We start from the raw sequence: 72,089 nt of genomic DNA on the forward strand, positions 1-72,089 counted from the left end.
GGTATTATATACTTCGATTCCACATGCACCTGTATGACACGGTGCACACCCTGGGCTGTTCACTTACAAGCTAACATCCACACATCTTTGTGATCAGAAGAGGCCCTTTCTGGTCTGGCCCTTTCTTCCTCTCCAGCTTCACTTCCTGACACAAACTCACCCAGAGAGTTCACCACCTTGCTTTGAGGACCCAGATGCCTGTGCCCTAAGGCTGTGCAGCAACAGGTAGTAGCACGCAGACTTTATCCCAGGTTGTGAACCCCAGAGTCTGAATGACAACCCTGCCATCGCAGGTAACACAGTCACAAGGCTATCCCAAGCATGGGGACAGTCGGACCTGGTAACAGCACTAGGAGTATCTGGCTCCAGCCCCTGTCCGTGTCTTCCAGGATCCAGCTTCTGCCCCACTGCAATCTCCTGCTGCCTCCACTGTGGCTGGCAGAGTTGGAGGTGAACTTGTCCCCACTGTTTACAACCTTTTTAACCTTACCAATCTTGGAAGGATCTCAGTAACCAAATCTCCGAAATGACCATTTGGTTCTTTTAGCTTTAACAGTCACATCAGCCAAGAAATGTATTTTCCAAGGATTGGAGAGTGTCCTCAAAGCAAGCTTGTATCCCTATCTCCCTCCATTCTCTGGTCTGCAGTCTCGCCATCTTCAAATTGGGAAAATAATGTCTTCCATGGAACTCTCTCTGAGTTTTGTAGTAATTAGATTAAATAGCATAGATTTACAAAGCGCTTTGTGCAGTTATTAAGTTTTGATTTTCTAGTTCCCAAGCAAGTGTGTCTAGCGACAAATAGATCCTCAATGATCTGCTTTCTATGCTTTTCCCCAGGTTTGAGGCACCCTGGTTAAGCCTCCTTAGGCTTCACCTCCCAGCCCCAAAATAATCCTCTGTTGTCCTCATTACTTTATCAAAACTTGTATTCCTTTAGTCAGAAAGAAAAAGCAGGCTCTCGCAAACTCATCCACAGTAAGGTGGAACTGACTCATAACGGGGAGGAATAAACAGTCCCAATTAAGGAGTTGCTGGTCCATTCTGCCCCCGCTGCCTGGTGAGGACCAGATCCCCCCGCCACTACTTCAGGATTGGAACACAGGATTTGGCTCCTCAAGCCAGCCAAGGATGTGAGTGTCCTTTCACTTCACTTCAGGGATTCCCTGCCAAACCAGCTTGCAGCAAGAGTTTCCCAAAATTAAGCTGCTTCTCTTTAGTCTCCCTTCTGCTTGAGCTTCTTGTGTGCCTTCTCCTCTCACTCTCAGCTTACACGTTCCTACATATTTAATCTATGCCACAATTCTAAGAGGTACACGTCATTATCCCATTTTGCAGATAAAGAAATTGAGGTCACACACTTTGTGGTTAACTAAGTTAAGATTCTAACCAGGATCTGTCTGACCCAAAGCCTGGCCACTTCTCATGACTTCGGACACTTAGTGCCCTGCCTCTCACCCAGGCATCTGCATTTTAAAAGAGCCCATTCATAAAGTAAAACCTTGACTCAGGAGTGCTGAAAGATCTTCATTCATTCATTTATTCATCCAACAAATATTCACAAAGTGTCAATGGTGTGCCGGACACGGTTCTAGGCACTAAACAAACTCGACATGAGCCTGTGCCTCCGGGAGCTTGTGTTCCAGCCTTTAATGGCAGGTCCTCCAGTTGGCCCAGAGGCTGTGCTGGGCCTGGCTCTGAGCCCCGAGTGGCCACCACTTGGCATCTAAGCAGCTATGTCAGGAACCAAAGAGAAAGAAGCCAGGCTGGTAGGCAGCCCACCTCCCAAACTAGGCAGCTTGCTCTGTCAGTACCTTCCCTGACTAAGATACAAGCAAAGTCAAAGTGGCTCCTTGCAGAAAAAGGAATTCCAGGTAGTAGAATGGAAGAGTGATTTCTTGATGGAGAATCTTCCCAGACTGCTCTAAATCATGCCCTTTAGGAAATCACTGGTAAGGCTAGCTTGTGGCCAAGCTTCTTGGTGTGTGTGGGTGGTTGGGTGTGTGTGTGTGTGTGTGTGTGTGTGTGTGTGTGTGTGTGTGTGTGTGTGTGTGTGTGTGTGTGTGTGTGTGTGTGTGTGTGTGTGTGTGTGTGTATACGCATCACTTAATCCCAAGTGCCCTGAGGGCAAAGACTCCAGTCCCAGTTTCTTGGGCACTCTCATCCAGTCACAATTAAGGAGTTTAAGGACTCTCAGTCCAGCAGGTGGACTGACCAATGGCCAATCTGCATGACTGTGTGCACAGACGTCCCCCAGGCCCCCAGGAGGACATGGGCTCCTCCTCCCCTTGTTCTCTGCCCACTCTCTCCTCCTTTCTTCTAATCATTCACGGTGACAGATTGACAGAAGTGCCCCCACCAGATAAAATTGCCTCTGGGCACAAGTACAAAACATAAAACATTTAGGGAAAATCATCCAAGAACAGTTGGCACTATGAGTAAACTGCTTTAAACACTCAACTATAAGCAACCAGTTTAAAGCTCTGGCACAGCTGAGCCCTGGCATCAGCCTGGCCAGTTTCACAGGGTCCCCAATCTTCTCACCCTCCTGGGCTGCCTTTGATCATAGCTACCCTGTCCTCTGGCTTCACCCTTCCTCACCCCCATCCTGAGGCCAGGCAGCAACCCCTCTTCCTCTACAGGCACAGCTCAGGAATTCCCAACACAGGAGGACACACAGGAGAGAAAGTTCCCTTTTTCTAAATCCTTTCTCATGAACCCCCCATCACACACATCCCAGTACAAGGCTGAGGATGAAACAGGATGAGCAGGACTCATCTTTGGACGAGTGCACTAATTCCATGAAGGCCTTTACAAAGCCTGATCTCTTTGATCATCCTTACTCTTTACATAGCATTTATGATCCATGGAGTCGTTACAGACCTGGTACCCCACCGGCCCTCACAACTGCCTGTGTGGTGGGCTAATAACCTCATTCTTGAGATGGAGAAAAGGCCCAGAAGCAACTTCCCAGGCCACAAAGCTGACATGTAGCAGAGCCGGGACAGGAACCCAAGTCTTTTCACTTCTTCACAGCCTTCCTGCCATGTCCAGCTACGTCTCAGTCCAGGCTCGGGTACTTCTCTAGGCCCAGAGGTAGTCTCATTGGGGTCCTGGGCACATTATCAAGGAAAGAGAGATGTGGTCCCAGGAAGAAGGAAGAAGCAGCACAGGGGAGGGGTTTGGGAGCCTGCCAGGCCCAGAGGGGTAGGACCTCCCATCTGGACCTGGAACTGGCTGTCCTGTTCCCCAGGGATACACCCTGGGGCATATTCCCAGGCAGGAGGCCTGGGTCTGGGAGCTGAGTCCAGGGTGCCCCTCTTCCTGCTATGGGGCTCCCAGGAGCTTCAGAGCAGCTGACACTCTCTGTCCTGCTGAGACTCAATCCCCAGGCCCCAGAGAGCAGCTGCCCTGAGGTAGCTGCTTCCTTTCTGTGTCTGACCAAGCCAAGTGTAAGGTTACTGCTTGCTCAAGTCTCTAACAGATGCCCAAGACACCTTCATCACACTTGCAGACTATATAGCACTTCCCCCAACTCTCACCCCATTTAATTCTGACAATAATATTATTAAGTTGGCATTAATGTCTCCATTTAATGAATGAGAAAACCAAGGGCTTGGAAACATTAATGGAATTGCCATGAGTCATTAGTAGCTAAGAAATGGCAGAAACATAACTCCAGGTTCTCCGACCTGGAGCTCAGCACGACTTCCACTACCATCAGTAATGCTCAACAAGCACCAGGCAGTCATCTATTGTGGTGATGGTCTTATTTGCATGCCATGCCCTCAGGGTCCTTCATTATCCATAGATGCCCTTGTCTATTATGGTCCTGCCTGCGCTCTGGGTCAATTAGTGCATTGCCTCTCTTATGGTCTCACTCATTCTTTCACTTAACATACATACATTGAACACCTGCTAGGTACCAGGCACTATGTGAAGTGCTGGGAATGCAAATGGTGAACAACACACAGTGCCTTTCTAGAAGGAACTTCATGGTGGGGGTGGGAAACTGTGAGTAAAGCAGCTGTGAAATTACATTGTGGTGGTTTCCATGACAAAGCAAGCATAGGTTGCTTCAGAGGACTTAGGTCAGAACACCTGGGCCGGTCTTAAAAGATGAAAGGCTTCTTGAGGAAAGAGACCTCTAAGATGTTATCTGAGCTATAAAAGTTTTGCCAGGCAAAGAGGGGAAGGTAGGGAATTCCAGGCAGAGGGGATAGCATGGCATGCCTAAGACTCCAAATATCTCATCCTGGATGTTGAATAGACCATGATAGGGACAAACCGTGAGAGATGAGGCTGGAGAAACAGCAGAGGTGAAGTCCTATAAAGGCAGGTGAGTATGTAGGTACCTGGGAGCCCAGAGCAATGGAGATCTACTAAAGATTATAAACAGGAAAGTGATGAGGTCATCTGGACTTAGTAGAGATAAGAGACAGGAGGGGATGAAACTGGAAACAGGGAGATAAATTTGAGAGTTAAGATAGTAGTCCAGAAAGCAGTAGAAGTGGAGAGACAGGGAAGAACTTAAAAGATGCTGCAGAGGTAACTCTGGCAGGATTTGGTGTCTTTAGAAGATGGAGAGTGAAAGAGGAGTCCAGCTGGGCACAGTGGCTCATGCCTGTAATCCCAGCACTTTGGGAGACTGAGGTGAGCAGATCACTTGAGGTCAGGAGTTTGAGACCAGCCTGGCCAACATGATGAAACCTTGTCTCTACTAAAAGCACAAAAAATTAGCCAGGCATGGTGGTGCACACCTGTAGTCCCAGCTACTCAGCAGGCTGAGGTAGGAGAATTACTTGAGCACAGGAGTGGAGGTTACAGTGAGCCAAGATCGTGCCATTGCACTTCAGCCTGGGTGATAGAGTGAGACTCCTTCTCAAAAAAAGAAAAGAAAAAAGAAAGAGGAGTCCAAGCTGACTTCAGGGTTTCTTGCTTGGCAGCCAGGCAGAGGGTTCCACAGCCTAGCTCACCATCTGGCATGCAGCAGGCATGCAGTATGTATGTGTTCAATGAACGAATTCACCAAGGGAAGGGACATAGGAGGGACAGCTTTATTGAGAGGCAGGGGAACGATAAGTTTTGGAGATATACAGCAAACAGTAGGACACGCAGGAGGTCTGGGGAGAGGAAAGATGCCAGCGCCATCAGCTGTCAGATCATCATCAAATCCATAGGATTAGATTCAAACACAGAGTAAATGTGAAGGAGGCAGAGAACTAAACACTAAGAAACATCAAAAAGGTAAGGAAAGGGAGAGGAGAAGGGGCCTACGATAGAGACCATGAAGAAGCAGTCCGGGAGAGGTAGGAAGAAAAAAATGAAGAAAACTGCATCACGGAAACCAAGGAAAAGAGAACATTTCCAGAAGGGGTGGTTGACCAGATCTAGAGAAGTCAAGCAGGACAAGAGCATTGGAATCATCTTCTTTCACACACCACTCTGTTGAGGTCACCTGTGACCTGTACCCATCATTAAATGCAACAAGCAGGTGACATGTGCACGTCACAATGACCTCAACAGAGTAGTGTGTGAAAGAAGATTATTTCAATGCAAAGAAAAGTAGAAAATTATGACAATGTTTCAACATGTCTGGCTGTAAAGGAGCATAGAGAGATGAGGCAATAACCAGGGGCGGGAGTGTAAAGTCAGAGAAGGGTGTGCATTTGGCTATGGCATGGGAGATGTACATGCATGTACATCATGTTTAAACAATGTTTGGATGGATTCAGAAAAAGGAGGGAATGCTTGCAGTTTCAGCAGAGGAATGAGTTCATTGATGTGTGAGGTAAAGTCCTTGAGCAAGGATCAGAAAATTCAGTCTCAGGCAGGAGACCACTGGGACAGGAAAGAAGCAGGAGAAGTCCTGGTACAGATGCAGGGAAACTGGTGTAGGGGGAAGTATGTTTAAGGCATTTTTGTCTAAGGGCTGCTATTGTCTCAAAGATCCCAGTGATGGGGTGAGATGGGGAAGGGGATGGAGTGTTGAGAAAGTTCAAGGAGAATAAAGAAAGTTTAAGATAACTTCTTGCAGAAATGGCTACCTAGGGAATCAAAGAAAAACTACTAGAGCATCAAAGGCTCAGGAGAAGCCAGAGACCATGAATTTGAGGAAGCCAGTCTACTCAACAGTGTGGGGGGTGTGTGTGTGTGTGCGCACACATGCCCATGGGCACATGCACATGCAGGCACACACACCCATGTGCACATGTGTATCTCTAGCAGCACTCAACAGTCCAAACTGAAAAGCAGAAAAAGTAGACCATTAAATTGATCCAGAGTTTAGAGTTTTTCCAGGTCACAAGAGAGAAGCAATGGAGCAAAGTATCTGAGGATATTGCAAGAAGGTGGCAGCGATGGTTAATTTTATGTCTCAACTTGAGTGGGCTATTGGGTGCCAAGATACTTGGTCAAACACTATCCTGGGTATGTCTGTGAGGGCATTTCTGAATGAGATTAACATTTGAGTGGGTAGGCTGAGTAAGGCATATTGTCTTCTCTAATGCCGGCAGGCCCCATTCAATCAATTGAAAGCCTGAAAAGAACAAAAAAAGCAATCTTCCCATGAGTAGAGGAAAATTCTTGCCTGATGGATGGCCTTCAAACTGAGACATCGGTTCTTTCTCGCTTTTGGACTCAAATTGAAACACTGACTCTTTTGGGGAGCTGAGGCTGCCAGCTCTCAGTCTGGAACTACCCCATCAGCTCCCTTGGGTCTCCAGCTTGCCAGCTACAGATCTGGGGACTTCTCAGCCTCTATAATTGTGTGAGCCCATTCCTTACGATATATATAAGGAATATGTATATTACACACACACACACACACACACACACACTCACACACATTTATATATATTAGTTTGGTTCTGGAGAACTCTAATACAGTGGCTAAATGATGGGCCAGAGAACTTAAACTGGATGGGAAAAGTAGTAAAGACAGGGAAGGTAAAGAAATCAAGGCATGTTCCGTGATAGTGAAAAATACACTTAGGTGAAGAAACTGAGCAAGAGAACTTGGTTGATAGGAAATTGTGGCCAAAGTGCAGGATGTTCCAATGTAGGATCTCAGACGGGGAAGCAGTTCTGGACCATACAATCCAGATGTCACTGTGGAAGTGGCTGCTTAAAGTAGAGAAAAGGGAGAGACCAATGTATCTGTGAAGAGATGAGGATGGATTCGCCAGGATTTGGGTGAATCCTCTATGTGGGCATTGAAATCCTGGGACCTAGGAAGGCCTTGGCACATGGAGAAGACTGAGCAGATGCCACGTGTTCTGTGAGTGAGGGATTGACCGAGAGGCCAGTGGGCAACCACAGTAAGAGGGAAAGAGAAAGCCAGACGAGATGACACCAGCCTTCTGGAGCCGAGTTTCTTATGAGCGAGTAAAGGCCCAGATCTGGATTTGGCATGTGAGGGGGACGCCAACCCCACTTCTCAACCCCAAGGCATATGAATGTGAAACACAGTGTCCTTGGAAGAGCCAGTTTCCAGTTAGGACCAGGAGGTGGAGGGAACTTTCAGAGGAAATGTCAAGGAGGCAGGAGGATTTATGGACCATGGAGTCGGGTACCAGAGGACAGAGGGAATGGTTAGGGAGGCAGGCGAGAAGAGGGAGGAGTTCAGGGAGAGGTCCCACAGAGACGTATAGGTCAGGTAGGGGAGAGGAAAGATGGCGGCAGAGATGATGTCTCAGGTAGGATGGCAGAGACAATACTGTTGATCTTTGAATGACATGGATTTGAACTGTGTGGGTCCACTTGTACAGATTTTTTTCAATAACTATATTTAAAAACTCTGGGCTGGGTGCAGTGGTTCACACCTGTAATCCCAGCACTTTGGGAGGCCAAGGCAGGAGGATCACAAGGTCAGGAGTTCCAAACCAGCCTGGCCAACATAGTGAAACCCCATCTCTACTAAAAATACAAAAATTAGCAAGTCATGGTGGCACACACCTGTAGTCCCAGCTACTCGGGAGGCTGAGGCAGGAAAATCGCTTGAATCCGGGAGGTGGAGGTTGATCGTGCCACTGCACTCTAGCCTGGGCAACAAACCAAGAAGCCGTCTCAAAAAAAAAAAAAAAAAAAAAAAAACTTTAGAGATTTGTGACCATTTGAAAAAAAATTGCAGATAAACCACCATCCCTGAGGCAGCAATACCCAACCCACCTCTTCCTCAGCCTACTCGATGTGAGGATGACAAGAAGACCCTTATGAGGATACACTTCCACTTAATGAATAGGAAATATGTTTTCTCTTCCTTGTGATTTTTCTTAATACATTTTTTAAATTAAATTGAATTGATTGAATTGAATTTTTGAGACAGGGTCTTGCTCTTTCACCCAGGCTGGAGTGCAGTGGCGCTATAACAGCTCACTGCAGCCTTGACCCCCTGGGCTCGATCAATCCTCCCACCCTAGCCTCCCAAGTAGGTGAGACTGCAGGTGCATACCACCACACCCAGCTAATTTTGTTTGTTTGTTTGTTATTTTTTGTAGAGAAGGGGTTTCACTGTTGCCCAGGCTGGTCTCAAACTCTCAATCCGCCCTCCTCGTCCTCCGAAAGTGCTGGGATTACAAGGTTTAATAACATTTTATTTCCTTTAGCTTACTTTCTTGAAAGAATACAGTATATAATACATATGCATACAAAATATCTGTTAATTGTGTGATCAACAAAGCTTTCAATCAACAGTAGGTTATTGGTAGTTAAGTTTTGGGGGAGTCAAAAGTTATACACAGACTTTCAACTATGCAGGGGTGATTGAGGCTTCCAACCCCTGCATTGTTCAAGGGTCAGCTGTACAATGTGTTCACCAGATTCCACGTCATCTGCCTGTTTCTGGGCACACAGGAAAGCTACATTTCCGAGCCTTCCTTGTACCTATGCAGCAGATATCTGACAGAGTCCTGGCTAATGGCATGTGAACAGAAGTGGTAGGCCACTTCCTAGCTTGGCATAAGTCCCCACGTATGCTTGTTTTTACTCTCTCTTCCCCTTCAAAGGCTCCTTTAGAGAGTACATGTTAATATGGCAGCATCAGAAAACAGAAGGGGCGAGGATCCCTGCATCATTCATTCCTTGAAGAAGTTTATCCAAGAAGGGCCACCCCAACCTGCAGCAGACTGTGATGCAACAAGAAATCCCCCTTGGATGTGCTAAGCCACTGGGATTTGAGGGTTGCTTGTCACTGCAGCATAGCCTGGCCTGTATGGTGGCCAAGGATGGCATGAAGGAGCACTGTGATGGCAATGACCTGGCCGAAGATTTCCATGAGAATCAGTCACAATATTTCCTTGGTATTTTGGGTTGGCAGAGGAAGATGTGGGAAAATGGTTGAGAGAAGAAAGAAAAAGTGCAAAGGTAGAAAGACTCAGACCTTTCTGGAAGGGCTCAGCCACACCTTGGATTGATCAGGGCCCCAAATTCGTATACCTCATTTATAAACAGGGGCTGGGGGCCAAGGCTCCTCCAGCCTCCAGAGGTAGTTATGGAGACATTGGAAGACCTTCTACCCAGTCTGAGGAATTATGGGTCCTGTGCCTGTCACCAATGTGCTGTGGGACTAGGTCATTCAACCTCTCTATGTCTCTGATGTCTCCTTTCTTTCACCCAAAGACGGTTCATTTACACCTCCACTCATTCCATGAACACGCATTGACCACCTACTGCAATCCAGGGACCTCACTAGGTGCTGAAATTAGAGACGACTAAGACACTCTCCCTGTCCAGAGACTGATGCAACTCTCCAGAGGAAAACTGAGGACTGAAAGTATCTTGGTGACATGCAATGTCCTTGGAAGTCATGCTGCTAGTGCTCTCAGGCATGGGCCTGTGTTGGCCTGGAGTTCTCAGCAGTCAGTGGGGCCCTAACCTGGGGCAGTGTCCCCTTCTCTGGTCCCTCCCAGGCAGGGTGAGGGTGAGAAGAGGTGGGACTTCTCTTCCCTGGCTCCCAGGTAGACTGAGGCCAGTCTACGCGGGAGGGCTTTGAACCTGCACAGCCTTGACCTCCCTCTCTCCCAAAGCCCAGAGGAATAACTCTGTGCCCAGAAGGAGGCTACAGATCAGCAGAGATGGGGAGCAAAGTGGAGGTTTGAAAATGACAAGGTTTTCACCCTGTGGGCCCTGGCCTGGCCTGGCCTGACACTGCTGCTGTAGCCCTCTGGGGTCCCCAACCTGCCCTTCTGCTTCATCTCTGCCCACCTCCTCCCTCTCTCCCTGGGCCCCTGGCCAAGCCCCTTTCACTGCTGTCCCATGGTTCCCCCTGTCGGTCTCTGTCTTCTCCATTTCCCCCTCTCTCGTTCTCTTTCCCCTGGTTTCCCTGCTCCTTTCACCTCCCTCCATCTGTGCCTCCCTCTTTTCTCCCTCCTGCCTCTGTCTCTAATTCAGCTGCTTCCTCTGCTTCTTTGTCTTCCCTTGCTTCCCTCCTCCCTCCTTTCAAATCAAATCAACAAGTACTTATTGAGCCTGAGCTTCTCTATCTATCTATTTCTGTCTCTCTCCTTCTCTGCACACCCCTGGCTTTGTCTCATCTGCTGCTTTGTGGTAAGCTCCACTCACCCAGGACCCAGCTCACAGGAGGCTGTCAGCACGGGACACCAGGAATGAGGGACTAAATGTGTCCCTTGCACAAATTCTGCACGCCAAACCAGAGTCTCCACTCTCCCTCAGCTGCTCCATTCAGGCAGCCCGGGGAGTGTACATTATTTAGCAAAATTATTTAGCATTCTTCTTCTGTCATTCCTTGCCATGGCGCCAGGCCCTGATAGGTGATAAAAATATCAACGTTAAATCGACTCTGACAACTGCTGTTTACTTGCAGTGTCACTAGAGCCAGGGGCAGAGTCGACAGCTCCTGCAGGACCTGAAGCGCTGGCAGCAGTGGCAGTGGCCGCAGTAGCAGCATCAGCTCTGGAGGCCTGGCCCTGGAAGGGGGCCGGCTCTCCGACAGAGACAGCCCTGGGGACACCATGCCTCAGCCATCCCACCTCCCAAGTCATCCCCGCTTTGCTGAAACTCTTTACTCTGGAAAGTGCTAATTTCACTATCAGTAGAAAAATGTCAATATAAAAACAATTGAGACTTTATAGCATGCATGGCCCTGTGTGAGCACTGGACCACATGACAAGTTCTTTAAAGTTTAACACCAACTCTGGTGGATGAAAATTACATCCCAAATTACAGATTTTCACACTGAGGCTCGGGCATGTTGAGTAGCTTTGCCAAGGACACACAGCTAACAAGCATGGAGCCTGGGTTACACCCCAGGTCTGTCTGACTCCAGCCCCTGGTATTACAATTATAATGAGCTGATGGGGAGCACCTGGCATACAGCCATCAGATCCAGCAGAGCACCTGACCAGGGCCATGAGCATCCTCTGAAGGCTGGTAAGGATGGCTCAATCTCCCTAGCATCTGACTACCAGCTTGGGAGGAACCAATTCACCCCAACTGGAGGTGGGAGGCTGGACAACTTGACCTGCCTTGAGGATAGAGGACAAGCACTGGGTAGATAGACCTTAGCATCCTCCCTACCCCCACCCCAACTCTTCAACCCTGCATCACCAAGGCTAAGCAAGAATCCATTCAGCAGGAGTGAAGCAGGAAGTAGAGTGAACGTGAATCTGCAGAGGCAGAGGACAGGACCCCAGCAAGAGCAAGGGGAAGGAAGGACAGACCAAGAGACCAGGAGCCAGGGGAGACAGCTCTGTCCTTACAGGATATGACATGACCACAGTGCCCCTGTGGCATCTCTCTCTTCTTGGGAGCAGTTGCAAAAGGCTGAGGACCACTCAGAAAAGTTTTGCCAGTTGGCTTTTCTGAACTAAGAGCACAGAATGGAGGGTGGTAACAGCCTCTGACAGGTGTCTCCAAGGCCATGGGTTATAGTCCTGGGCTAAAGTCTCATCTGGTCCTTGAGAAAAGGACTTATGGGCTCCAGACAGCATTAAGTTACCATTGTGAAGAGGTTGCCAGCCAAGCTAACAGAGCGTGGGCTTTCATGGAGATAGAAGGTCCAAAATGAAGATGGTGACAGTCCTGTCTGACTCTGTGGGAATGGAGTTTATTTTTTTCTCTTTTTTCCTTCCTCCCTCCCTCCCAGGAATGGGGTTTAGTGTTGAGTGTTGGCTTTAGAGAAATTTTGACAGAGGTGAGTGAGCAGGATGGGACAGACTTCAAATCATGTCTTAGGAGAAGTGTTAAAGAATTGAGCTTATCGGCTGGGCACGGTAGCTCATGCCTGTAATCCCAGCACTTTGGGAGGCCGAGACGGGCAGATCATGAGGTCAGGAGATTGAGACCATCCTGGCTAACATGGTGAAACCCCGTCTCTACTAAAAATACAAAAAATTAGTTGGTCTGGTGGCAGGCGCCTGTAGTCCCAGCTACTCGGAAGGCTGAGGCAGGAGAATGGTGTGAACCCGGGAGGCGGAGCTTGCAGTGAGCAGAGATCGCGCCACTGCACTCTAGCCTGGGCGACAGAGCGAGACTCTGTCTCAAAAAAAAAAAAAAGAAAGAAAGAAAGAATTGGGCTTATCTAGCCTGTAGAAAACTTACAAGAACCAACAATTCAATATTTAAAGAGCTGCTATGGGATGGACTTTACCATTTTGCCCTTAAAGGCTACCATTCAGATTGTTGGAAACTGTAGGAAAAAAAATGATTTGGGCCTTGTGTGAGGATGTAGAAGATGGGTCTGAAAGATATACAGCAGTGCTCCCTGATAATTTTCACATCATGGCTCACACAGAAGTTGATCCAATCTGTGTTGCCCACTGGGAAAAGGGAACGGAGGAAGTTGCCCACAGCCGTAGGTTACCAGCAATGGGACACTGACCCCCTGACATGGCAGTTCTAAGGCTGGGAAGAATTCATGAAATGTACCTGGGAGCATACCAGAGACGCTCTGGGGTAGGAGTTGTGAGCATCCTGTCCCTGGAGGTGTGCAAGTAAAGACTGGGTTAGGGTTTGGGCGAGAAAGAGAGCTGCAGAAAAGGTTCAATAATAGAAAGCAAGTTGATCTCTTTCATCTCAGAACTTCCAAGATTCTAGGCCTCCAGAGAGGACCAGAGGGGATAGGCACAGCTGCTGCACACTCATGTGTGTGCACAGAGCAGGAGCCATCAGGGTGCTCCTTCTGCTCCTTGGAGAGCAGGTGACTTCAGCCTTAGCCAGCCCCTCATAAGGATGACCTACATGAGCCCACTTGCCCTGCTGTGGGAGATCCAGGTGATCCCGCCATGCAACTACCCTATTAGCCCCCCACCCATCCATGGGATAAGGCCTCCAGCTGGACTAATGAAAATTACCCAAATTGAGTTCAACTGAGCAGCAGAAAGGAGAATGGATCCCATTAATTATCCCTAGGCTGACCCTCATGCATCAACCCAAACACAGAGCTATGCCACTTCAGGCAGACAACAGCAATTAGTGCTATGGGATTTGGATGTTGTCAAAATAAAGCATCCATGCTCTGCTCACAGGGTGTGCGATGAGAAGATGGCCCCAGGTTGGCCCTACAGGACAATCTCAGCATGTCTGGTAGAAGGGCATGGACTGTAGAGCCAGGCAGACCTGGGCTTCTCCACGAATTGGCTGTGTGGCCCTGAGCCAGTTACTTGGCTTCTCTGAGTCTCTACCTCCTCAGCTGTAGAAAAGGATAGATAGAGCCCACCTCACAGGCTTATGAGAAGGATTTCATTAGAGTGTGTGTGATGTTGTGATGGACACCCTATGTGACCTTGGGAAAGTCACTGCATTCATGAAGCCCCAGTGTTTCCCTCTGTAAAATGAGGTAGTTTGGCCATAAGATCTCTAAGATTCTTCAAGCCCAACAGCCTACATTCTAAGATTTGGGAGCTTGGGGCCAAGCCTAGGGTGGGCCAAGAAAAGCCACCCTCAAGAACTGTGAGGCCAGTCCCTGGAACCCAACACCTCTCTCCCTCTCTCAACTCACTCCCTTAGAACAAGGACCTCAGATCATCTCCTGTCCCACTCCTTAACTCCAATCAAACCCAGATAGCCATGCAAATGTCCATCAATACCCCTGGCCTGGAATCCCACAAGACCCAGAAATCACTAGCTTTTGATTTATGAAGCACTTTGGTGTCCCTCGCCGGATGCTCTCTACCTCTGCCCTGCACTAAAGACAGCCCACTTCTTGGAAGATAAAAAGCCACTAATTGTTTTCCTCTCCACTCCAATATTGATTAGGAGAGTAGGAGGCTATTGGTGTCTCACTGGCAGCCAGCTGGCTCTCTTGCCTGGGGTAGATGGTCTTTAATAAGACAGAAAGGGAAGGGAAAATGTCTATTGGGTTGTGGGATCAGAGACCAGGAAGGCTGGTCACGGGTGAGCTGGGTGATGGATGAGTTGCATTTGTTGTTCTGCATTTCTGAGACAGATTCAAGAGTCACACCTGCCCACCTTCACCCTAGCTCAGCCACTAGGTGAGATGAGGCCTGTGGATTCACCCACACTGTCTGAGCTGGATGCTCTCAACTTGTACCATGTTTTGTGGGCTAGATATTATCAGTTCCCTTCCCATCCCACCTGCACCCTCTTCACCCTGCTGTGTGTCCCAGGCGCCCACCTCAATGGATGGCAGCACCCCAGATCCCTTGCTCCCAGGCATTCATGTGAGTTCACCAGGGGAGACACAGTAAGAGACTGGAGGGAGGGAAGAGAGAGAGGCAGGGCTATCCTTCCCCTTCTCTCCCCCAGACCTTCCCCTAAGACCATAACCCCTATAGCTACAGCCATCACCTGGAGGTCACTACTCTCTCCCTCTGCCTTTCAGGGCTGGGGGATAATATTCCCTACTGCCTGTACCCCACTGCTATGCCCTGGGGTGCTTTACCATCCTCTCTGGTTTTCCTTAGCCCTGCCTACACCTCTGTGAATAATCGCCATCAGAACCCTTTAATTAGTCTTTGGAGTGGGCCATCTGCTTCCTGCTGGGACCCTGACTGGGCCTGCTTCTTGTTCTAGACCAGTCAGGGACCCTGTTCTTAGCTCTAACCTGCTGTGAGGATGATGGGACCCTGCTGAGCAGCAGTGTTTGAGGGGCTTTAGGGTGCACACCTGGTGCCCTCACAAGCAAAAGGGTCACCATGCACATAACCCACTTGTATTATAGAGTCAAAGTCTTCTTGTCTGGTCCCTACCTCCAACCAGAACTGTCTCCCCTAACCCACACATTCTTTCTTCCATTCAGTAAATCTCCAGTGAACCTAGTCTACATTCCAGGCACAGTGCTAGGTTCTAAAATATAAAAATATATAAGACGCAGTTCTGGCCCTAAGGAGCTCATAATCAAGTAGGAACCAGACATAGCACTGGAGGTGTCACGGCGTGGGTCATCGCAGGGCACTGTGGTACTGTCCAGCTCTCTCTGAGAACTGGGAACCAGGTAAGATGTCTTCTATTTAAGCCATTCATACACCGAGAGATAAATTTTCTCAGGAACTCTTTGGATTTAGACCTTTCTGGAAGTTGGGGGTGGTCTGGATGATGTATCTGAGCCCTCATGGAGCTATAATCCCAGGAGTCCCCCACCCATCTCAGTGAGCATCCCCTTGGCTTTCTTTCCTTCAGGTCATAGCTTTGGTCAGCAGAAGCTTCACCATTTCTCTTGGGGGTCAGTGGCTTTGAGGAGGGGGAGGGGATTAGGGTCCCAACCAATATCCCACCACTCCCTCCCAGGCTGTCACCCTTCAGCTACCAGACAGGGCAGGTGTCAGCTTAAGAGTTCAAAGTCACAGGTGTCCCTAACCAGGGCAGAATCCATTCTGGAGCCTCCTTCCTGGAATGTATTCCATCAAGGAATAGGCCTGTTTAAGGGATCTCTACGGCTCAGGGAGGAATTTACAGGATTAATCTTTAATACTTGCCAGCATCAGTAATTTGGTTATTAAAAAGAAGAAATAATAAAATAACAAACTGATCCCATACCATTTAATGAGGTTCTCCCCTCCCAAACACAAACATTCTTACACATATGTGCATGCACGTGCACATACCTGTCAGCTGCCCCAGAAAACTCATGGTGGCAGCAATGAGCACCAGGACCCCTGCCTCAAAGGGCACAGGTGGGGGTCAAGGTAGAGAGGTTGTTTCTTTAGGTGCCAAAGACAGCTATTCACAACGGGAGGACAAAACTAAATTAAGCAATTCTAGAGCCTGAATATAGAGTCAGGTAGGGGGGCCTGTGGGGGGCTTCCAATGCTACTGACAATGAATAATACATAAGTCAAAAGCCACTCAAAATGGTTTTTAAAAGTTGAATTTAATTGAATGTTGTCATGTAGATCCTACATTTGAATATAATCAGATTATAAATCATACTCCAAAGACTTCAAAGCCTACAGAGAGCCATCGAGAGAACTTACTTCTGGCAGGAAAGGTTATAGACAGTCATTCTGGCATTCAGCACACATTTAGGAGGAGCCTACTATGTGTCAAGCACTAGGTCAGATATTGGCAGCCACATCCCCAAATTCCTTGCAGACAAGAGGGAGAAGCAGACATGTAAACAGGTGATGGCTGTGCAATGTGATCGCCCAGACCAAAGCAAAGTACAATAGAAGGACGAAGGAGGGAACAGCACCTCTGTCCCAGGGAATCAAAGGGAGCTTAGCAGATGAGGCGACAACTAGGGTGGTCCATGAAGGGAGGAGTTTACCAGATGGGGAGGAGACAAAGGCATTCCAGGCAGAGGGAACAGCATATGCAAAAGTGCAGAGGTATGAAGGCATGGCAAGTCCAAAGAACAGCAAGCAATTCTGCTGGGCTGAAGCAATGTGAGTAGTGAAGGGAGCTGCAGCTAGAAAGTAAGTTGGGCCAGATGATGAGGCTTTTGAATGCCAAGCTAGAAGGTTTAGATGCTGTCCAATAGCAAGAGCTGAGCAAAGAGGATGATAGGCAAGAAAGTTAGAAGTTAAATCCATGTTAGAAAGAAGGATAGGGAGAACTAAGCCTGCTGCTCCAAAGACTACAGAGTCCTGGCGGAAGCGAGGACAAGAGATTCCTCAGAAAGCAGCATCCCCTCCACTAGGGAGAGGTTGGACTGACATCCTCCTTCCAAAGGAAAAGCTCATGAGATAAGCTGCATAAGGTCACATTTTCAGGGGTCCTGGATGGAAACCACTCCCTTCCATTTCAATCAGTGGCATGGACCAGGTAGAACTGATGGGTAAACAGAGAGACTTAGCAGGGAGGGTTTCTAGGTCTTAGAATGGGGTGCAGGGCCTGGTTCCCCCTCTGGAAGGGGCAGAGGTGGAGAGGTCATCGGGTGAAGCAGTCAGGACTCAAGACAGCATGCAACTCTCCATGAGTTTTGCCTTGAGGAAAGGTCAGGTCATCAAAAGCTTCAAGAAGCCTGTGAGGCCCTGAACAGGTAGAGAGGGTTCTTCATCACTTGCAAATAAAACTCGAGTTAGATGTTTATAAACCCAGGTCTCAAGAATCAAAGCAGGATTTCCAGCAATGGTGGAATGAAAAGGTCAGCAAATCTTCTTCTCAAAATCAACTATAAAACTGGACAGAATAGGCCCGGTGCGGTGGCTCACCCCTGTAATCCCAGCCCTTTAGGAGGCCAAGGCACGTGGATTATCTGAGGTCATGCATTCAAGACCAGCCTGGCCAACATGGTGAAACCCTGTCTCTACTAAAAATACAAAAATTAGCTGGATGTGGTGGTACACACCTGTGATCTCAGCTACTCGGGAGGCTGAGGCAGAAGAATCACTTGAATCCGGGAGGCGGGAGTTGCAGTGAGCCGAGATCACGCCACTGCACTCTAGCCTAGGTGACAGAGCAAGACTCCGTTTAAAACAAAACAACACTGGACAGAATAGAAAAGAATAAAAAATATAAAAAATTTGAGGATCCAGAAATCAACCAAAGGCAAAGCAACACATCAAGAAGCATTTGCTCATTTTGTTCATAAAAAATTGAACTTTGGATAAGAAAAGTAGGAGTCCACAAAATTCTAGCCTGTTGCTCTTCCCATCCCCACCCCCATCTTTTTGCGGCTCTTCTTGGGTGGGGCTAACCACTGGGGAAAAAAAAAGAAAAAAAAAAAGGGGCAGGGGGCATCTTGACAGCAGGAGGGCTGACTTGATTTGGAGCAGAAGGCCTCAAGCTTGGAGGTGTCCAGGGGTACACAGTAAAATCTGCTGGCTCGGCAGGAAAGCAAATGGGCAGGGCCCATAGCTCTGCTGGACTGAGGTTACAGTCCTAACTGGGACAAACAAACAGCAGAGAAAACAACAACAACAACAACAACAACCACCAGAAATTTAGCAGGTAGCTCCTGGAAGACAGAGCCACAGAGCAGCTGAAGAAGTATCTCTTCCTGATAAGCTGGAAGGTTGACACACAGGGAACACCTGAAATGGCCTGGTGGGAAGTAAAAGGAAGGAAGACTAGAAAACTGCCCGAACTTTTAAGGTGCTCCCCCAGTCAGAGGATGCGACATTTATGGCTCAATATATTTGCACACATCTCTGACCAATTGCTGGATGACCACCAAGTTAATCAGACATAGAGACAAATTTTAAGAAGTCAGGATAAAAATAAAAAGATTTTTAAAAAACTGAGTAGAGACATTAGCAGCTATGCAACACTAGGGAGAGAGATTCCCCAGATTAAGTTCAAATATGTTGCTATAAAACAAAACAAAACAAAAAACCAACAACAACAACTCTCAAGTGGGGAAATATCAGAATCCAAAGTTTGTACAACATATTATCTAAAATGTCCAGTTTTCAACAAAAATGTTACAACATGTAAAAAAACAGGAAGATAACCCATATTCAGAAAAAAACAAATTAATATAAACCAACTCTAAGCAGACCCATATATTAGAGTTAGCAGACAAAATCTTCAAAAGCAACTGCTAGAAATGCATTTAAAGATTAAAGAAAGCCACATTTAAAGAGCTAAAGGAATGCATGATAACAAGATAAGTCAGTAGAAATTATCCAATTTGATGAACAAAAAGAAAAAATTACTGAAGGAAAATGAACAGTCTCAGAGACTGGTGGGATGACATCAATTGTGCCAATATACCTGTAATGGGAGACCCAGAGGAGAGGAGGAAGAGAAAGGGGCAGAAAAAATGTTGGAAGAATCAAGACACCTTCCTAGTTGAAGTCCCCTTCACCTCTACACTTTGGATTTGGGAGAGTGGGGTGAGGAAGGTCAGGGGCTGCTGCATTTGTGGTGAGAGCCCCTGCAAGCTTCAACTCTGTGCTCAAGGAGGAGAAACTGCACCTACTGTGTGCTAGGCACCATGCCAATACTTAAATCAGCCCATTGGCCCCCACAGTAGTCTATGAGCTGTTCTATAGCCTCCTTCCCAAGATGCAGAAAAGGCTCTAAGAGGTAAAGCAACTGCCCAGCTCACAAAGCCAGCAAGTGGCCCATCTGGGACTAGAACCAAGGTCCCTCTTCTTCATGCCTTTCCCCCAACACTCTGATGCCTCTCAGCAGCTCACACTCTTATGCCATGGGAGACCCAGCAATGGAGGTCTCCTCAGAGCCCTGGATCAGGTAAGGACACCTGGAGGTGTAACTCTGGGCAGAGAGCAGTGCTGAGTGGGAGTCTGGGGCTCAAGAAGGAGCAGAGCAGGAAACAGGGTGAACACAGATCTAGCAGCCTACCGGTCCCTCTCCTCTTTCCACAGAGAGCTAGGGGCTCTCACCAGCATGGGCTGCCCCACTCCCAGGGAGACAGAAAGGGAGACATGCCCTTTCTCCAGAGGGCTGATTCACCAGGCAGGGGCTGGGGTTGAACAGAAGCTGATTCTGGGCCGACTCAGGATGCCCAAGTGCTTCAACTAAATGGACCCTGCAGGCTCCAGCTCCAGCAACCTCCTGCCTATGCCTGGCTGAAAGTCCATCTGGGCCTTGCCTCCCAGCTACAGGGCCACTCCTCGGATACATCACTCCCAGTTTCCATTCACCCTCACAATTCTCCTGACACGTGGATACCAGATGAGGAATCTGAGGCCTGGGCAGGCTGTGCAAATAGCCTGAGGCCATGCACCTGATGATCCTGGATTTGTGTCCTAATGTGATGGACTCCAAAGTCTGTGCTCCTCTCTCTATCTCTCTGGGGCAACTTGGTCTGAATAGTCACCCAGACTCCTCTCCTGGGAAGGCTGGGACCAGCAGCGCACATGGTTCATACCCCAAGGTCCAGCACTGTAAAGAGGGATGCTGTCTCCATCAAGAAAAGCAGCTCCCGCGTCTCAGCCTGACTATCCTTTCTCACTCAAGTGCCCTCTGCCTATGCTGTGCCCCAGAGCACCCTGAGGCCGAAACCAAAGAAAGGAGACTCACCTGCCATTAGAGGAAAGGAGATTCAGATCCCAAGTATTTACCACTCAGGAAGGCCCCATCTACAGCCTCCTCTGGCCAGTGCCCATCCCTTCGCTGGCCGCCCCAATCCGACCCCACCCCTGTGAGCAAGAGCACACTCCCCACCCCACCCCAACTCAGGGCACGAGCCGCACATCTCACTCATCTTGCTAGCCCAAAGTTCAGCCCACAGGAGGCACTCAGGGACAGTTGAACCCTTCTTCCTGGCCTCCTTTAGCATCTCGTCCTATGGAATCAGAAGACCCGGATGCCCAGCCTTTCTGAGCCCTCGCTTCCTTGTTCTTTAAGAATCTCACAGGAGTAGTAGGGATAAACGAGTGAGGAAATATCATAAGGAAGCCAGGAGACAGGAGGTTGGGCAGGGGGGTGGAGGACAAAGAGCAGGGGTGACAACGCAGGGCACACTGAGGACTGGAAGGGCTGAGAAAGACTTGAAGCCACCAAGGCAGATCAGGGTTGCAGAGGCAGAGGAGGGGGCAGAGCCCTGGAGGGAGGGGAGATCTTGCCAGGAACCTACTTAGGACCCAGGGGCTGGAGGGAGGTGTGACCAGTCCCCGCCCAGGCCCGAGGGAGGATGAGAATCAGGGCAGGTGCCCCAGCTGCTGGGGAAATAGCAGTGCATCCTCAGGCCCAGCCTGTCGCCAGCATGCTCCAAATTAAATAACTGCAACTCCCCCTTTATTTCCTCTCTGACAGCAGCTTATTGCGAAGGCAGCCACTTCTGACATTCTAATATTCAGAGTCACATCCTGTGGGATAAACACATCGCTGTTGTCTGAGCCAGTGATTTGTATCAGGATAGAAGGAATCTAGAAGGGGCAAAGAGGGGCTGGGGCTAGGGTGGGGGGCTGCTGACAGCTAAGGGAGAGAAGGAAGAGCACCCAGGTTCTACTGGATCATCCTGGATGCCCTGCAACAAGCCTCCAACCCCAGATTAGTTTGGGCTGTCTGATCATCTCTCCCCAAGCCACCTTCACTCAGTAGATGTTTCTGAGCACTCACTACATGCCACATCAGTGCTAGGCACTGTGAGGAATACAGAGATGATGAGTCAGAGACCCATGTTCAGGAAGCTCCCATGACACACGCCAGTGAGAGCAGGCAGCAGACATTCATCCAGGCACAGCATGTAGCCTAGTGGTGAAAGTCAGGGGCTTTGAAGACACACAGCCTGGGTTCAAATTCTTACTCTGCAAGCTGGGTGCAGTGGCTCACGCCTTTAATCCCAGGACTTTGGGAGGCCGAGGAGGGTGGATCACCTGAGGTCAGGAGTTCAAGTCCAGCCTGGCCAGTATGGCAAAGCCCCTATCTCTACTAAAAATAAAAATACAAAAATTAGCTGGGCATGGTGGCGTGCACCTATAATCCCAGCCACTCAGGAGGCTGAGGCGGGAGAATCCGTTGAACCCGGGAGGCAGAGGCTGCAGTGAGTGGAGATCACGCCACTGCACTCCAGCCTGAATGACAGAATGAGACTCCGTTCCTCCCCCGCCCCGCCCCCCCCCCCAAAAAAAACACTTACTCTGCAGCTTACAAGCAGGGTAACCTTGGGGAACTTTGCAAATGTCAGTCCTGTCTCTTTAAAATGAGAACGGCCAGGCGCAGTGGCTCACACCTGTAATCCCAGCACTTTGGGAGGCCGAGGCGGGCAGATCATGAGGTCAGAAGATCGAGACCATCCTGGCTAACATGGTGAAACCCTGTCTCTACTTAAAAATACAAAAAAATTAGCTGGGCATGGTAGCGGGTGCCTGTAGTCCCAGCTACTTGGGAGGCTGAGGCAGGAGAATGGCGTGAACCTGGGAGACGGAGCTTGCAGTGAGCCGAGATCGCACCACTGCACTCCAGCCTGGGCGAGAGCGAGACTCCGTCTCAAAAAATAAAATAAAATAAAACAAAATGAGAACAACATGTTTCTATTATCATCCAGAAGATTCCACGAAGGAGGGCAAATAAAGTGTGGCCACCCTCAGTGCCTGGCACAAAGTAAATACCCATGGTAGGTGTGAAGAGGATACATCAGGTGGGATGAAATGCTTCCACAAAGAGGTGCCAGCCATCATCTCCATAGTGATACAGACAGCACATGCTGCTAATCTTATACTCCTGGGTTCACTAGGAGCTTCCCGCGATCACACATTCCTTGCCCAGCCTCAGACACAGGCGGGACCCCAGGCAGCTCGCTGCATGATGGATGCCTCATGAGCTTCCTGGCCATGCCAGTCAAGGTCCAGACGCCAGCACACATGTGCAAGGGGAAGGCAAATGCGGAATCTGACCGCACTGACAGCGGGCCACTTCCAGGGGATGGGAACAAGCAACTGGGTGAAGCCAAAGCATGAATTCAGAGGGTGCTCTTCACCTGGAGGATAATCCAGAAGGTTCTATGGGGCAAGGAGACCCAGAGGAGTAGGGAGGACTGCTGCTGAGGGTCTGTCACTGGCCTGGGAGATGACGGATGGCAAGAGGTGCTGGCTTCATTTAAAGGACCAGCAACATGGAAAGCCTAAAAGGATGGGGCTGGGGCTGGGGCAGGGAGAGGCCGGGAAGGGGGTGCAGAGGGAGAGGGGAGGGAGCGGGCACTCCTGGGGCTCCTGGGATTGTGTGAATAGGGCACAGATTTGGGTCAGGCCTTCCCAATTAGCCTTGAAAGGGAAAAACAATCTCCACAGGCCTGAAAGGAAGAACAAAAAAGAGGAAGAGAGAAACTAGGAGAATACCCTGAAGAGTTGCTGACGACTGCTCTGGCCTTTAAAATGCAGGGAGTATGGTAATCTAATAAACACAGCAACAAAGCATTTGTCACCAAGCTAATTTTATTAGAACAGATCTCAAATGGCTAATTTCCTTTTACTAATGAGCAAATTAGTTGAATCTCTGATCTGCTTTTAAGGCACTTATACTAATAAAACATGAACGACAGTGAAATTTGTTGTGAGATGCAATGACATGTGCATTTGGGTTGAAGGGAATCTCCAGGCTTGGAGAGTTGTTCTAACATGGCCTTGCCCAGAGGTGTCTGTGCTCTGTGCAGTCCAGCTTGGAGCCCAGCCCGGCCTGAGGGAGGCAAGATGTCAGAACTGATGGACGTAAGGAGCCCAAGGGACCAGCCTGGAGAAGGAGCTCTGAAGAGGGGCCTGGCTGGGCAACAGGGGAGAACTACACTTCTGGAAAGGCCCCTGAGCGGGGCCAGGGTGGCGTCAAACTTTCAGCAAAGCTCCCTCGAGGATGGGTCTACCCCCTGCCTGCCCCATCCTCCCTCTACCTCCAGGCTCGTATGCAGTGTGTGCACGGAAGTATTTCCCAGGACTTTCCCAGCCCCCTGTTGATCCCGGCTAGCTGCAAAACTTTTCTCCAAACCATCTTTCCAGGGCCAGAGTTGGTGCTTCTGACTCCAGCTCTTCAAGTTAGGGATGCAGGTGCCTGGCAGAGCAGGCAGGGCAATGGATCCTATGCAAAGGGGCTTTGGCTGGGCTTTGATCTGGCCAGTATTTATTACAACCAGCCACGGCAGGCCTGGGAGAGCTCTGCTTATGTGGCAGGGTTGATTGCCACCTAGAAGAACGTGTACAGGAGAGCCCTGGGCCAATCAGAGCCTAGGGATGTTGTCTTCAATGCTTTGAGCTGAGAGGAGGTGGAAAGGATCTCCTGCTTGCTACGGTGGCATGCTTGGTGTTGGCAGAGAGAGAAAGCCCAGGAAAGTGCCCCTGCGTAGGACCAGACACAAGGGCTATAAGGTGGTTGGGAACAAGCTGGCAAATACAGAACCTCCCCATGCACCAATCAGCCTTTGCAAAGAAAGGGAAGAAGGAATTCCTGTGAAGGGGATCCAGGACCAGGCAGTCTCCCTGGTCCAGCACATGCTGTAGTACCTGCTTTATGCCCTGAAGGGCTTGAGAGAGCTGGGGGACTGGAGTGGTAAGCCCTAAGAAGCTGCCCCAACAGTGAACCTGACTTAAAGGCCCTCAAAATGCCCAATAGAAGGCTGAGAACCTCCCCAAGCTGCAGATTGGCAGGAAAAGGGACCAGGATTCAAATCTTAGCTCAGCCACATAAATCTGGATCCAGCTCACCCATTGTTAGCTGTGTGATTCAGGTCAAGTTACACGGCCTCTCTATATTTCAGTCTACTCCTCTTCAAAAGGGGTGATACCAGGACTTATGCAAACTATCATACGAATTCAACAAGAAAACTACCGGACACAGAGCAAGCACTTAACACAGGTGTGTTCCTTTATTTCTGCTGGCTGAGTTGTAGGAGATGCTGCCCCTTTTAGGCCATGCTGAAAGCATAAAAACAACAGACAAAACAAGAGGCGCAGGGACTCCCAGGTCACAGGTTTGAATACCCTCATATTGAACTGCTTAATGAAAAGGGCAGCCTCAGGAGGAGAGAGTGTCTCATCACCAAAAGCAAGCAAGTATCTGGCATGGATGCCCCGAGGACCCTCAGTTCCCTCTGGGTACTGCCATGCAAGCTGCCCTTGTCCAACACCTGCTGGAAGTCACATGTACATACCACCACCCAGATGCCCTGGAGTAGTTTCCTGTTCTGCGCCCTCATCCTAGGAGGGGCTCCCTGCACCCAGCATAAATCCAGCTCCACAAACTGTCAAGGTATGAAGTATAATAGGAACAGCACCAGGAGGTCAGATGTGCGACAGACTGAGGGTTTGCAACACAATCCGTGGGCCACATTCCTCCATGCAAGTCAATTGCCCTAACGTGCAGCAGAAGTCACAGCCACGACCTCATCGGGCTCCCAGCGTCTCTGCACATGCCAGCCACTCCCCCAACCTGTCCATACCTCTCCTGCTGCTCACACAGTCCCCAGGGCCACCTCTCTGAAGTGCTCTGGCCTCATTCATTATTCAGCCATTTCCTCAGTTCAGAGGCCCTAGGGCCAGAGGGTTGGCTGTTTGTTCGCTCTTTCATCTCCCAGGTTGTGTGAGGAATGCAGAAACGCTGGGCTGGTGTCCAAGATGCCAACAGGAGGCTCTCAGTCCTGGGTCTGTGGGAGCCCTCACGCTGTATGCTCCAGGGCCTAACCTTCATAAGACTGTGCCCGCTGGAATTACCCCACTGCCAGAGCATGTCCCTCTGTACACCACTGCCAGAGCAGGGTGAGGGCCCTGACCCCCACCCTGGGGAGCCACCACTCCACCCACCGATGCCCCATCCCTGCTTCTAAGCGACAGTGGACCTGCAATTTCATCCCAGCGTGTCGAAGTCCAAGTGCCAGCTCTTTACAAGCAGTGAGTGGCCAGACCTGACTATTCCGTAAATAGCATGCGAGTCACCCAAGAATGAGCTTTGGACTGAAGGCAGCAGCAAAGCCTTTGCAAAGACAGAGGGAGAAAGACCCCTCCTGAAATGATGTCAAGATACGTGCCCACTCTAAAGCCAACATGGGAACCTGCTCAGTGTTTGTGCAGCCCTGATTCCGTGGGCTGCATGGCTGGGGGTCGGGAGGCACAGGTCCTTCTAATGGTGCCACGTATCGTGGGACATGTGTATGGAGCCGTGACATTGCGCTTCTTCCCTCCCAGGTTGCAAGTTCCTCTTTAGTCACTCAAGTGCCCCTGCCAAGAGGTACCGACCAGAAACTTAGCCTTCAGTCACCTGAACAAATGCCAGGGTTGAGGGAGAGGAGAGATACAGGGTCAAATTACCAGACCCCCAAATACTCCTTATCCCTTTGCCTGTCTTGGATCATTTCCCCACAGCTTTGAGCCTCCCACAAGATCAAAACTGGAGCCGTCGATACACGTCTCCAGCAGTCTAGAGTTAGATTCCTGGGCCAGGATGAGGAGATGGAGCCAGCCTGGGCTGTCCCCCAGGCAGGTGGAATGATAACTGCCATGGGCTCCCCGCTGCCTCAGACAGGGGAGGGTGCAGGATAGATGTGCCCCCAGCAGGGATGGCTCCCCATCGTCTCTCCTGCCCCTGCACCCAGCACTTCAGAATCAGGCCGGGACTGCAGCCATGAACTGAGTTTTTGTCTCCCCTCTACAAAGACCTATTTCAGAAACAACCAAAGGGAACGTTAAAGAAGTCTCTCACGCCACTGCACTCCAGCCTGGACAACAGAGCAAGACTCCATCTCCAAAAAAAAAAAAAAAAAAAACAGTCTCCTGGTGAAGCCACCGAGGGCAGAATGGAGGGAAGGCAGGGTGCCATGGATAACTGCACATTTGGATCTCAAAATATAGATTTCCTCATAGAAATCTAGGGGCCCCTGTGGGCACCCAGGAGACCTAGGACCAGGTGAGGGGATCAGACAAGATCTCAAAAGTGTGACTTTTTCGTTGACTCCTACAGCCCAGGCTGCTTTGTCAGAACCTCCCTCCCAGGCCGCGTTCGTTCCCTGGCTTTCTTCTGTGCTTCCCACAGAAAGGCCCGGTCTTAGCATAGAGGTTGAGGTGAGAATTCTGGCTTCTGACTGGCCAGAAGAGATAAGGCTAGCCTATTCAAGCTTTGTGGAGGTCCTGGCTAGGTGGGCCTGGAGATCTGGAACTTTGCAGAGGGCAGGAGCTGGAGACCCTCACCTGGGCCTTCCTAACGACCCCAACCTTCAAGCCCCAGGAGTCCCGAGTTTAATAATACACTGTATCCAGGAATAATATGATTAGCTCAGCCTAGTTTGGCCTCAGTCCCTGCCTTCGGGGTTTAATCACGTACCCTTACCCCCGCCACACTGTTCCCTGCCAGAGCCGCTCCCTCTCTCCTTTACCAATACTCATTTTACTCTCAAATCCTCCCATGTTCAAGAATCAGCTCAAGTCCCACCTGGTCCAACAGGCCCATTTCTTCTCTCCAGCCACTGTTGATTCATCTTTTGCTATCAGCCCAAAACATGTATTTTGGCACTTGACCGTATCCCATCTGGCAATTCAGTACATACTTTTCTTATACCTTTTCCCCATTTTTCATATACGTTGTTGGTCATATGTCTCCAGCCAGGCTGATGGTAGGGAGCCTTTCTCTTCCCTAAGATTTCCCAGCACACAGCCTGCACCTCTTCACATGGCCACCCACCTCTGCCCAGACTACCACCATCACGCGATGCTGCTCCAGTCCATCCTGTGCAACTCTGCTCAATAATCATCCTCAAGCAGCGCTCTCATCATGCCATCTCCAGCTCAAAATCCATCCATGGCTCCTCACTGATAATTCAGCAAAGCCCAGACTTGGACTTCCACCAGGTCCTCCATGACATGGCGCAAGCTCTGCCCAAGGTTTCTCTATCATCCCTCTTTCACCTACACTCCATGCATCGAATACACTGATACCTCACCCAGTTCCCAGATACAACACCATTTCTTGTCTGATGGCCTTCCTCATGCCATTCTTGCCACCTGGAACAGTCTTTCCTGCCACTGCCATTTATCAATTTCTTACCCATAGTTTGAGATTGGGCTCAGAAACAAACTGCCCCCACTCAGGTCCACGCTGAGAGAAGGTTGCTCTCACCCCTGAACCCATGCTCCTCTTGATACCTCCCTTAGAGTGTTGAACCGTGGCCTGCTTCTTTTCACACAGCCTTCCTATGCACTTGCGTATACCCTTCTATGAGTGTAAACAACTGGGACAAGGACTATCCTGTATCTCCACAATCCAGCAAAAGGAGGTCACCAAGTGTCTTAGTCAGCTTGGGATGCTATGACAAAATACCACAGACTGGATGGTGTCAACAACCAACATTTATTCCTCATATTTCTAGAGACTGGGAACTGCACACTCCAGGTGTCAAAAGACTCAGTTCTTGGTAAGAGCCCTCTTCTTGGCTTACAGATGGCGGATTTCTCACTATATCTTCAAATAGTGGAGAAAGAGAAAGCTCTGGTCTCTCCTCTTCTTATAAGGACACTAATCCCATCATGGGGGCCCCACCCTCATGACCCCATCTAAACCTACTTACCTCCCAAAGAAAGTCCCCATCTCCAAATACCTTTACATTGGGGGTGTGGGGGTGGGGGGTAGGGCTTCAACACATGAATTTTGAGGGACACAAACATTCTGTCCATAACCCCAAGCCTTTCCTGCTTTCTCACATTTCCCAATACTTTCTTAAAGATAATCCAAGAGACTGGGTCAGGAGTTAGTCACTGGGAAAAGTACAGTGCCATCAGATGCAGGACAGATGTCCCCTCACTGTGGTCAGTGGGAGGGGGAGTGCCTCTCAGTTGCTGGCTTCAAGTCCCAACCCCACCACGGACCTCAAAGCAGGTCAGCAATTGGTCATAGAGACAGGGTCACCCATCTTCCTTTCTCAGCCCTCTGGGGCTCCTGTTCATAGGATATCAGGTTTGTGGGGAGATGGGGATTCGTGGGCCTGTCTGACAGCATTCCTTGGACTCTAGAGCTGAAGGGGGCTAAGAAAAGGCAGGACAGAGATTACACCAGCACCCATGTGGCTGCTCAGGGCCATATGTTCTGAATGAGAATCTTCTAATCCTGGGCAGCTGGCACATGATCAAGCATATGGCAGGATCCATGAGCCCCTTCCTAACCTTCCACCTCCTCCTGCCAAGTCACAGTTATTCCTCCCTGCCATCCATGCCCACAACCCCTGTCTTTCCCCACCCTAAAAACACCACATGCACGCACACACACACACACACACACACACACACACACACACACACACACACACACACACACACACACACACACACACACACACACACACACACCAATGGCCTCATCTGGACAGACTACTCAACCTGAAATAGGCTAGAACCATAAAGAAAACACGGAACAGTCAAGAACACCAAACCAGGAGTCCAAAGGCCTGGACAAGGGAGATCCCCTTCTCCAAATCCCAGTTTCCTCACCTGGACACCCTGCGAAACACTATGCATAATCATCTCCCTGAGGACCAGAAGGGGCATTGCCCTGGCCACTCCGAAACTGAGCTGCGGCCCCTGTTCTGCATAAACAGCAAGTTTCACCCCAAGTTCCTTTATCTGTAAAAGGAGGTAGTTGACTTTCCCCTCTGCAGTCCCTCCCACCCTACATCCTGTGTGCCCCCTGAGAGTCTGAAGTCCCAGCCTGCCCTGCCTCCAAGGTTGTTAGAGAATCACATGAAAGTGTGAATGTGGAGGTACAGAAAAGTCTGTGAACAAAGAGGATGTCCGCAGAAGCCGGAGTGGGAGGGAAGGAGAAGAACCCTGCCTGGTCTCATTCCTACAGTGGGACATGGCCGAGTCCTGGCTGGCTGGGCCAGTCTTCTCCCAAAGGCCTGGGGCCACCTCCACTATCTTGCTGATCATAGCAGATCTGCAGCTGTCTCCATTTGAGTTGGAAATGGTGGGCTTTTTGTAGTTTTCCATTTAAGAGCTTCAGACCCCTCCCTCTGCTTTTTTCCTTATTAAAGTTTCTCTCGCCGGCTTATGTAATATCCAAAAACCAATTGCTTATTTTCCTGTCTGCTTAGAAATGAAAGTGGGACTCAGAGGGGAGCCTGCAGGCCAGGAGGCAGCCCCAGGCTGAGCCAGAGGCACCGGGAGGGAGAAGACCAGGCAGCTGGCTTCGGAGCTGGGTTGTAAAGGAGCTGAGTGCTTGGGGTCTCCCAGGGTCTCGGGGTTGGAAAAGGCCCCCAGAGCTGAGCTCTCAGTTGACAGGGCCACTCTTCCTCTCCTCTGCTCTCCTTCACCCCCAAACAGGGCCTGGAGCACTGAGCCCTTCTTGAGGCCACAGCTCAACCAGTGGAATGGGGCTGAATCAGCCTATTCCAGCAATAGTCGGTCCTAGAAAGAAAGCAATTCGAGTTCATCTGCAAGCTGCTCACACACCCCTGCAACTAACTTCCCATGGGGCCTGCGTTCCAAGGAGGCTCTGTAGTAAGGCATGGTTGGGCCTAGAGATCCAAGAGGGAACCCTCAGAAAATTCTAGAGAGACACAAACAAAAAAAGCTCTGGCAAAACTGTAGAGACAGTAAAAAGATCTGTGGTTGTCAGGGGTTCTGGAGGGAGGGAGGGAGAGATGGAGCACAGGGGACGTTCAGCGCAGTAAAATGATTGTGCCCTGTGAGCAGGACAGGAGGGAGTCATATGGGAACTCTGTCCTTTTCACTCAGCTGTACTGTAAACCTAAAACTGCTCTTAAAAAAAAAAAAGTCTGTCGGTCGGGCGCAGTGACTCACACCTGTAATCCTAGCATTTTGGGAGGCCAAGGCAGCTGAATCACTTAAGGTCAAGAGTTCAAGGCCAGCCTGGCCAACATGGTGAAACCCCGTCTCTACTAAAAATACAAAAATTTGCCAGGTGTGGTGGTGCATGCCTGTAATCCCAGCTACTCAGGAGGCTGAGGCATGAGAATTGCTTGAACCCAGGAGGCGGAGACGGAGGCTGCAGTGAGCCAAGATCACACCACTGCACTCCAGCCTGGGCGAGAGAGTGAGACTCCGTTTCAAATAATAATAATAAAATCTGTTAAATTAAAACAAGCAAATATTTATAGCCAAAACTTAGAAACAACCCAAATGCCCTCAAACCAGTGAATGTTTAAACTAAATTGTGTTACAGGTATAGCGTGGACTACTACTCAGCAATAAAAATGAGTGAACCATTCACACCATTCACACACATACACGCACTCCTGGGTTCTAGTAACAGAGCCACTCACTGATGTGCTGTATGATCCTAGGCAAATCACTTGCAGTTTCTGAGCCTGAATGTGGCTCCCAGGGAAACCTTCTCACTCCAGCCCATCTCACTGCCTCACTCTTGTCCAATAGGACAAGACGGAAGCTAAATTGCACACCTTTCTTGCCCCCCTAGAAAGAATAAGCTCTCCACAGCCCCTGGTTCACTGGCAGTGCTGGTGACTTACCCCTCCCAGCCAATAAGCACCCAAGGCTTTTTCTCTAGCCCAGTTCAGCCTGGGGCCGGCTCTGTGGGACCAAGAGTCCACGAGTCAGTGGAATCAGCCACCTTCCCTGCCTGACAGGGCTCCAGCCACCCTGGAGTCCAACTCCTCACCTTCCCCTCCCGCCCTTGCCCTTCTCTGCTCTCCTGAGTTGTCCATACATCACAAGGAATGCAATACCCTTTTTTTAAAAAAAGCCATTTTGCTCTGAACTAACAGAGTCAGGCCTCATTGTTCCCAATATCGCCAAGCAATTTCTGAGCTAGGGGAGTGTTGAATTGGAGCAGGAAGATGGACAATTGGGCAGGGTCAGCTGACATGATAGGGAGTGGGTCTGGAGAGCTTCAGGGAGCAGGGGAGGAAGTGCTTAGCCTGGGATTAGGAAAGAAGGATGCTGGAGTCTCCAGAGGTGTAAGCAGAGGTGATACCCTGATATTTCCTGTCTCTGGGCTTCCTGCCCCACTCATTGGGCTCAACCCTGGGTTCATCTGGGATGTAACTTCTTTACCAATTGCTCTCCTTTAAATAATGCTGACCTGCTCTAATACCTCAACTCTCTTTCCTGCAATTTCTACAGCAGAAATTCCAGGCAATGAGAATTTGAGTATCTCTAGGACCACAAAGATGTTGCCCAATCTTTGACGGCCCAAGGATTGCCACACATCCTTCAAGGCAGCGCTCTCGGGTCCCTCCTTCAGGAAAGCCCTGGCCCAGCTCTGAATTAATTGCCCCCTGCCTTGGCTACCATGACATCTGTGCTCTCGCACAAATTTAGCACCTATCACATTCACTTAGCCCCTAGGCCACACGACACAAACGCAGCTTGAGCTCTGCAAGTTAATGCCCTAATGCTATTATAAACTACATTTATGAGCAGGGACCGCATTTATCTATCTTTATTTCTTCAGTCTCAAATACTGTTCCAGACACATAGTTGGGACTTAATAAATGTTAAATGAACAGAACACTCTGGTGGCTATACAACTCTGGGCACAACATTGACTGGCTGACACCAATTATCTAAAGGGACATCAAAACACTCTTAGGAGAAGGAAATTCATTTCCCACAGCCTGCAGAACAGAGCTGTCCAGTAGAACTCTGTGATGAGGGGAATGTCCTTTATCTGCTCTGTCCAATACCTAGCCACTAAGAACACAGGGCTGTTGAAAACCTGAAGTGTGGCTAGTGTGACTGAGGAACTGAATTTTTTAATTTTAGTTAATTTCCAATTAAATAACCACATGTAGCTGGTAGCTACCAAAGTGAACAGCATAGTTCTAGAAAAAGGCATCTCTGAAGAGGGGGCTGGAAACTTGTAAATGAAATGAACATGAAAGCTTCTAACAGCTTGGTGTCACAGCACTGGACAGCAGCTATGAGCATGGGCTCTGGAGCTACATGGTCTGGGGTTCAAATCCAAGTTGCCAGCCAATGTTTTAACCCTCTGTGCTTCTGTTCCTCATCTGGATAACAAGAATAGTATTTACCACATGGATTCCTATTAGGGTCAAATAAATGAGTCAATACATTGAAACGGTGCCTGGCACATAGTAAATACTCAATAATTATTAACGGTACCTAGCAAGCAGGCAAAAATGTTTGTTGAGTTTGAACGTGCATGTACAAAAGAATATTTGCTAATACTTATTGAATATTTACCAAGTGTCAAGCACTGTGTTAAGAACTTGACAATAGCCCTAAGAGTTATGATCATCAACATATTGAAGGCGACAAACTGAGGCTAAGGAGGTGAGGTGAAGGCCCAGATTTCACAACTGGGGGGTGGGTGCTACTGGGATCTAGTGCATAGAGGCCAGGGAAGCTGCTAAGCATCCTACAGTGTGCAGAACGCTCCGCAGCAAAGAATTATCCAGCCCCAGAAGTTAACAGTGCTGAGGTTGAAAAACTCTGGTCTACAGCCCCCTAGACAGAAATCACAGATAGTTACCATTTGCCACATGAAAGAGCTATGTGCCAGCACTGCAGAGGACAGGGGGAGGTGCTTGAAAAACAGTCCCCACTCTGGAGACACTTGTGGTGAAATTGCACCAATGCAAGATTAGGAAAGAGAGGAGGAGGTGCCAGGGGGCTGTCACCTGAGATGACAAAGGGAAGGGGTGAAATCACTTGTCTTTTCACAAGTGAGAAGCGCAGAGGGTGGAGGAAGGGCCTAGAGCCAGAGACAATGTGGATCCAAAGCATGGAGCTCCTGGAGAGGCCACTCTCTGGACCCTGGTTTTGTACAAAGCATGAATGACACAGTCTGCTCCTCCATTTGATGGAAAGTTGCCCAATCTCCAATAGGTCGGCATGTCAACAAGATGCCATCATCAACATCACTACTGTTTACTGAGCACTTACTCTGTGTCAGGTACTGCACTGAGGGCAAAATCTCATTTAGCCTCGTAACAACTCTCTTTCCCAAGTAACCATGGCTAGCCCCAGACTGCCAGAATCTAGAGCACCAGCTCTTAACCACCATGCTGTGCTTGCTGTCTTGGCATCAGATGGGAGAGTGGGCAATGGATGAGATAGGCCCACACCATGCTCTGCCCCTCCACACGGCATGATTAGACAGCCTGCCTGCCCTTGCCATGTGTCTTCCTTCATCCCCTGACCTGCTGCATAAATTGTAAGGGTCTCCCAGGCTCTACCACAGTGTCTGGCATACAGCAGGTGCTCAACACACATTTTTTGAAGTGAACTGAAATGAGAAGGTTGGCTCCTTGAGCTCCATGGATGGAAGCCAAAGTGACAGCCTCTTCCTGATCACCTACTCTGTTCAGGCCCTATGCTTGGCACTCACTCCCCAATTAGCGCCCAGGAGGAAAGACAGGTATAAATACTATCAGCATGTGGCAGAGGGAGTGCCGGAAACCACACAAGTGGGGCAATTTAGAGCTCACGCCTTGGATGCTTAGAGATCAGGAGGCAGGGAAAGAGGAGGAGAGAAGGTCTCACCAAACCCAGGCACTTGGGCTGAAACTGAAAGGAAGGGGAAAAGTTCTCCTGACAGGCTTGGAATGAGAAGTGCAGAAAAAAGACTTCCCAAGGGAGGAACTTGTGTGAACAAAGATGCAGAGGTGAGCAAAGCAGCTATGATGGGGGAAGGAGGTTCTAGATTAGTCAGAGCATATGGGGCAAGACAGGACCACTTGTGATGTGGACACATGAAAAGGGACTAGGCAGTGGGAATCCAAGAACTTCCTCTAGACGGGAGCGGGTTTACGTCAACCATGCTTCGAAAGGGATTTGCCAGGGAATTATTTATGGTGCTACCAAGCAAGCACTTATTTAGCTTATATCCAACATTATACAAACACGGCATTGAGCTCTGCAAGTTAGGGCCCTAATGCCACTCTAAATTAAATTCATCAGTGTCTTAATTAAGATCTATATTTAGTTCTTAATTAAAGGGGAGAGAAAAGCCCACGATGTTGCAGAGCTGAGATTTGGAATGGAGATAAATCATCTTTCTGCCAGTATACTGGGCACATGCCCACCCACTCTCAAGACACAGCCCCCTGCCAGGGCTGGCAATCCTTTAATCTTCCCTCCCTCCCTCCCTCCTTCCTTTCCTCTCTCACTGTCTCCCTCCCTCCCTCCCTCCATTCTTCTTTCCTTCGTCTTTCATTACCTCCTTCTTACATTTATTCTACATGTATTTATTGAGAAGCTATTGTGTCCCAGGCATTCAGCTTTGATTCTGGGACGGGTAAGGAACAAAATAGAAATGGTCCCTGACCTCAAGGAGATTACATTCCAAAGAAGAACAGCAATGGATACACACGCCTCAGCTTTGAGATCCTGCCCCCCAGCCCCATAAGGCAATGCCATGGCATGGAGAGAGAAGGAACTGGCAGAACACCGTCCTACACCCAAATGGGCAGTGACTTGTCTGAAACCCTGGATGAGTCTCTTCACCTCTTGGGCTTGTTCAATCTTCTCTAAAACAAAAACTACTCAGCTCCACAGCATCATGGAAAGAATCCCAGCCTGAGCCACCAGAAGACCCATTCTCTCCCGGCTTCACCTGGCTCTGTGGACTTGGGCACATCGCTCTAGCTCTCAAAGGTTGCTGGGAGGATCAGACAAGACAATGGCTGGGAGAGGGTCTGTAATAGTCCCATGCCGCACACATGTATGTAGTCATTTTATAGTACCTCAAGGGGCTGTGATAAAGATCACTGAAGTTATAGGGGTAGACACTTTTATAGCAATTTACAGAAAACTTGAGATGTGAAATTGAAAAAATCATCTGCAAAGCAGAAGCTTCGAAATTCAAATTTATTTTTGTTTATATTTTGGCCAGGTCAAGTTCTTGGGCAGGGGCATTGTGAATTGCTGTTACTGTGTCATTTACACATCTGCGTGGACATTCAATTGTCTGGTTTCCCGAGTGAGGCAGGAGGATGGGAAGGGCTGGCAAGAGCTGGCAAGGGGACTCTGGTGCCGTCATCCCATCAGCCAGAGAAAGTCTTGGAGAGTGGCCATGTGGCCACTCTTCACAGTCCCCCTGTGCCCACCATTCTGGGCAAGCTCTCAAGTGGGCCAGCTGCAGCCCCTTAAGCAGAGGATGGAGATGGGTTATCAGGTGAATGCGGAAGGGGTCTGTGAGCTTCCCCTTTACCCTAAGGTTCTAGGAATCTCTGACATCGATGAGGCACTTTCCTCTGGGAGCAGCTTAACTGAGCAGCCACAAAGACCTTTGCAAAGCATCAGCCTGAGTTCCTGGGAGCTTCAGTGCCTTGGCCTGGTGAACAGAGTTAGCAGAGGCCAACAGTTGGAATCCACATTCACCTCGTGCCAAGGACTGTATCCAAGGTGACTCAAACATAAGCAAGAGGGGTTCCCGCCCTCGGCCCAGCCAGCACAAATTAGGAGCGAGAGCTGGAAGTCAGCGAGACAGCCACACTGATTACAGTGCAAACTTAACCAGCTGCCCTTCCTCACCACCCCCAACCCCCAGAAAGTGCTTTTCTCCAGGGCCCAACCAGGGTTCCGGGGACCCTGGGTAAAATGGTAAAATTCACCAGGGTAAAATGCCGCTTGGGTTGATTATTACGGATGTCAGAGTGGTTTGGGAACAGAAGGAGACAACAGTGCACCACAGTTGGGGAAAACGGATTGTACAAAGGCACAGAACCAATAAAGCCCGATGAGTTAAGAAAATAAGTAATTTGTGTGTGGTGTGAGGGGATGGGGCAGGTGAGGCAGGAGAGGCCAGCTGAGACCAGCTTGGGGAAGGCCTTGCGCTCCATCATTTCACTCCTCCGGCCCAGCCTCAGGCAGCCTTCAGTGCACACCTCCGAGGAGCGTCCTTTCTCGTGAACTTCCAGCCCAGGTCCCCCGGCCAGGCAAGCCCCGCAGCGCCCCTCCACCTCGGAGCAGATCCTAGACTGAGGAAAAACAGTCCCCCAACACAGCCCCGGGTGGGCAGGGGGCACGGTTTATTTTAGAGCCGGCGACTCGCAGCCCAGGAAGCGGCGCTAAAACCCGCGGACCCGGCAGGCGCAGCGGATCCGAGGAGCGGCGGGGGCGGCCAGGAAAGTTAACTTAGCACCACCGGCGCTTCAAAGCGGTGCAGCTGTGGCTCGCAGAGCCGGCGCCGCTTTCTTCTCGCCGCTCCCTTCTTCCCGATTAATCAGCGGCTACAGCCGTCGCTTTGATCCCCGAAATCAAACCCTCCGTCTGATGGGTGACTTGATGTTATGCTAATCCAAGCTGATTGAGCTGAGATAATTACACTTCATCCAGGTTTCCTGGGAGTTCCGAATAAATATTGATGCACATCTGTCCCCCGCTCAGGTGTAGAGGGGAGCTTTGCGCTGGCAACAGTTTCCGCCCGCCCGGGAGCGCGCGCTCCGCCGCCCGCCTTCGTCCCTGCGCCCGGGAGGCCACGAGCCGGGCGTCTGCCCCCAGCCTCCCCGCGCAGGGCCCGCGAGGCGCCCGGGGAAAGCGACCAAGACCTGGAGCTTTGCGGTTCGCGGCCCGGGTTGGAGTGGCCGCACACCAGTATCAGCTGTGTGGTCTTGGACATGTCACTTAACCTCTCTGAGCACCAGGGCCTAGCCATCTCTCTAGATTGCGGCAAAGTTTTTTTGTTTTGTTTTGTTTTGTTTGAGATAGAGTCTCGCTCTGTCGCCCAGGCTGGAGTGCAGTGGTGCGATCTCGGCTCGCGGCAACCTCTGCCTCCAGGGTTCAAGCTATTCTCCAGTGCGGCAAAGATTTAATGGGATGCGTAAGAATGGGCCGAACTGCAAGGCGAGTCTCAACCCCGCGGAGCCTTCCTCAAGCGCCTCCTCCCCGCCAGCTCCAGACGGTACGGAATTGAATAATAAAGACAGCGTTTCAGTGGCGCCGCTCCTCCCCGCAGGCTAATTAGGTCGTGTTTGTAAAGCACTTGGAAGACAAAACGCGCCCCAAGTGTTAATTATCATTAGCCCCGTCCCAACACGCTTCCCGAGCGGTGCTGACAGCCAGGAGTGTCCCTTTGCCAACAGGCGGCCGGGTGGGGCGCGGGGACCGCAGCCAGACCGCGCCCCCCACCCCTGCTGGCTCAGATTCCTTTCCCAGGCCCTCCGAAAATTGGGACACCAGGGCAGAAAGGGGTAGGGAGAGCAGCGGAGCACAAGACACAGCTAACTGCAGATGTATCCGTCCCCCTCCGGGTAAGAGAGAGGGGACGCCCGGGAAGGCCTCACTCAGGAGGGCCCCCAGGTGTTGGAGAAGGAGTCGGAGTCCACGCAGCGACCCGGGGCGAGTCTTCTGGGGCGTGGACTTCCCTAAGCACCGTGTCTTCCTAAATCTCTCAGGGTTTGCCCCAGGCAGCCTCCCGAAGCTCGCCCCCATCGACTAAAGACACTATTGCCCAATCCAGGTCTCTTATAAGGCCCGGGCCAGAGCTGAAGGACTTTGGAGACAGACACCCGAGCTCAAAGTTTGTTCTGGCTGTGCCAGGCTGTACTTCTGGCAGATCTTGGCCCTGCCCTCAGAGTAACACTGCCCTAGAAGTTGTAAAACCAAGACAGTATTCCCTTCTCCCGCCTTTATTAGGGATGATGAATACACAGCCCAGACCCCGAGGGGCCCCCACACCACTGCCAGTGGGAAGCAGAGCGCAATTGGTATCCAGCTCCTCCTTCAGTGCTCGGGGGGACATACCCTTCGAATAACTCCAGCAATACTTAGAACACATCCCAGTGAAAAACAACCATGAATGATATGGAATTGACAATCTACAAAGTGCATTTATATGCATCATCCGATTAGGTCCTAATGAGCAACTAAGGCTCACAGATGTTAGCAGGACTAGGGCTAGAGCCCAGGTTTGCTGTCCCCAGACTCCTTGTGATGTCTCCAAGCCCACTTTTCTCAGAGAGGCTGCAGCTGTAATTCTTTGCACACATGTAATCCTCTCATCCTCTGTTGCTCACCACCGCTTTCCTGAAATTGGGCATTTATCCAACAACAAGCATACCCAGGGACATTTCCTGTTGTCTTTAGAAGCTGGTGGGCAGAGCTGCGTGCCCAGACATCGTCCTCAGAGGCATGCAAAGACCAGCCTCTTGAATGAGGCAGTGTGGAGTTGTGGGGAGGGTACTCCCCACCTCTTGGGAAAAGAGTTTATAAGCTCCACAAAGCAGGGTGTTGGACCCCACCAACCCCTTTCACCCCTGTAATTCCTAACATGGTGTTGAATAGTGTGTGCTGAACTCCAGGCAGAGGTGAACTGGAGAAGCAAGTAGTGGAGGCCTCCGAGAAGGAAGCAGACGCCAGGAGGCTGAGTTCATGCCCTTTGCCGATGCCAGAGACGCCAGGCTTCTCAACCTTCCCCGAGCCCAAGAGGGCTAGAAATCACTGGGGGAGTCCCTTAAAGGGCAGATTTATGGCCCAGCCAGAGATTCTGATATAACAGTCTGGGTTAGAGCCCCTGGAATCTGCTTTAAACACACTCTTCACACATACACACTCCTCAGGCAGTCTAGATAAAGGACATTCCTCCAATCCCTCCTTGAGAACCCCTGCCCACCAAGAGCTGAGCATTGCACAGAAACTCTCAGCAGTCAGCCAGGTAAAAGTGCAGGTGGATCCCAGGGAGGCAGGGCCATCTGGCAGGCCTGGTGGAGGGTGGGGAACGTTTGGTCCTCTCTACAGGAGTGCCTTGGTCTCAGAGTGTGGGTGAAGAGAGGCTAGGGAGCCGGTGGCCCGCTCCGTGTGGCGCTGCAAGCCCCCTGCTCTTCCCCAGGGACAGCCCGAGGGCAGAGCTCAGCCAGCCTTCCTCTGAGGACTTCTGCAGGGAGGGGCCGCACATGGCTTGCCAGCCCTGGAGGATGTGCCACCTGTCACTGGGTCAGTGGGCAGACAGGTATGCTGCCTGTCAGGAGCTTTGGGGTACACAGACCCCGTTATCCACTAGTTGCAGGAGGCTCAGGGCTGAGGGCCCATAACACTTTTAGGAGCCTTTGGAAATGTTTTGATTTCTTTTAACATCAGAAGAAAATAAATGAGCTTTCAGAGAGAATAAAGTATTTTAATATACAATATTAACTTATTCAACTGTCTACTAATGCAGTCATAGTGAGATTTTTTTTTTTAATGGAGAAAGGAACCCATGAAAGCCAAAGTGCCTAAGGGGCCACGAAAGTCATAAAATGGCCTGGGGCAGGAGGACAAGGGATGTGAGGAGGGTGGCAGGTGACTGCCCTGACACCTGGGAGGCTTCCCACAGGGCAGATATGACTTCCCATGGCAACCAGAGCTTGCTGTCAACCAGGCCCCTCACTGGCAGTGCCCAGGGTCCAATGGAAAGGGGCAGCTGCTGAACGGGCCCTAGAGTTGTCATGGCAATTATGATTGACAATGGAGCATCCTGTGAATGCCAGCAATGATCCCTAAAATGACCTCTGCCCTATAGGCTGGGTCCTGCAGGGAATGTTGGCAGATTGGGCTCAAAATGAGAAAGGGGGAAGAAAGAGGACTGGATGCAGGAGTGGGAGGACCTGGCCTCTGTGCCTTTGGGCAGCAGTAAATGAATGTAAGTGAGGTCCAGGTGAGCACATTTATTTTATAGTAAATATTTTGGGTCCTTTTTGATGTGAAGTTGCACATCCTTCATTCTTCTCTATAAGTGGGGAAAAAGAGGAGAAGAAAGAGAAGTACCACTCTGGCCTGCGGCCTGGCCTATTTCCCCAGAGCTCACTCTTTTCATCTTGCCCTACCATCTCCCCCTCTTCACCCAACTCCCAATGCCCTGTAAGGCCCCAAACTTTGCGTGTGGTGGGTAAGCAGCCCTACCGCAGTCAGAGGCCACGTTCACTAATCCAGAAATTAAAGCGCCTGGAGAAAACAGGCTAATCAAATTATACATTCCTAGAACCATTTATAAGCCGGGTACATTCTTTAATCTTAATTAGAAACCTGAGCAGCTCCCACTGTCTCTGTAATCAACATTTAAACAGCACTGACCCCCGTGGCGCTAACCTTGAGAGCCACACACAGGTTGGTGAGAAGAGAGCTGGGGCTGCCTCCTTGCTGGAGAAGGGGTGTTCGTGGAACTGAGCAAGGCTGGATCACTCAGCTGCCCCCGTGACACCCCATGTCTTCCCCTCCCTGACGACCCATACATACACACAGCCTCAATCGATCAAATCCACCCACCAACCCCCATGCCCCCAACCCAGGACCAGGTTTAGAACCTTGTGTCTCTCACTTAACAATTACAATACTTTTCTAACTGGCCCATTCTCTAAGCCACAACTCAAGGATCTTTCTACAGAGCACTTCTGACCATGTTGGTTCCTATAAAACTACTCAAGGTTCCTTAGAGCCTTTAAGATATAATCCACACCTGCCTCCCCTGTGCACGGTGCCCCAGGCTTTGTGGTCCAGCCCCTGCTACCTCTTTATCCCACTCCTCCGTGACACTGAACTCCTGCCATCCCCTGCACACACAAAGGGATTTAATTTTCTGAGTCTTTGCACATGCATCCCACCAGGAATGCTTCCCTCTGGTTTTAACAAACCTGGTCCTACTTAGCCTTTAAAACCTTGCAAAGAAAACATATGTCCACACAAAAACTTTTACAGGAAGGTTCACGGCACCATGATTCATACTAGCCCCAAACTGGAAACAATCCAAATGCCCATTTACCTGGTGAATGGATAAACAAACTGTGGTACAGCCATACAATGGAATAGAACTCAGCGACCAGAAGAAACAAACTATTGTTACATGCAACAACAAGAATGGACCACAAACACATTATGCTAAGTCAAAGAAGACAGACACCAAAATTATGTATTATATCGGGGGTCCCCTACTGGTCCGTGGCCTGTTAGGAACCTGGCTACACAGCAGGAGGTGAGGGGCTGACAGGTGAGTGACGCTTCTTCCGTATTTACAGCCACTCCCCATGGCTCACATTGCCACCTGAGCTCTGCCTGCTTGTTAGGTCGGTAGGGCATTAGATTCTCATAGGAGCGCGAACCCTATTGTGAACTGTGCATGCGATGGATCTAGGTTGCATGTTCCTTATAAGGATCTAATGCCCTGTTGATCTAACATTGTCACTGTCTCCCATCACCCCCAGACAAGACTGTCTAGTTACAGGAAAACAAGCTCAGAGCTCCCACTGATACTACGTTATGATGAGCTGTAGAATTATTATATATCACAATGTAATAATAAAGTGCACAGTAAGTGTAATGTGCTTGAATCATCCCGAAACCATCCCCACCCTGGTCTGTGGAAAAAGTGTCTTCCACAAAACCGGTCCCTGGTGCCAAAAAGGTTGGGGACCGCTGTATTACATACTCCATTTACATGAAATTTCCAGAAAAGTTAAACAAATAGAGGCTGGAGGCAGGTCAGTGGTTGCCTTGAGCCTGGAGTAGGAGTAGTAATTGACAGTATACGGGCATGAAGGGAGTCTCTGGAAGTGATGCAAGTATTAATAAGTATTCTACAACTCGATTGTGGTGATAGTTGCATAAAGGTATAAACTTACTAAAAATCATTGAACTGTATACTTACAATGGGTGAATTTTATAGTATGAATAAAATTAGCAGTAAAGCCGTTAATCAGTAAAGCTAATTGACAGATGGGGATAGATGTGATGAATTAAGTATCATACAATGATAATAGTAGAACCTAAGCAGTGGGTTGAGTGTTCACTGGAAAATTCTTTCAACTTTTCTATATGCTTAAGAATTTTCATAATAAAATGTTGGGGGATGGAGGGTTCTTGTTACATCCTCACTTTTCTGAAGCCTTTGTCTTTTGCCTTTCCCTCACTCTAACCATGCCAATCTTGGAAACAATTCACCTCTCACTTCTGTATAATAAGTGGTCACTTATATGGGCTCTTGTCTTGTGAAGCTGGTCTTCTTTGTCCTGCCAAGTGTCAATTGAGGAACCCTCTCACATAAACAAAGATGCGGCTAGAAGGCGTTCATTGTTGAAAGGATCAAGATGTAACCAAATCTGTGTTTTGAGTATTCTATTGTTGTTTTTGTTTTTTGTTTTTTAAAGCGGTTTAACCTTTAAATATTTACCTTACCTTTTTATGGCTGGGGCAGAAGGCCAATTTACATAAAAAGCCCAGAGACTTTTGGGAAGAAAGAAATGAATGGCCTAACTTCCTGAGCTCTCTAAGACTCAACAGGTCAGGGAAACCTGTTGCTGAATGAATGTCCTGTAAAATTCAGGACTCTAAGTTATCTTAAGGAAAGAGGATGTCCAGGTGAGTGATCTGGGCCTGAAAGAGAGCCATAGAAGTTCACGGGAGAGTACTGGTTTGGGCAAACCATGTGTGTGGTGCAGAAGATCCTCCATGCCCAGAGACCACTGGATGGAGTTTGTACTTTGGAAATAACCGCTGAGGGTATGAGTGAGATCCATGTGTGCTGAAGGTTTGAAGCCCCTGGTGCCCCACTACGGTCTGGCAGAGGCCTTAGGGTCTGACAACTGGAGCCTGTGGGCTGTGCAGAGCACTGCAGCAAGTCCCAGTCATGCTGGGCCATTAGGCTGATGCAATCTCTGCACTTGGCTTTGGAAGAAGGCAACCCCATTTGGACCAAGTATGCTACCAGGGTCAATGAAGAGTTCAAGAGGCCTTGGGGAGGGAGCCTCAAGAGGGAGATCCCAGGCTAGCTGCTCATCAGGAAGGTGGGCTTGCAGGCAACCAAATTTTAAAATGTGATTGTGCTTATGCTGCAGGTTTGTGCAGTGGTTCACACCAGTTGCAATTGTATCATGCCTCTGCCTGTGTTTCCTTACTGACTTGTTTGGCTGGAGACTGAATCTGTGAAGCAGGGACTGTATGCCATTTATCTCTACCTCCTTAGCACAGTTCCTGGCACATTCTAAGTGTCAGTCCAGGACCCAAAAACCCCAACCTGTGGCCCCAGCTTGGATGTCAGCCCACAGCATGGCATCAAGAAAGTCCCTGAAGCCTGGTTTTTCTCTATCTCAGGCCAGACATATCAAGAAGGGAGCAAGGACAGAATGCTGGCGAAGGATTTGAAACTTCTTGAAGAGGGAGGGAACTGGTGCTACCGCGGACTCAGGACAGAACGACCTAATGCCTGAACCCATCCATTCACTTACTCAATCCACATTTTACCTGCATTCCAAGATCCAGGGACAGAGACCTGAATGTGACCGGGTGAGAATCTCCCAGTCTGGAATATGACATGATCTCACTGAGCATGTAAAAACTACTATTGTGGGCCAGGCATGGTGGCTCACACCTGTAATCCCAGCACTTTGGGAGGCCCAGGCGGGCAGATCACCTGAGGTCGGGAGTTCGAGACCAGCCTGACCAACATGGAGAAACCTCGTCTCTACTAAAAATACAAAAATTAGCCAGGCACGGTGGCAGGTGCCTGTAATCCCAGCTACTCAGGAGGCTGAGGCAGGAGAATTGCTTGAACCCGGGAGGCGGAGGTTGTGGTGAGCTGAGATCACGCCATTGCACTCCAGCCTGGGAAACAAGAGCAAAACTCCATCTCAAAAAAAAAAAAACTACTACTGGAACTGTATCAGTTAGCAAGCATTTGGTTGCAAGTAACAAAAAACAAAACTGACTTAAATAATAAGGAAAATGTGTTATTTAATGTAGTAGGAAGTCCAGGGGTCAGACAGGATGCAGGAGTGGCTGATTCATGGGCTTGACAGTAAGACTGGAAACCCCAGTCCTTTTTTTTTTTTTTTTTTTTTTTTTGAGATGGAGTCTCGCCCTGTCGCCTAGGCTGAAGTGCAATGGCATGATCTCAGCTCACTGCAACCTCCCAGGTTCAAGCAGTTCTCCTGCCTCAGCCTCCCAAGTAGCTGGGATTACAGGCCCATGCCACCATGCCTGGCTAATTTTTTGTATCTTTAGTAGAGATGGGGTTTCACCCTGTTGGCCAGGCTGGCCTTGAACTCCTGACCTCATGATCCACCCACCATGGCCTCCCAAAGTACTGGGATTACAGGTGTGAGCCACTGCACCTGGCCTCTGTCTTTCCTCTATCCTTCCTCCAGGTTTTGGCTTCAACTTCAGTTTGGTGAGGCATGCCTTCCAGACCTAACGGTGTACAGCATAAAAGAAGGTTAATTTTTCTCTTCCCATAGGTCTCTTCTAGAAGCAATAAGATTTTTTTCATAAAGCTCCCTAGTCTACATTTTGTGCATCTTATTGGCCCAAATATGGGATACAGTCCCAATTCCTGAACCAGTCACTGGCATGGGGACTGGGTTTATTTCGGGCCAATAAGACTCAACCCTGAAGCTCAGGAGTCATGGGGAGTCCATGATAGGAACTCCAAAGGAAAGGGAGGCAACAGGAAAGCTCTCCAGAGGAGGTGGCCTATGAGCTGGGTCTTTGTATTAGTCTGTTCTCACATTGCTGATAAAGACATATCCAAGACTAGGTAATTTATAAAGAAAAAAAGGTTTAATGGACTCACAGTTCCACGTGGCAGGGGAAGCCACGATCATGGTGGAAGCCAAAAGGCATGTCTTACATGGTGGCAAGCAAGAGAGAAAGCAAGCCAAGTGAAAGGGGTTTCCCCTTTTAAAACCATCAGATCTCGAGACTTATTCACTACCACAAGAACAGTATGGGGGAAACTGCCCCCATCATTCAATTATCTCCCACTGGGTCCCTCCCACAACATATGGGAATCATGGGAGCAATCCAAGATGAGATTTGGCTGAGGACACAGTCAAACCATATCAGTCTTCAAAAATGGGCAGGAGTTATCTGTGAGGCAAGAGGGAGAAGGTGATCCCAGGCACTGGGCTCAGCATCTGAAAAAGCATAGCAAGATGTTCAAAGGACCAGGAGACATTGGGCAGGACTGGAGAGTTGGGGACACAAGGGACATAAGAAATCCAAGTCTGGCTGAAAAAATCGCAGGGCTAACATGGTGCCGGCCCTCATCGGCTGTGCTAAGGAGCTTGAACCTTAGTCAGTGGGAAACAGGGGAGTCTCGTTTGTCGGATGATTTTGAGGACAACGTGGGAATGTCCCAGTATACATGGGAGTCAGTTGGAGTACTTCTATTTAGGAGCACTGCTATGTGCGTCTCAAACTAACTCATGGCCCCACCAGGTTTCCTGAGCAGTCTCAGAGCCATAGGTGGTGTCTGCAGCAGCAGCAACAGGTGAGGAGCTGGGACTGCTGCCTCCATGTGGGCCAGGTAGCAAGGACAGAGGTACATAGATAGGAGGGAATGATCCCGGTCCCCTTCCAGGAGCTCAGAATGAAGCCACCAGCCATGGGCATAAAGAGAAGCAGGCCTGGAACAGGCCCAACCGCTTCCTGGTGAATCTCGTTGTCCCCACACTCACTGTGCAATCAGCAGCCTGGCCAGCCATCCAGCCCTGTTAAGGTGGCTGCTGTCTCACCCCCTGCCAGGAGGAAGGGAAACGTCCAGTTCCCAAGAGGGAGTCCAATGAGGAAACCATGACATACATATCCTTCCATTCCCAGACTCTTCTACACATACACCTGCTTCTCCCTTGAACTACTGAGCTCTGGCTCCCTCTCCCCCTACCCTTACCAACTTCCAAGTGGGTTCTGACCTGGCCCCTCTACTTCCTCCCCACCTGTTGGTCCCTCAAGCCTCTGCAGTCTGGCTATTGATACAGCTGAGGACGCTAATGACCCCTCAGTGACCACCTCTAAGAGCCATCTGAGACCCCATCCTCTCTGACTTCCGAGTGGCATTTCTCACTTTGGACAGCATTCTTCTTCTTAAGTTCAACTCAGAGTCTGGAGCCTTCCCAGGCCTTGATCTGGGCAGTAATCCATGGCTGCTTTACCACTTCCTGCCCCTCTGGCCATCCCTATCTGCCCCTTTCACCATCTCTTTCTGTCTTTGAACCCCATGTGAGTGTGTTCTCATCGCCATATCTCCAGACGCCCCCTCCCACCATGCCCTGTCTCCCTCCACGGCTCCATTCTCACATAATGATGGTTCTCCTATCTAAACTCTAGGCCTCCCCACCTCCTGAGAGGGCCCCAGCCTCCCTCCCAAGTCTTCTGCTGGACCTTTCTCTCTGGCTGCCCTACACCAGCTCAGTCCCCAAATGTCTGCCACCAAGGTCGTTGTCTTTTCCCCACCCTCCTCCTCCTCACCCCCTAGCTTCTCAGAATGCCATCTGCACCTTTCACACCACCACACTTGAAACCACAGACTTCCCCACGATGCCTCACCCCCCATGACCTCTCTTACTCCTTCCTTCTAGTCAGTGGCCAAGTTATCAGAATCTTAGATTCTGATTTTTGTCATAAACAAACTTTCGTGGCTCTCATATGTCTGTCCAATAAGCTTGAACTTCTCAGCGTGGCACCCAAGGCCCATGGTGGCCAGCCTCCTGCCTCTCCTTCTGCCTTGTTTGCTAGTACCCTTCTCTGGGTACCTCCACCACTTCACTCATGCCACCTTCCTTTCCTTCAACGCTTTCTCTCCCCTAACCCAAGTGGGCCATTCTTTGCTGCTTGGCTGAAATATCTGTCCCTTTCATGGGAACAGGAGCCATCGTCGGCTTTGTTACCCAGAAGGCTGGGTTGGCAAGCGTAGCTTGGGTCTACATCCACAGCTGGGCTCTTGATACTTTCACTTGCGCTCAGAACTCCACGTCTTTTCTGTGCAGAGGTAGACCTTGCTCCAGTGAGGAGGGGTGGAATGCAGGCTCCCTGAAGGCAGGGCGGCCCTGACAGCAGAGCAAGGAAGGGTGCCTGTGCCACCCCTGTGCAGGCCCCACTTCTTATCACATTACCCACTTGGAGGGAGAGAGAGAGCAATTGAGAGCATGGAGGGATAAGCAGAAGCAGCTCTGATCGCTGTTTCCAAAAGGGCTGGAGTTCTTCTATATGGGCCAAGGTAAAATGCTGAGGGAGGAGAAAGCCATTCTTCCCCACATGACCATGTGTTTATTCCAGGGCAGGGGGCCAGCACTACGCAGACACGCATGCCTCTGGGTCCACGAACAGCTCCTGTGAGGGGGCATATTATTTACTCTTTGTGTGCCCTGAATAGCGGCATCTCCCTACACACAAGCTTGGCCACCCTGTGCCATCTCTATGCAGATTCTACTATGACTCAAACCTTTTTTCTTTCATTCTCAGCAGCATATTCCTAGTACCCTCCTCCAGTTTCTGGAAGAACTAGTGGTTATCACCAACTGGCAGTTAGTACCAGTGATTCCAGAGCTGACTTGACCCTCAATATCCAGTTCCACATCAGCAGCCAGAACCCCAGGGAGTCCGGCCTCAGATGATGGTGCAGGACAAAAGCCAGGAATAAGTTCCTGCTTTTCTGCATTTCTGCCCTGACCTCCTCTAGCCTTTAAAAAACAAAAAAAAAAAGATGAACATCTTCAGGAATTAGATGTCCATTTGTCCATTAAGGCTACATTTAAAAAAAAAAATTTCCAGCTGATAATTTCACACAGGAATTTGTTAGTCCTTTTTTTTTTCAGTGCTCTGAGTGTCCCAGGAGTCTGGCTCTTTACCTGGAAATTCTTTCTCAAATTACAATTCCCATCTCAGTGTGGTTGTCCCCATATCCCTAGGGCTTTCTGGTGGCATTCCACAGCTCATACTGACACTGACTCTCCCTCCATCTCTGTACCCTGAGTCCAGCAATTAGACAGTGTGAAAACAGCATCTCAACACAAATAGTGTTCATCTGCAGTGCAGCAGGACCCTGGATGTTAGATCCAAAATTCCAAAGGGTAACTCCCCAAATGTACCCCTAACTGTGCTCTTAGCAGCTGGAAGTACAAGAAGGTCAGCCCATTCTCAGAAATAAATCTTCTCATCAGACAGTCAAGCATGCACACAGACCAGAAGAGAGTACAAAGCAGCTCTCTACCTCCCTCCCTACCAAGTCTCCTCGACTGATATCTGGGGGTTCATCCTTCTGCTCCCTCATCCCCTCTTAGATCTTGGGTCCTCTCTTCTTCCCTCCCAGGGTCCAGGTGCTTCTTCCTCCTGACCTCTGTCTCAGGCACTCAGGCAGTAGGTTTCATCCCTTTTTCCCCTTGATGGAAATCAAAGGAGACTTCAGATCCTGCAAGTCCTACGTGCAGGACGGGAGAGACAATACCCAGAAGATAAACCTTCTCCAAGTCAGAAGTTCTCTGCCCTCACTATGCATCAAAACCATCTAGGCAGATTTTTTTTTTTTTTTTTTTTTTTTGAGACAGAGTGTCACTGTCACCCAGGCTGAAGCGCAGTGGCACAATCATAACTCACTGAAGTCTCTACCTCCCGGACTCAAGCAATCCTCCCAACTCAGCCTGCTGAGTAGCTGGGATTACAGGCATGCACCACCATGCCTGGCTGATTTTTGATTTTTTGTAGAAATGGAGTTCCACTATGTTGCCCAGGCTGGTCTTGAACTCCTAGGCTCAAGTGATCCTCCCATCTTGGCCTTCCAAAATGCTGGAATTACAGGCATGAGCCATCATGCCCAGCTGCGGGTCACTTTTTAGGATAAAGATGCCTGGGCTCCACCCCACAGACACTGATTCAATTGGTCTGGAGTAGGGTCCGGGCATCACCTGCAATCTCCAGGTGATTCTAAAGTACAATCAGGGTTGGGAACCACAAGTGTAACTGAATGTCACTTTTTCTGTCTTACCAAAGATGTTCTTCTGCTGGGTATAGACCAGAGCCCCAGGAGAGAGACAGGTGCCCAGCCTGGGAAAGGGGCCCAGACGCATAATTGAGCAGCCTTCCATTTCAAACTTCCTTACTCTCCTGGGCCTGGGGGATAGGAATTGATGGGGGCACTGGGGTTGGTGCTTTTCATCTCTCAGTGACAAACAGTAAGCAGTGCGTGCAAAGCAGTGTGGCCGTGAGGATGGTAGAAAGGAGGTCTCTACTGCCAGGACCCCATCTTCTGCCTTAGAATAAATAGGCCAAAGGGATACCCATTGACCTGGAGATTTCAGCCCAGCAGAAGGCCTGCCTCTCTACAGCCCTTGGCTGGACTTCCTGGAACTTGAAAATGGGTAAGAAAAATAGTAAGTAGTTTCCGGGCTAGAAGAAAAGGCTGAGGGAGCAGACCCAGTGTAGACGCTTATTCTCAAAATTCTTTTAGGTCCCCAAGGAGGCTCTGGATTGCCCCCTTGGTCCCAAGCACTAGGGTCCCTCTGGTAGAGGATACTTGAGCCAGCAGCCTTGCCTCTGTGTCCCATGAGAGAGGATGCCATGCGAGCCGGGCTTTCTTAGGACTAGCTCAGCATCTGCCTCAGGCCTCTTCACTCACTTCCTTGGACCCCAGCATTATATTCTGGCCCTGGGCTCCAGCAGTACAGTCCCCTCTGTTATCTAGAGATGCATCCTGAGCCCAAGGCTGTAGCGAGGGGGGATTGGTACAGAGTGTGTGGAATGTATGTGTCTCTATTTAGGGACCAAAGTTAAATACAGATGCTTGGGTTGCGTTTCTCAGTGCACTGACAGCCTCTTAGAGCAGCACGGCTTTTCTTTATCACTTATTACTCCAATCGGTTCTCCCCAGAATGCCTTGAGGTAGGTATTATCAGTTCTATTCTACAGACAAGGAAACTGATGCTCCAAGAAGGGAGTCACTCTCCCAGTTAATGGCACGACTAGGATGAGCGTCTGAGTCTCCTGACTTCTACCCCACACCTTCCTTCATCTTTTCACATGTGTTCTCTAATGGGGGAAGAGATGTGAACACTAACACCCAGTCCAGGAGGATTTGTTTCCAGGAGTATCTCACCCCAGCCTCAAACCCGAGACCCCAATCCCAACTCAAGAAGCTTCCTGAGAGGGCTTTCTTAGGAAAAAACCTACCCTGGCTGGGAGACACAAGTCTCCTTGCAGAGGACACCAGGAGGATCAAGGCCAATATCCTATCTGGTGAGCTCGTAGTCTGATATAGGAGGCTGCCCTGAAAGCAAATGATTGGAGAAAAAAAATCATATGTTGAGAGGCATGAATCCAGGGCTGTGGGAGCAGAGAGGGTGGTAGAAGACAGAAAAGAGCCCTGGACCTGGACCTGCTGTGGCATCTCCCTGGAGAGCTCGGGACCTGGAAGTTTCCCAATGGGGAGGACAAGAGGGCCTCTGCTCTGCCCAGCAGCCCTTCTCTCAACCTAAAGCTGGAAATTCCCAAGCTGAGCCCATTGGATCTCAGGGTTAAAACCCTACCCAACAAACCTACCCTGGCCAGGAGACACAAGTCTAGGTCTCTTTGCTGCAAGACTGCAGCCAATGGCAGACTATCCTGTTCCTCCTCCACCAGTGGGAGCAGTCGCTGTGGCTTCTATAAGCCTCCAGCCGGCCTTAAACGACCTGCTCAAATGTCCCCTCCTCTGGGAAGTCTTTCCTACCCTCTTCTACCCTCTCTGCTCCCACATTCCTAGATTCATGCCTCTCAACATATTTTTTTTCTCCAGTCATTTGCTTACAGGTCAGCCTCCTCTATCAGACTACGAGCTCATCAGCTAGGATATTGGCCTTGATCATCCTGGTGTCCTCTGCAAGACAAACCAGAAATTACCCACCCAACCAGGCTCAGGTTAGGGGTCCTGGCAGCCCTCCTGGAGCCCTGGACCTGGACCTGCTGTGGCATCTCCCTGGAGAGCTCAGGACCTGGAAGTTTCCCAGTGGGGAGGAGGACAAGCGGGCCTCCGCTCTGCCCAGCAGCCCTTCTCCCAACCTAAAGCCAGAAATTCCCAAGCTGAGCCTGTTGGATCTCAGGGTTAAAGAACAACAAGGGGAAGAAGATGCCATCCTGTAGGGCCATTCAGAGGGGCATCTCCTGTCACAGACCAGGGAGTTGGTCAGTTCAAAATGATTGCAGGGGACCCTGATGGGCAGCATATGATGACAGGTACCACCTGGTGCATGATCCAAAGTCCAAACAGACAAGGACTCAGTTTTTGCCCACGTGTCTGGCCAGAGGTATCAAGGACCAAGCCCCCCACTGAGGTGAAAGGCAGGCTGTGTTTCTAGGTAAGGATAGGGACTTGTCTATTGGTAAAGTGGCCAAACATAAAAGATACTCAATCCATGCATGTTGAATGAATGAATGAACGAATGAACGAATGAATGAAAACCCTACTCTTACCTGAAACCCAGGCTGAGTGCCTCTCCAGGATTCCAGCACCTAGGGAAAGGAGATTCAACCCAGGGGCTGCACAGAGGATACCTCCCGCCTGGGATGAGAACAAGAGCTCCGCTTCGGCTTATTGGGAAATCAATAAGGAGGCGGGCCCTGCCTGGCAGGCTGACACCCTGTATACGGGCCTTCTGCAAACACAATCATCTCCTCAGTTATTAATGGGCCCCGCTCGCTGCCTCTTCATTAGTGCTCAAATATCAACAGAAAACCGTTTACTTACCATGGGCTCCTGCTCGCACCGAGCAAATTTGGACAGGGCTAGTCAAACAGGGAGCTTGTTGTCGGGCTAATGACAGAGCCCAGTGTAAAGTTTAGCAGCAGCAGAAGCAGGCAGAGAGGGCACCAGCCTGCACCTGCCCCCAGGGGCAGCCCAGCATGAGCTGGGAGGAGGAGGGGAGCAGTGTCAGGGAGAAGTGGGTGTCCTGAGCCCGAGGCCACACTGTAGGGGTCCTGCACCTGAACTACGCTGGGCCCCTCAGCCGTAATCAGCTATCATCTCTTCAGATGGTCACAGCAACCCTAGGAGCAAGGCCCCACAGGCATTGCAAGGCAATGTGGAGCAGTGGCTGAAAACTGGGCTTCACAGCTAGACAGGGCTCAGGTTCAAATCCCGGCACTGGGCAACTGTGTGGCTCAGTGCAGATTAGGTGGCCTAAGCCTCAGTTTCCTCATCTGGGAAATATAATACTGCTTACCTCACACAGATGTTATGAAGATTAAATCATTAGTGCACAATACAGTGCTAAATTCCTAGGATCCTCTTTCGCAGATGAGAAAACTGAGGCTGGGATGAATTTGAGACTCTTGCCCAAGGCTATTTGCTTAGGAAGTGGCAGAGCCAGACTGGAACCCATGGCTCCCGACTGCAGGTTCAGGTTGCTGTTCCACAGCGTCCCTCCAGTGCTCTCTGCTGCAGACATGCACCCTGTGAACCCAGCCTGCCCCAACACTGGCACTCTGCCTCAGGTGGCCCAAGCTCCCCTAAACACTCAGCATGGATGAGCCCAGGCTGACTCACCCCTAGAACACCCCTCCCTAACCCTCCCCTACTTGCTCCTGCTTCTGTCCTCTGTATCTCTGGTGTAGACTGAGAGTGAGGATCTTTAGGGCTCACAGCCCCAGCCTCTCAGAAGATGTTATCTCTTTGTGAGGGTCTCCCCAGAACAATCCATCTGGGCCCTGTGAGGGACACTCGGGCTTGGGGCTCCCCACCAGGCACTGACTCTCAGTCAATAGCCTGAGCTGGGACTTGGGCTCATTTGGGATCTGGACAGTAACTTGTTCAACATCTTTTCTGAGGAGATGCCTGAGAGGCTCTCAAGCTGAGCCCAGAGTCACCAGAAAGGACCAACAGGTGACTGCAAAATCAGAGGAGCTGAGAGGCACGCACCAGGGGCAGAAGAGTCTCCTAGGGGAGCTGTATATCTTACCTGCCTGCCAAAACTCCCATCATGCTTCTGCTGCAAACAACTGCCAAGCATCCCTTGGGTACCATGGCAGCCCCGTGCCAGGCCTGGGGATGCTGAGCTAATGGCCTTGGCCATAGAAGATTTGGGCCTATTGCCAGGAACACACAAGGAAACATATCCACAGTGGTTAGAGCTACAACCAGCACACCAAAAGAAACCCAACAGCAGGACAAAGGAGGACTTGGTTCTGTCTGATGGCTAGAAGGTGACCTCATAGAGCATGACTTTTCAAATACAGGTGAGAATGAGTTTTCAAGCAAGGGATAAAGGGAGGGCCTTCCAGGCATAATAACAGCACAAGCAGACAGGGAGGCGTGAATGAACAGGACACAATCAGAAAACAGTGAGGCTGGAGAGGCCAAATGGGACCAGTCTTGACAATCATTGTATCCCACAATATGGCACTATAGGTGTGAGAAGTAATGGTGTTTATTCTGTCTCTATTTGAATGCTTTCTGTGACAAGGAGCTCACTCTCTCATAAGCCAATTTGTTCTGTGTCATGACATCTGTAGCACCAAAGGATACGTAGCCCACCCGCCTAAGTCAGCCCTGGGGCAACACAAGGCAACGAGTCAGGCTAGTACTGAGTGTACAGAAGTGAACAGGAAAGACAGCTCTGCTCTCAGGGAGTTGCATTCTGGAGGGGGCAGGAGGATATGAACACACACACACCCACATAGCAAGATAATTCCCCATAGAGATAATGCGTCCAGGGAAGGAAGCTTGTGCAGTGATGGGAAATACAGAGGGGATGGGGAGCCATTCTCATTGATGGGGGCAGAGAAGGCCCATCTGGAGAGGAGACATTTGAACTTTAGATGAAAGAAAGGAAGGAGGATTCCTGGGTTTCTCTTGACAACTGGCTCTGTGTGGTGCCCCTTGCTGAGACAGGGAAGGATATTGGAGTAGGAAAGGACAGGGGTAGACAGCCACTGCCCTTCAGGTGGACCACCTAATAACTGCTGTGAGCTGGGCAGCTTACATGTGCCCAGACACTAGTGAGTGCCCACTTGTACTCGCATGTGCGCACTCTCTTGTGCACGCTTGCTCATTTCTCTCTTTGGCACACATACTCACACGTAAGTCTCTGTGTGTGTCTTTCTTTCCACAGAATGAATGCACTGGCAGGGCACATGCCTGCTGGGCCTGATACCCCAGGCTTGTCATCCTTATAGGCACAAATGGTTCAGCTTCACAAAACACAGATGTGCGCTGATGCTTCCTTCCACGCTGTCACACACAGCCTGTGGTCCTTGCTGTGCTCACCAGTTCACCTGCTTTTTTAACCTTGGCTAATGCGTACATCCACCCCAGGGTGACTACACTGGGTTTCTCTCCCAGAGGGGAAGAAATTCTGACGTCTGAGTCATTTGAATCTGTGGTACTGAAAGGTCTCCTGACCAGAAGGAACAAGAAAATGTCACTGGCTGATGGGGACAATTTTAATGCAAAATGCCACCTTCTAATGATTGTACCTTTTGCTGCAGCTGTCAGCAAAAAGACACTTAGCTCTTCACCAGGGGCCAGACTCTGAGGATCACCCAGTTTTGTACTTCCTTCTGCCGCCCCCTGCTCCCATGCTCCCAGAATTGTGATCTTTGGGCCATCTTGGGTTCCTCCCAGCACCAGCCCAGCCTTCCTCCTGCATGAAAGGGAGAAGTGGCCTGGGTGAGAGCCCCCTGGAAGCCCTTCACAGGACTTCTGTCACTCCTCCACCTTCCAGCCCCCTGAAAGGGGATGAGGAGCTCCTGCTCCACCCACTTGAAACCAGGACCTGGGGTCGGAACCCTCCCCAGGGCTCCCATAGCACTCAATGCCTCCCCTATCACTGCATTCCCCTCTGTGTAGGAAGCTCCTCTGCTTCATCTCTCCCCTCGGGAAAACTCTCAGCAGCAGGAAGAGGAGACGGGTCCCATCCATGTTGTTCACCAATCTGTCCTCGGAATCTAGTGAAGGCCTGGCTCATTGTAGGCACTCCATAATACCTACTGTGAAGAGTAATGGAGTGAAGGGAGAAAGGAACCATGCTCCTCTTTTCCAGGCAAAAGGAGAGGTATATTTCTGTTTTTCTCAGACTACTCTGGTCCAAAGTGCCCCTATTCCCTCTCTTCCTAAACTACCCCAAGAGGCCACTCCTGTCCCTACACACCTTCAGCAGCCCCTCCCTCAGTGGGGAGCTCCAGCATGTTCCACGTCCACCAGCTCTGCTCCCACTCACACAGCACACCCACCCCACAAATACCCAGGCCAGCCCCCAAGATTCCTCACCCCTGGGTATATCATCAAACACAAACCTCAGAGCTGCAGTAAGGAATTTTGCAGATAAAACCTCTCAAATCAGTTGACCTTAAGAGACAGGGATTGTCTAGGTGGGACTGACCAATCACTGAGCCCCTTAAAAGCAGAGCTTGGCCAGCACAGTGGCTCATGCCTGTAATCTCAGCACTTTGGGAGGCCGAGGTGGTTGGATCACTTAAGGTCAGGAGTTCGAGACCAGCCTAGCCAATATGGTGAAACCCTGTCTCTACTAAAAATACAAAAATTCGCCAGGTGTGGTGGCACGCACCTGTAATCTCAGCTACTCAGGAGGCTGAGGCACAAGAATTGCTTGAAGCTGGGAGGTGGAGGTTGCAGTGAACCAAGACTGTAACACTGCACTCCACCCTGGGTGACAGAGTGAAACTTTGTCTCAATAAATGAATGAATGAATGAATCAATCAATCAATCAAGCAACCAATCAATCAATCAATCCAGAGCTTATTCTGCTGGCCACAGAAGGGAAGCCACAGAGACGTGAGGCATGAGAAGGATTCAACACACCTTGCTGGCGTGAAGGTGGAGGGAGTTGCATGGAGAGGACCTGGAGTGGCCTCTGGGAATTGAAAGTGACAACCAGCCAACAGTCAGCAAGGAAACGGGGACCTCAGTCCTACGACTTCTAGCACCATAAATGAGCTTAGAAGTGGGTTATTTTCCAGAGCCTCCAAATGGGAACTCAGCCCCACACCTTGAGTTCAGCCTCATGGATACTGTCAGCCATACCACACTTCTAAGTTACAGAACTGGGACATCATACATTGGCGTGCACCTTTTTGTTGATGCTGTTGCTGTTTTCATTTTGTCCTCTTTAAAATGTTTTAACTGTGGTAAAATATACCTAACTAAAATTTACCATTTTTACCGTTTTTAAATACACTGTTCAACAGTGTTCAGTGTCTTCACACTGCTGTGCAACCCTCACCACCATCTGTCCCCAGAGCACTTTTTGTCTTACAAATGGAAACCCATTAAATGACTCTTCATGTCTCCCTCTCCTCAGTCCCTGGCAACCACCATTCTACTTTCTGTGTCTATGAATTTGTATGTATTGTTTTAAACTGGTAGGTTTATAGTGAGTTGTGCAGCAATAGAAAAGTAATTTGTTAAGCATCTATTGTGTACTGAAAAGCCTTTATCTCATACGAGCCTCACCAAAAAATACCTGTGTGGTAGAATTCATGAAGATAATAACTACAACTTACAGTATGTGTGGTACCATGCTACCTGTTCATATGTATTTTCTCATTTAAACCTATTTTATGAAGTCAAAGTTGTGATCATCCCATTTTAAAACTAAGACACTCAGGGAGATTAAAACTAATAATAACTTGGCCAGGAACGGTGGCTCATGCCTATAATCCCAGCACTTTGAGAGACTGAGGCAGGCGGATCACTTGAGGTCAGTAGTTCAAGATTAGCCCGGCCAACATGGTGAAACTCCATCTCTACTAAAAATACAAAAATTAGCTGGGCATGACAACGGGCACCTGTAATCCCAGTTTCTAGGAGGCTGAGGCAGGAGAATCCCTTGAACCCAGCAGAGGTTGCAGTGAGCCAAGATTGTGGGACTGCACACCAGCCTGGGCAACAGGGTAAGATTCCATTTAAAATAATAACAACAACTGGCCCAAGGTCACTCGGCTAATAAATGGCAAAACTATGTCCTTAACCACTGTTCAGCTCAATTGGATTGCACTTCCTGAGATCGAGAGAACAGGGCTATGTGGATGCATCACGTGGCATTTGCCTCACATGGCATTTGCTGAGATAGGGCTGGAGGAGATGCTGGTGGCTCATCTCCAGAAACTGCACAGTCTCGGTGAGGATGCAAAGAGGGCATTGCACAGTGAAATCAGGGTCAGATGCTGAAACTGGGCCCTGTAGCTTCAAACTGGGTAAGAAGCAAGCAGGAATCCTGAGGGTTGGGATGGATCAGGGCCCCCTCCCCACCCCACAGTCCCCTTCTTCAATCAGGGTAACTCCTTATTTAAATATTTTATATGTTAGAGTTCATTTCATAAAATTTCATTTTTAAGAGGTTCCACTGCTAAAAACATAGTCTGCAAATCACTTATCTGCTCCAAGCCCTTTTACTGTAAATGTGGTGTACCTACTATAAAGGCTCAGAGAGGTCAAGTCCCTTGCGTAGAGTTGTATAGCCTTTTCTGATCAAGCCAAACCTAGACTATATGAGGTCTTCTCTCATCTCTCTCTTTGGGTCACTGGGCATATTTCATAGGTGACTAAGACCCCAAAACTCCATGGGCCTCTGCTGTTAGACTTGAAGTGGCTCTGAAGCCAAGGCTGACAGACAAAACAAGATCCCACAGAGAGATGGAGCACTGGCCTGGAAGTTAGCACGTGGGTACCAGTCTCGATTCTTTGAGTCTATCCGGTTGCATGACCTAAGCCACATTTCTCCCTTCGGCCTCAGTTTCCCCACCTATAAGGGTGTAGACTGGGTATCTCCATGTTTTACCAGCATGGATGTGTGAGCCCGTGGCTCTGTGACCGTAGAGAAGCTGGCAAGGAAGAAACTCAGCCTGACAGCAGTGACTCAGCACTTCCTCCCAGCTCTCTCCCCTGGCAACCCACCCCTACCAAAAAATGATGAGAGACATTAAAATACAAAGCAGCTTCAGACAGGAAAAGTGGAGCGGAGGTGCAGAGACCGTGAGGCAGGAGGTGTCAGCACCAGAGGAAGTAATTTAATAAGGGCTCGCTTGGAAATTATATCACCCCAAATAATATAATAAACCCTAATTTACTCACATTTATCTCCCAGAGTTTTTTTGGGGACACATAATCTTGCCTGCTCTACAGTGATGGATTAGCACAATGGAAACTCCACTGGGAAATAAAAAAATACATCTTGTAGTTTTTGACGCGTTATTATTCAGTGTTATCTCGCATGCCTCATTCCAGGCCCATTACTCATGTTCACTTTTTTCTTTCTGCTTTTCTTTCTCCTCCCCTCCTTAAAAATCAGGGCCAGAGACAGGCTGCCAGCACATGGCATTTCTCTGCAGTTCACCTGCACACAACCCAGTGTTAGGGTGTCAGGGATTGGGCGAGGGGTGGTAGGAGAGAGGTGGTCCTTCGGGAAGATTCCGCAGAATGCAGACATTGCCGGTGGTCTGTGGTGAGGGGCTGCCTCCATTCTGCCCCGTTTTCAGACTGCAATCCTAGATCTGTGCCCACTGTTCTCCTGGGACCCAGCTGGTCCCTGAAGTCTAAGGGGACACCAGAGCCCACTAATCTCCAGCTGACCACCAGGGCTGGCCTCAGCATCGTTAGGTCTGAGCCCTACTATGGGACTCGGGAAAGTATCCCAAGCAAGAGGGGAGGGGGGGTTATCAGGAGGATAAGGGAATATCTCTTGGAACCCGAGAGTAGGGAGTACAGCCAGTGCTTACAAGGGAGTGGAGAGTTGGGATCCAAGGCTGCTTTCTGTGTCCTTCTGGGCTTTCACATTCTCTCTGTCTCTTTCTCTCCACCCCTCCCCATTCCCTAGTCTCTCTTTTTCTTCCTCTGTGCATTGATCTCAGATGTATTCCTTTTTCTACATCCTCTCCCAGGTCTACCATCCAAATGACAGCGTCCCAACTCCCTATTTCCAGGAAAGAGCATCGGAGTGGCCAGCTCTGGCCAGCTCCATCCCTGGTCCAGGGAGCTACGAAAATAGAGTGCGGGGAGGTGAGGATTTTAAATCAAGTAGGATTTTCATGGTAGTTAGACCCAAGGCTTCAGTGGCCAGTTGTCCAAGAACAGGGTGTAGGCCAGGCAGGTACTCTAAGAGGTGACTGCTATGACTTAAGCGTCTAATGCTCGGTTTCCTTATATATAAAATTGGGGTGGTGTTGGCTGGGTGCAGTGGATCACGCCTGTAATCCCAGCACTTTGGGAGGCCAAGGTGGGTGGATCACTTGAGGTCAAGAGTTTGAGACCAGCCTGGCCAATATAGTGAAACCCTATCTCTACTAAAAATATAAAAATGTGCTAGGCGTGGTGGCGGGCACCTGCAATCCCAGCTACTCGGGAGGCTGAGGCAGGAAAATCGCTCGAACCTGGGAGGCAGAGGTTGCAGTGAGCTGAGTTCATACCACTGCACTCCAGCCTGGGCAACAGAGCAAGATTGTCTTTAAAAAAAATGGGGTGATAGAAGGAATGACATAATGGAAGCAAAATACTTTGTGAAGGGCATCATGCTATCCAATGATCCCTCTGACCCTCCCAATTTGCATGGGAAGGTCTTTCTCTCTCCTCCCCTCTCAGAAGATGCTGATGGTCCTCTTTGGCCCTAAGTAAGCCCAAGCTACAGAGGGGAGTGATGGGAACCACCTGTGTGCTTGGCACTGCCTTTCCAGCCTCCTGAAGGCAGTGGTCCATAAACCTGCTGTCCCCAGGTGAAGGAAGAAGGGGAAGAAGGCCCAGAGCACCCTGGGAGATGCCATGCATAATTGCTAATAAGCAGGTGTGACCAAGTCTTAACAATAATTAACGTTACCAACTGAGAACTTGTCCATTTCGGGGTCTAATGGTTTGTCAGCACATTAAACATTAAAGGGGCAATCACCTCGCATGCACCAGTGCCCACACAGCTGCCCTGTGTCTTGCCTGCTGACAACCGGGAACTGCAGGCAGAGCCCCAGGCAGAACCTGGAGGGCGGGGAGGGGCTCTTCCTCCACCCTGGGGTTCTAGGCACAAAACCTCATCAGACTGCCTCCTGAAGGCCCTGGCTGCTGTCCATGGGAGTTGGCCTCAGCCCGGATGGGATGTCTCCATAAGGCCCTGCTTTGCATCTCCAGGGTTGAGGTCCCCTGGATCAGAAAGAGGTCGGGCTCCGAGGTCAGGAAAGCCCTGCCAGATTCCCCTTGCCACCTCCCCTCCAGTGGCATTCTTCCAAGGAAGGACACTCCACTGCCAGGTCAACCTCTTCCCACTGGAATGGGGCAGATTCTGGACATTCAGAGTAAATAGAATTCTCTGTAACTCTATGCACTGTTAGTCATTCATATGTCATCTCCTCTTTTATTCTATACAATTTGCAGTATCAATTTTGCTATCCCCATTTTGCAGCTAATGAAATATAGGCTCAGAGAAGCTGACTAGTTCACTCAAGATACACAACAATGAGAGGAGGGGCCAAAATTCAAACCCAGGTTTAGCCTTCTCCAATGTGTGTGTCCTTAGAGGAACTCTCCCAAATGCGTTGGCAGACTCCCCATGTGCCCTGGAGAAGTGATTCTGGGCCATAGAAGCAGGAGTTGTTGAGATTCTCAGCTCTTTCTGAGGTACAGTAAAAGTAGCTCTTGACCTGAAATTGGAAGACCTGGGGTCTTCAAGCGGTAGCTCTGGTCCTGCTTTACAGTATGACCTGGGGCAAGTTGTTTAATCTACACTGTGCTTCTGTTTTCTCACTTGAGAAATGGAAAGAATATTTTCTATTAACATGATTTTTGGAGGTATTAAATGAGAGTACAGAAGACTTAGGAAGCTGAAAACCAGCATCCTCATCATCCTCACCATCACCATCATTCTCAAGCTTCAGATGCCAACCTGTGATGTCCGGTCAACAGCACATATGCAAATAACAGTGCAAGCAGGCCTCTCATTCATTCCTGGGCAGTTAGTGATACGTATGTAGCTGTGCATTCATTCCTCTCTCCTGGGGTCTCCTCAGATGTATGTGTCTTTGTGTGACCTTTCTCATTTATAAATTTTTCAGGAATGCAGAATTCACTGACCAAGATTTCCATCCCACCCTGACCTCTAGCACAGACCACAGAAGCAACATTATCATGTTTGTCTTCAGTAAGCCCTCCACCCTCACCCACTCTTGGCCCCTTTTTGCTGTTCCTTGGATACCACGGGGTCCCTTACTCTGGCACACACCCTAGCCCACTCCCCCTGGACAGTGGCCCTTGATCCAGACCTTTCATCAACCCTCCATCAAAACATACTGACCTGTACTACATCTCCTCTCAGCTAACATATTTGCATGTTACAGGGTCTCTTAAGCTTGTCCCAGCCCCTCAAAGGTAATACGACTTTGGGAGCGTGGGAACAAAATGCACCTCCCTCCACCCCTCCCCCCACACACATACACACAGTAGCATATTAACTGATCCCCTGTGCTACAGACCTGTCTCCAAATACAGCAGTCACAGATCGGCCCAGTGGTCTGTCAGCTCAAGTTCATTTGCACCTCAAATTATATCATCCTACAAATAATGGTGTCTACTCCAGGGGCCCTGGGTTTTGGAAAGGAGCTTCACTGACCATCGCCCTGGATTCCAACGTCTTACCTGAGACTTGGACCCTCCCCAGCCCCTGGGCCCTGTCCAAGGTGCTGATGCTTTTCTTGTTTGCCACAATCCCCTAGAGGGCACAAATGCCCCTGCAAGAAGGCCTATTCACACGGAGCCCTCCCGGTCAGTGGATTAAGGTGAGAAAGACATCAACCACGTTACATCATTTAAACCTCAATATTTCCCTGTGAAGTGGAGGTAAGGATAAAGACTTGGCTGTTGTGAGAATCATATGTGATAACATATTGAATCACGGGGCAGACACAGCTTCCTCCTAGAAAATCACTGACCTGTATCAACACCCTGAGAACCAGTCTCTTCATTCTCAATAGGAACAATGCCACCACCTCTGTGAAACCTTTCCTGGCCCTGACCCCTCATCAGAAAACTAATCAATAGCTTCCCCCAGGATTCCCCCAGTGCGTGCTCATGCGTCCCCTTCCAGCACTAACTCACACACTACATTCTATTTATCAGAGTGCACATCTGCCTTTCTTCCTGGACTGCAAGATCCCCAGGCAAAGTGCTGTGCCCTGTTTCCTGCATGCCTGTTCCTCCAGATGCATAAGGGATGCACGGACACACGAGTCCAGCCTCCCAGAATTTAGGGGAAGAATTTCCCATCCAGCCCACTGTCTCTCTGTCCTACTCCACCCACCCTGCCCCTGGCTGACCAAGTCTGTCTGTGCTAGGCCCACTCATCTCCCACCCTCGAAGGCTCAGCCTACCCCCGCTTGCTTGTACTAAGTTTCTCCAAGTCACAGCTTCTTCCATCATAAAATATAACAACATTATCTTGGGGTTGCTTGGGGATGGGATTTTCTACTTTATGAATAGCACCCACTGTATTGTGGTATTGACCCCACCTTTTCTCTCCCTGCCACTTCCCGTCCATCCTGTTCCTCTCCCAATGCCCATACCCATCACTCCTTTCCCAGTGAAGGCAGACACTCTGCATTCACTATGTGAGGCTGGGCTGGGTCCTTCTAGAGGATTTCCTTGTTAGGCCTCTGCCACATACCCTTCTCTTCCCCCATGAATGTGGCAGAGTCTTACTCCCTTCCTGCTGCTATAATAAAATGCCTTATACTGGGTCATTCATACACAACAGAAATGTATTGCTCATAGTTCTGGAGGCTGAGAAGTCCAAGATCAAGACACCAGTAGATTCAGTCCTCATAAATGGTACCTTCTTGCTGTGTCTTTATGTGGCAGAAGTGGCAAGGGAAAATCGGTGAACAAGCTCCGTCAGGCCTCTTTTATAAATGCACTAATCCATTCATGAGGGTGGGACCCTCATGACCTAACCACCTCTCAAAGACCTTGCCTATTAATACCATCACACTGGGGCTTAAGTGTCAACATATGACACTTGTAAATTTGAGGGGAGCACATACATAGAACATAGCAGGTGCCTAGTGTTACACTGACTTCTGTGCAGGAAGTAGCATGTCTGAAAGCTGGCTCCAGGGCAGTTTGAGCCTCCTCATCTCTGGGAGGCAGACGAGCTGCAGTTGCCTGATGTCACCGCCACTTGCCTTCTCAGCAAGGTCCCATGTGGGCTGAGCAATGCCCTGCAGGCTTCCTGCTTACACCCCCACCACTTCCTGCATTGCCACTGCCCCTCTACCCAAGACAGCCCCAAACCAGCACACTCATAAGCCTTGATGGCCTCTGCTAGTCTCTAGCCTCCATCCCTTCCTCCGCCTTTTCCTTCTCCTGTCCCTCCCTCTCCCTCTCATCCAAATTTCTAGTCTTGATCCTAACACAGAAATGGAATTATCTATAAGGATTTGAAAGGACAAATGTGCAGGCAGCCAAATGGCACCAGGCTCTTCTCTCCTTCCCTTTGATAAATTCCTTGCCTGATCCAGCAGTCTTTCAATTAGGTGGATTAAACTGTAACAGAGAGCTCTAGGGGAGGGGAATGATCTGCCTGGGGGACAGCAAGCTCTGTGGGAATGAGCTGATCACTCCAAAGAGGGCTGCCCATCCCCAGGAGGCAGGACCCTAGTTTATGTCAGCCCCATGCCACCTCTAATGCATGCCCAGGACTTTACAGCTTGCAACATCCTTTTCATCCTCGTTATCTCATCTGCTCTTAAGAGGATACTATAAAGCATCTATCACTATGCCTATTTTATCAATTATAAAACAGAGGCTTAGGGAGCAGGTGACTTGCCCAAAGTCACACAGCAGAGCCACAGCTTGATCCTGGACATTCGGGGTGCTCTCTGTCACTCCCTGACCCATCCAGGCTTGCAGCTGCTCCATCACATGGCACACAAAATCTCCAGGAACTGAGAGGGTTGAGAGGCAGCCACACACCCATCCTCTGGCATGCATAACTGAGTTTGGACAGGTGATTCCATGAGACTTGAGAAAATGAGACACCCGTTCTATAGAATTCACAGGCCGCAAAACCCTGGACTCCACAAAGAGAGTGCCCTTGGGTTTGCAGACTCTAGTGACAGAGTAAGGTCGGAGCTGGCTAAAGGATAGCACGCAACATAAATAGTGTGTTGGGCCGTGTTGGTACAGAGGAGGGATTTTCAATGGGCCCAGCCTAGATACTTTCCAATGAGACTTCTGCACAGAAAACCGTCCTGATGGCTGGGGCAAACACGATGATAATGCTGGCTCTTGATTTCTTCCCCCTGCCCTCCACTACACACATGCACCCTCTGTGCCCTAGCACTGGGAGCAAGGAAGGGGCAACAGGTCTGGCTGTGGATTTCCTACCCTGGTGCCCCAGGGATCAGGTCTAAGTGGTTCAGAAACATGAGACCCTCACTACAACCCACTGTCACCACCAACAGTGCACCTTCAGCCCCGCCATGGCAGCTCTCTCCCCCAGATCCCACTGAGAAGGAGCCAGGCCCTGCCTCCATAGCGCCTCTCCAACCTGCACAGTTCTTTTGTCCCTGAGAGACACAAAGTAAAAGGACACTTCTGGGTCACCGTTCCAGAGAAAGCATGAACAGAAACATACATGGCCCAGAGTTAGGTCTGACGGGAGCCTAGTGGCTTAAAATGAGAATCCCATAAGGCTGAAACTGAAAGAAACCTGGAAAAGTATCCAGACAAACCCCCTCCCATTACAGATGTGGAAACCGAGGCTCAGAGTTGGGAGCAGCTTGCCCAGGGTCAAATGGTAAAACAATTAAAGATCTGGGAACAGGACCCAGATCTCCCAGTATCCAGTCCTGGACCCTTCCCATGATACCATCTGGTGACTTAGCCGTAGACCTAGAAGAAAGCCGTAGACCTAGAAGAAACTCGGGAAGATTGAGAAATCCTCATGGGGCAGCATTTGGTTGATATCTTTTTGTTACTCTTTATTATAGATAAGATACCTTCCAAAATTGCAAGGATACTTTGTACTTAAATTTATCACTAATTATGAAGCATCCATTGTGTGCAGGTGCTATAGCAGATATTAAGGGAGATAGGAGACAAGAAAAAAACACTGTCCATTCCTTGCAAAGCTGACACTCCAGATGCACACTTATTCATCTCATAACTAGTAATTGACTCTCCCAGGTGGTAGGCCCAGCTTGTTGTACTGGGGATGTTCAGATGGTCAGTATGGATGAGATCCCTGTCTTCTGGGAGCTTACATTCCAGTGGATAATCACAGCTTATTAAGCATTTGCCATGCACTGGAAACTCTGCTAAGGTCTTTACCTGTATTATACAATCTGCAAGAGCAATCTGTGAATGCTCATTTTACAGATAAGAAAACTGAGATCCAGCAGGGCGTGGTGGCTCACACCTGTAATCCCAGCACTTTGGGAGGCCGAGGGGGGCAGATCACGAGATCAGGAGATCAAGACCATCTTGGCTAACACGGTGAAACCCCATCTCTACTAAAAATACAAAAAATTAGCTGGGCATGGTGGTGGGTGCCTGTAGTCTCAGCTACTCGGGAGGCTGAGACAGGAGAATGGCGTGAACCTGGGAGGCGGAGCTTGCAGTAAGCCGAGATCGCGCCACTGCACTCCATCCTGGGCAACAGAGCGAGACTCCGTCTCAAAAAAAAAAAAAAGAAAAAAAACTGAGATCCAGAAAGGTTAAGGAAGCCCAAGTACAGTTATTGCTTAGCCCAGCGGGTATTTGAACCCTGACAGTTCGACTTCAAAGGCTGTGATTTAACTGCTATATTACTGCATTCTTAGAGTAGAAAAGTTCCAGCCTCCAAACGTGGCCACACAAACCCCTGTCCGTGTGCACACTCATTAGTCCCCACAGCCCTGAGGAGCAGCTTTGTTCATCGCTGTAATTTATAGGCCTATCATATTCAAACTTGGATTCAACCCCCTGTGGCCCCACTACACTTTATCCTAGTAATGATTTATTGTTTTAATTGAGACTTCACTAGGTGTAACTCATTGCTGCAAATACGAGGGGGTCCAAACCCCTGGAATCCAGGGCCAAGGTTGGCACAAGCCAGTAATCTCTCCCCTGGCCCCTCCAACTGCAACTGCAGCCACAGAGTGACAAAAAGCCACAAGCTGTCCCACCAGGGGGGAGCCGTCCCTCCTAAAAGACAAATGGCCTTGTAATCTGTGGAGATGGCCCTGATGCTCAGTGGCCTTTGGGTTAGTGAGTGAAAGAAGCAACCAGATAGGTCAGTGCTGTCAGGAGATGGGGCGAGGGCAGCACGTGCACATAGGGCCCGGGTGGGGAGAGGTGAGCCCTGTCACCGCAGGGGAACAAGCCTGTGACAGAAGCTTACCAGATCTCATGAGCAGCCCAGCTCCCCCACTTCAACCTGACATCTCTGTTTTCCCTGGCAGCAGTACCTGTCTGTCTGCCAGCCCAGGTCCTACCCCCACCCCCTTCCTGGCAGCCAGTGCCAAACAGCCACCTGGTGACAGTGAAGGGTAAGCAGAGGAGAGCAGCAGCTGGGGTTGGGCCAGCCCCACCACCTCAGGAGGGGACTTCTGCACAGTTGCCCATGATGGAGGCCAGAGGTAGGAAGTAAGTATCACTTTGGTTGACCAACATTTACCAAAGATCTACCACATGTGGGCCCCGGGCCAGGCTCTCTAGGCAATATGGAAATGAACAAGACTCAACCCAGCCCTACAGGGGCTCCAGTCTGGTAAAACGTCAAAATAGCCACATAGACAATAATGTCAGGTAGATCCTGAGGGCTAGAAATAATGTACTATGGGAGTTCAGAGGGGAGAACAATCACTCCTGGCCCAGAGGCTCTGGGAAGGCTTCATGAAAAAAGAAACTTTAAGATAAGCCTTGAACTACGGGTAGAATGTTGACAGGCAAGACTGAGGAAGTGGGCATCCCAAGCTGGGGAACAGAGCAAAGGAGGAGAGGTAGAAAAGCAGGGGGTGTCTGGGGTGGTGGAAATCCACTTGGCTGAGCTACAGGATGTAGGAGATACGACTAGAAAGATAACCTGAGACCCAGTGATGGAAGGTCTTGGTTGCCAGGGGAAGTAACTTGATATTTAGAAGATAATGGGGCTCTAGGAAACGTACTTGATTTGGGTAATGACATGATCAAAACTGAGGGAATGGCCAGGAGAGTGCACAAGGTGTATTGGAGAAAGAGACCACTGGGCTTTACTATTCTCTAGACAGGGGTGCACGAAGCAGAAAGAGGAGCATATCAGCTGGGATTAGGTATGGTTGAACATAACAGAAACCCAAGACAGCATCTCATGCTTAAAAGAAGTCTGGAGGAAGCCAGGACTGATATGATGGGTCCAGACTTAACATGGACCCTGGTTCTTTTACTTTCTATTCTACCAGCCCAGTGTATGGTTTCCATTCCCAAGGTCACTTCATGGACCAGAAAAGCTGCTGGAGCTCCTGCCATCATTTCTACATCTTAGGCAGCAGGAAGAAGAAAGGGGGAAGGAGGCAAAAGTCTCCCACTGAGTCAGCTCCATTTAAGGAACCCTCACACTTTCTCTTAGAACATTCCCTCTTACATCTCACTGACCAGAAATTAGGCACATGGCCAGCACTGGCTGCAAGGGAGGTTAGGAAACATAGTCTTTTGGATGGACCCGCCATGCCCTGAGTACATTCAAGATGTGTTACTAAGGAGAAAGGAGGGATGGGTATTGGAGAGGAGCTAGTAGTCTCTAGCACAGGGAATCAGAGATAATTCTGAGACTGAGTGCAGGCGCCTGAGCCAATAAACAGTCCAAGAGCAAAATTCAGGAAGTCCAATGAAAGAGGAGGTTTGGGGGTAAAGATGAAGCCTAATTCTAAAACTAGAGAAAGACATCTGCTGCTGGGGACCCTGCTCCTCCAACAGCCAGGGACTCCCACCTTTCGCTGTATTGGAGTCAAGTTTTGGAGATAACCCCCGGCTCCGGAGGGTGAGTGGAATGAGGAAATGGGAAAGAGGACATGGAGACCAGAACCCCTTAGCCAGGGCTGAGAGGGGAAGAGAACAGGCTCTGCCTATCACATGTGTGGAGGAGTGAGGGGTGGCACAGGCTGACACTGCACATCAGGAGACACCCGGCAATAGGAAGAGACCAGGCAAATGGGACCCCGGGCCCAGAGTCACTGATGGGTGCACAGAATAGGAGGCTAAGGTCAGACATCCCCACACTACCTCCAGGAAGCCTTCCCTGGAAAACACTGCAGGGGCTTCCCCTGGCTGAAAACAGAGGAGGTGGGACAAATTCTCCTGTCCCAGGACGTCAAGCAGGACTTCCCAGCTCGGCTTCTGGTCTTGGCCATACTACACGTGCTATCCCTGTGGGGAGAGCTGGAAACAGAGAAGGCAAGGCCTGAGTAGCTGTTCCCAGTCTCCTCTCCCCACCCTCACCTCCAGCAAAGGTTGAGGGGTCCAGGGGTTGAACATCTTCTAGCAAGTGTGTTTTCCTTGTGTACTAATGAGTGTCATGAAGGTCACCTTTCTTCAGTTCTCATTCTTATTAAATGCTGAGTTGAGAAGGATTCTGAGGACTCCTCTTGGCTGTATGGAAAAGAACGTTATAATCAATTTGCGATGACTGCCATGGGAAAGCGTGGAAGGACAGTGAAACAGACATCAGCTAATTGCCATCCCTGGTTTAGCAGATAATATGTACTCAAAAAGTGTCTATTATATTAACGAACAAGCTCCAGGAGGCCATTCGAAGGGAGTGTTGTCTTCTCTCTGTAACTATCTCTCCCCGCAACCCTAGAATAGAATGATGACATATTGTTCTGTCCCAAACCACACAGGCAAGTGTCTAGACCACAGTATAATCTCTAGAAGGAATTTTTGGACTCTGAGTACAGGATTCTTGGTAGGCAGCTCATCTTTGCCTCTCTGGGAGGTTTCCTTCCTGCAACCAAGGCTCTGATCCCTTGGGCCAGATTTCCATGCCAAGCTGGCGGACAACTGAGGACAAGAGGGATTTTCACAGCCGGGGTAGTGATAGGCCTCTGTTCCCTGAACCTCTAGGTGGAGTCAGGCAAATCTTGGGAATTCACAAGAAAACCCCGTCTTGTGGGGTACACCTATGCCCAGGTACAGGCCTGACAGAGCCATTAAAAGAGATGGCCAGTTTTCCCCCTCATCTCTCATAACAGATACGCAGACAGGCCCCTCAGTCCAAAGGGTGCTGCTCCTCGACTTCACAGAGCTTCTCTGCACCCCCCTTCCCTACCCCATCCTGGCCCAGAGCACAGCCCCTCCACCAGAGCAGGCTGGCGTGCTCCTCCTTAACTCTCCTGGGTGTTGCGACGTTAGCAAGCTAACAAGAACGGATCTGACAGAGCAGGATTACCCACTCGGAGGGAGCCGGAGTGATTGTGTTTACTCCCAAACCTGGCCCTATTTAGTGGTCTGTGTGCATCATTAATCTTCTTCCACAATCCGTTCCCCATCTGCTCCCACTTTTTAATGAACTGCCACTTGTCGCACTCAATAAAATCAGCACTTTGCGAGAATTTCAGCAACGATGGACAGACGGGAGAAGGCAAGAGGCAGCGGAGCAGGCGATGGGGGAGAACCAGAGGGAAACCGGGGGTGCTGGGCAAGGAAGTGGGATAGAGATGTCCCCGCAGGTTTAGGAACAGCGCTGGATCTGCATGGGCAAGTGAATCGCAGCACGCCGGGCACTCTGGGCAACCTTGCCCCCAAGCAAGACACTAATAACCACGTCAGACTAGAGTACCGGCTATTCTTACACTGCGCCATGTCAGGCTGGGTTTGATCCGAGCCTGCTTTACACGATTATTTTGTTGGTTGTGAATGGGCAGGCGGCACGGGAATGGGGTTTTCCAGCCCTGGCTGCCAGCTCTGGGGATTCATATGATACTAGGCTATTACCTCCTGATTAGTCGACTTGGCAGCCAACCGACTCCAAGCTGCAAATCAACAGCAGGAAGGGTGCATGGGAAAGCTGAGGCTTCACACTGCACTGCCCATCATTTGTCACCCCAAAGTGTGATACAGCTTCATCTGGGGCTCCAACATGGGGAGAAGAGGGAGAGGGAATGAGAATGGGGGTCCTTCACTGTACTTGGAAATCTCAGGGATGGGGCATCACACATGGATCATCCAGTTTGAGACTCAAGGAGAAAACTGAGGGTGAAAGAGGTTAAAAGACTTTCCAAGTACACACAGAGGCTCTCTGCCTGAGAAGTATCTGGGTAGGGCTGGAATCCAAGTAGACCCTCTGGTCTCATGAGGAGTAGGGCTGGGGGTCAGGCTCTGCCTTCTTGGGGCCCCCTCCTCTCCAGGTCGGAACCCGTGATGCCCTTCTTTGAAAGCTCTGTGCTGTCTAGTTCCTGAGCAGAGGCAGACCAGGGTGGGGAGGTGCTGATGAGATCTGGCACCTCCATGTGCCTACCAAGCCTACGGCTTCCTGCTCTCTCAGTCGAGACTAAGGTAGTTCTGCCTCAGGGTTTGGTCAGCCAGTCAGGGTTCCATGTCCGAACAGCTGTCATATGGTGAGGTGCAGACAAACAGGTTAGACACACACCCTGCCCTTATCAAACAGTTCAAGGCATCTCCCTTCCCAGGACTTCAGCACCCCATCAGGATTCTTGCCAGCCTCTCCATGAGGAATAGGATCCTGCTCCTCAGTCCCCCAACACTGCAGGACCCCGCCCCCGCTCACAGACTGCCGGTTCTACTGGGCAGGGTCTTGCAGTGACCTCTTCATAGCAGTATCCCTGAATCAAAAACAGTGCCTAGTGGGCACTCAATAAATATTGATCAAACAAGCCTATCAGTGAGTAGATAAATGAATTGAATGTCCAGAACCACCTCGTTCTGTGTGTCACCTGCCTTTGGGGTCTTGGAGGCTCCTTCCTGCCCTCTTACCTCCTCGGCATCACTAAGGCTGCCTCCGTGACCCCGTCCAAACTGAGTGTAAAGCAGGAGTGGGTGTGGGGGTCAAGTGGGTCCAGCCCTGAAGCTGTACCTGTCTCCTCAGCACCACCCCCCCTCCTCAGAACCACTTTCTCCCATGCCTCACCCACCAGTGTAGAAAAGCAGGGGGTGTCCAGAGTCCTGCTCCCTCAGGGCTGAGTGACTGGACATTTAAAGGGGAGGATGGCTTATGCTCGCAGCGTTTGTGCTAGTCCTCAGAGATGCCCTTGCCTGGTAACGATACACAGCCCCCTTCCTGCTCCACTTGCAGTGGGAAGTACCCCACTCCTCCACTTGGGGCACTCTGGATTCAGAGTGTGTCCACACCAAGATTTTGCTCACACCTGTGAAAGGAGATCCCACTTGAGAAAAAGGAGCCCTTGAAAATCACAGCTGAGCCGGGATGGAGTGCAAAGTCAGAGGCCAATTTCCCATCTGCAGAAAGGGAGTGAACGTCAGGGGCCAGTAGCTCCCTCCCCACACGCAGCCTTGTGGTCACTGCAGAAGCAAGAGAAAGAAGTGCAGGCAAGAATGTGAAAGCAAGGACGTGAGAATGGGTAGAAATGGCTGCAGTAGAAACCCACATCACCTTGGGAAGGAGACCTCTGCTCACCCTCTCATCACCATGGGGTAGAAAACAGCAGCTCAAGCCCCAGGTAGGCCAAGTCAGTAGAGTCACAGCCAGGTGGTACTGCAGCCCAGGTAGAGGGGGAAGC

Source organism: Pongo abelii, chromosome 9 (assembly GCF_028885655.2).
Source record: "Pongo abelii isolate AG06213 chromosome 9, NHGRI_mPonAbe1-v2.0_pri, whole genome shotgun sequence".
Classification (NCBI taxonomy): domain Eukaryota; kingdom Metazoa; phylum Chordata; class Mammalia; order Primates; family Hominidae; genus Pongo; species Pongo abelii.